This window comes from Lutra lutra, chromosome 3 (genome assembly GCF_902655055.1).
Source record: "Lutra lutra chromosome 3, mLutLut1.2, whole genome shotgun sequence".
NCBI lineage: Eukaryota > Metazoa > Chordata > Mammalia > Carnivora > Mustelidae > Lutra > Lutra lutra.
Genome location: NC_062280.1, coordinates 128729651 through 128801739, shown reverse-complemented (window position 1 = coordinate 128801739; position 72089 = coordinate 128729651). Strand labels below are relative to the sequence as shown.

Here is a 72089-nt window from a genome sequence, read left to right as displayed (position 1 = left end):
ACTTCCAACTTCTTGGGGCCATGGAGATGTAGACCTGGACCTGGAAGCTTACATTCTTGGATTCATGGCTAAGGCCTAAGCAAGCCCCCTCTTCTTCCAGCGGTCCTCTTTCCCCTTCCCTTTCCATAGGCTAGACCTGATTCCTGATCTGGGGAGTTCGAGGGTGACCCCTCCAAGGAACACCAGTGGTTGACTGATGGACCTTGTCAGCAAGAGGCCCAGTAGCCTTCAAGGGAGGACCCTATAGGGAGTGAAGACAGCTATATGGGGGCCAGTGACAGCCCACTCAAAACAAAGTGGGGCAGGAGACCAGCCCTGCTGATTCTATCCAGTCTGTAGGCCATAGAAAGGAGGGCTGTGCCCAAAGGTGCTCTACTCCTGGCAGATAAGGACAGGACCTACATGGGGTCAGCCAGGGGAGGACATCTGAGGGGTTTGCCTGGGAGCTTGGCACATGGGCAGTGTTTTTGGCTCCAGCATGCTGACTGTGGGGTTGGTTTCCCACCATTGAAGCCTCAGGCTCCCTTTTGTATGATGGGGAGCTGATGGCCCCCATCTCTGGGAGTAGAAATTAGGGAGGCCCCATGAGAAGACTTGCTCAGGACAGGCTGGGAGAGTGGCTGTTGCTTAAAGCAGCACAGGGCCTGCCGCCTTGAAGAAGGTGCATACGTTCATGGCCCCCAGCTCTGGGGTCCTGGTGCCAGCCTCTGAAAGTGACCCTCCTCCCACTTGTCCCTTGTCCTTGTAGATTGGTGGTCTTCCTGGAGCTGTTCCTGCAGAGAGCAGAGAAGTCCATCATGGTGGGACACAGGGTCACCTACTAGGTCTTCACCAACCAGTGGGCCACCTGGTCTGTGTTCCCTGCCACCCCCCGCTTGGAGGACTAGAGGGTTGTGGGATGTGTCTATGCAGTGCATGGCGATGGTCAGCTACTTATATGTGCAGTGCTTCCTTCATGAGATGGACAACCTGGTGTGTGTAGATGTGGACATGAAGTTCTGGGATCACGTGGGCATGGAGATCCTGCCCCCCCTCTTTGGAACCCTGCACCCCAGTTTCTACCAGGTGGCCCTTGAAGAGACTTCAGCTACCAGCACTGGCCACAGTTCTAGGCCCACATCCCCGGGGACCAGGGTGAGGTTTACTACATGGTAGCCTTTTTTGGGGAGCTGGTGGAGGATGTTAACTGACTGACTTTGGCCTGTCACCAGGTGATGAGGGTTGACCTGGCCAATGGGATCGAGGTTGTGTGGCATGATGTGAGCCACTTGAATATGTACCTGCTGGACCACAAGCCCACCAAGGTGCTATCCCTGGAGTACCTGCGGGACCTGCAGCAACTGGGCTGCCCTCCCCATGCCCCCCCCACCCCCTATGCTCTCCACCCCCTGTCATGAAGAAGCTGAGATTTGGGCCATGCCCAAGAATTACCAGGATGTCCAGAACTCATGAGGGGCTGTCCCAGGAGGACCTGTGGGACCCAAAGCTGCTGGGCTATCCTCTGGAGGACCTGTTGGACCCATGGTGGCTGGGCTGCCCTCCCCCTACTTCATGAAGAAGCTGAGATTTGGGTTGTGCTCAAGAATCAACAGGACATAAACGACTCATGAGAGGCTGTCCCCAGAGGACCTGTGGGACTCACAGCTCCTAGGCTGTTACCTGGAGGACCTGTGGGACCCATGGTGGCTAGTCTGTCCTACTCCCACCTTCATGGAGAAGCTGAGATTCGTGGAAGTACCCAAGAATCTCCTGGACATACAGGACTCATGGGGGGATGTCCCAGTCTCCATCAGGGGATGCTGTCCTGAGTAGAGCTGTAAGATCATGTTCCTACTTCCCTCAAGGTAGACCATGGAGCCCACCACTACCCACATGGGCATGTCCAGGGTCCCCAGCTGTATCTGTACACAGGAGGCCTACCTGGGGACACATGGTCCTCTCTTTGTGGTCACTACATTTTGATAACTTCTGGGTCATTTGTAGCAGTGAACAGGCCCAGTTTTATGTCACATGTTTTTCTGTGTCAATGCTGAGCAATCATCTTAAGAAAGAACAGTTGAGGGAAAAGGTTTTCTTCCTGATTCTAGACAGACACTGCCTGGTAGGGCTGGGAGTGGTCCTGCTGATCTGTGGAGGCAGAATGGACTCTAGTTGGGTCTTTCTCCCAGTCCCTGCACCTTGCCATGCCCATAGGGCTTCAGGGTCAAGGGTGCGCTGAGCCACCTTTCAGACTTCCAGACCCCTGACTGCCAGAGGCCTTGACCGTGGCCACTAGCTCAGCCTCCAAGAGCATGGAGCCCTCTGGGTTATGTACGGTTTCTGTCTTGGTTTTATTTTTTATTTTTTAATTTAATTTAATGTAATTTAATTTTAAAAATTTAAATTCATTATCCAACATCAGTAAATCAGTAGATTTTAATGTGTTCAGTGATTCATTAGTTGCCTATAACATCCAATGTTCATCGCAACATGTGCCCTCCTTAATACCTGTCACCCAACTACTCCATCCCCCCAACCCCCTCCCTTCTATAACCCTATTTGTTTCCTGGAGTCCAGAGTCTCTCATGGTTTGTCTCCCTCTCTGATTTCTTCCCATTTGGCTTTCCCTCCCTTCCCCTGTGGTCCTCTGCTCTATTACTTATGTTCCATGTATGAGTGAAACCATATAATAATTGTCTTTCTTTGCTTGACTTATTTCACTCAGCATAATACCCGCCAGTTCCATCCATGTCAAGGTGAATGGTGGGTATTCATCCTTTCTGATGGCTTATTAATATTCCATTGTATCTATGGACCACGTTTTCTTTATCCATTCATCTGTTGAGGGACATCTAGGCTTTTCCCACAATTTGGCTATTGTGGACATTGCTGCTATGAACATTGGGGTGCAGGTAGCCCTTCTTTTCACTACATCTATATCTATCTATATCATTGCTGTAAATACCCAGGATTGGGTATTTACCCATTGCTGTAAATACCCAATTGCTGGGTTGTAGCATAGCTCTTCAACTTATTGAGGAACCTCCATACTATTTTCCAGAGTGACTGCACTAGCTTGCATTCCCACCAAGAGTGTAAGAAGGTTCTCTTTTTTCCACAACCTTGCCAATACTTGTTTTCTGTCTGGTTAATTTTAACCATTCAAACTGGTGTAAGGTGGCATCTCATTATAGTTTTGATTTGTATTTCCCTAATGTCAAGGGATGTTGAGCACTTTTTTGTGTGTTTCTTGGCCATTTGGATGTCTTCTTTGGAGAAATGTCTGTTCATGTCTTTGGCCTATTTCTTGATTGAATTTTTTGTTCTGTGGGTGTTGAGTTTGATAAGTTCTTTCTAGATTTTGGATACTAGCCCTTTATCTGATATGTCATTTGAAAATATCTTCTCTCATTCTGTTTATTGTCTTTTGGTTTTGTTGTCTGTTTCTTTGCTGTGCAAAAGTTTCTATCTTGATGAAATCCCAACAGTTCATTTTTGCTTTTGTTTCCCTCGCCTTTGGAGATGTGTCTAGCAAGAAGTTGCTGTGGCTGAGGTCAAAGCAGTTGCTGCCTCTGTTCTCCTCAAGGATTTGGATGAATTCCTTTCTCACATTAAACTCTTTCATCCATTTGGAGTCTAATTTTTGTGTATGCTATAAGGAAACGGTCCAGTTTCATTCTTCTGTATGTGGCCGTCCCATGTTCCCAGCAGCATTTATTGAAGACACTTTGTTTTGCCATTGGATAGTCTTTCCTGCTTTGAGGAAGATTAGTTGACCCTAGAGTTGAGGGTCCATTTCTGGTTTCTCTATTCTGTTCCATTGATCTGTGGGTCTGTTTTTATGCCAGTACCATACTGTTTTGATGATTACAGCTTTGTAATAGAACTTGAAGTCTGCAATTGGGTTGCTACCAGCTTTGGTTTTCTTTTTCAATATCCCTTTGGCTACTCGGGGTCTTTTCTGTTTCCATACAAATTTTGGGATTATTTATTCTAGTTCTGTGAAAAATGTGGATGGTATTTTTATAGGGATTGCATGGACTCTGTGGCTTATTCTAGGGAGCATAGACATTTTTCACAATATTTGTTCTTCCAATCTATGAGCCTGGAATGTTTTTCCATTTTTTTGTGTCTTCCTCCATTTATTTCATGACTATTGTATATTTTTCTGAGTACAGATCCTTTGTCTCTTTGGTTAGATGGATTCCTAAGTATCTTATGGTTTTGGGTGCAATTCTACATGGGATGGACTCCTTAATCTCCTTAATTTCTCTTTTGTCACATTGTTGCTATGACAACAGCAACATTTGTTGCACAAATGCAAGTGATTTCTGTGCGTTGGTTTTATATCCTGCCACTTAACGTAATTTCTGGATGAATTCTAGCAATTTTGGGGTGGAATCTTTTGGGTTTTCTACAGAAAGTATAACATTGTCTACAAAGAATGATAGTTTGACTTCTTTGCCAATTTGGATGCCTTTTCTTTCTTTTTGTTGTCTGATTGCTGAGGATAGAAATTCTAGTGCTATGTTGAATAGTAGTGGTGATAGTGAACAGCCTTGCCTTGTTCCTGACCTTAGGGGAAAAGCTCTCAGTTTTTCCCCATTGAGAATGATATTCGCTGTGGGTTTTTCATAGATGACTTTATGATGTTGAGGTATGTACCATTTATTCCTACACTGTGAGGAATTTTGATCAAGAAAGGATGCTGTACTTTATCAAATGCTTTTTCAGCATCCATTGAGAGTACCATATGGTTCTTGTCCTTTCTTTTATTTGTGTACTGTATCACATTGATTTGTGGACGTTGAATCAAGCTTGCAGCCCAGGAATAAATCCCACTTGGTCAAGGAGAATAATCCTTTTAATGTACTGTTGGATCCTATTGGTTAGTATTTTGGTGATAATTTTTGCATCCATCTTCATCAGGGATATTGGTCTGTAATTCTCTCTCTTTCTTTCTCTCTCTCTTTTTAAATAATTCTTCTTTTTGATGGGGTCTTTGTCCAGTTTTGGGATTAAGGTAATTCTGGCCTCATAAAATGAGTTTGGGTTTTCCTCCCATTTCTATTTTTTGGAACAGTTTCAGGAGAATACGTATTAATTCTTCTTTAAATGTTTGGGTAAGAATTCCCCTGGTAAGTTCTCTGTTCCTGGGCTCTTGTTTGTTGGGAGATTTTTGATGATTGCTTCCATCTCCTTAATGGTTATGGGTCTGTTCAGTTTTTTTTTTTTTTTATTTCTTCCAGTTTCAGTTTTGGTAGTTTACATGTCTCTAGGAATGCATCCATTTTCCAGATTGTCAAATTTGCTGGCGTATAGTTGCTCATAATATGTTCTTATAATTGTTTGTATTTCTTTGGTGTTGGTTGTGATCTCTTTCATTCATGATTTTACTGATTTGGATCTTTTCTCTTTTCTTTTGGAGAAGTCTGGCCAGAGGTTTTTCAATCTTATTAATTCTTTCAAAGAACCAGCTCCTAGTTTCATTGATTTGTTCTATTATTTTTTTGGTTTCTATTTCATTGATTTCTGCTCTGATCTTTATTATTTTTATTCTCCTGCTGGGTTTAGGCTTTTTTTTTTTTTTTTTTTTTTTTTTTTTTTTTTTTTTTTTGCTATTATTTCTCCAGGTCCTCTAGGTGTAGGGTTAGGTTGTGTACTGGAGACCTTTCTTCTTTCTTGAGAAAGGCTTGTATTGCTATATACTTTCCTCTCAGGACTCCCTTTGCTGTGTCCTAAAGGTTTTGAACAATCATGTTTTCATTTTCATTTGTTTTCATGAATTTTAAAAATTCTTCTTTAATTTTCTGGTTGACCATTCATTCTTTAGTAGGCTGCTTTTTAACTCCCTGTATTTGCGTTATTTCCAACTTTCCTCTTGTGATTGAGTTCTATTTGCAGAGCATTGTGGTCTGAAGCAGGGAATGATCCCAATCTTTTGGAATCTGCTGAGACCTTATTTGTGACCCAGGATGTGATCTATTCTGGAGAATGTTCCATGTGTACTAGAGAAGAATGTGTATTCTGTTGTTTTGGGATGGAATGTTCTAAATAAATCTGTGATGTCCATCTGGTCAAGTGTGTTATTTAAAGCCTTTATTTCAGGGTTCCTGGGTGGCTCAGTTGGTTAAGTGACTGCCTTTGGCTCAGGTCTTGATCCTGGAGTCCTGGAATCGAGTCCCACATTAGGCTCCCACATCAGCAGGGAGTCTGCTTCTCCCTCTGACCCTCCCCTTTCTCATGCTCTCTCTCTCTCTTATTATCTCTCTGTCTCTCTCAAAAATAAATAAATAAATAAATATTTTTTAAAAATAAAGCCTTTATTTCCTTGTTGAAATCCATTCTGATACCCTGTGTCTTTTGATGGGACATTTTTCCCATTTACATTCAGGGTAACTATTGAGAGATATAAATTTAGTGCCATTGTATTTAGTGCCTTCCAGAAATTGGTCACTTTTCTGTTCCTAGAATTGCTGTTCTTCTTCTCTTCATCTCCTGTTGAGTTTGTAGGTGTTCAGAATTGTTTGATAACTATCTAGTTGAACTCCTGGGATCCAATGATATTTAGGTCTCCTACTCCTCTGCCATCTTGTCCCGTCCCCTCACACTGAATATTTCTGTTACCTAGAATATTGCCTGGCATAATGGCACCTGATAGATATTTGTGAATGAATGAATAGCTCAAATGAGATATTCTGTGCTTTTGCTTATGCACCATTCTACTTCTGAGCTTTAGTTTATAAGTCTGTAACAACTATTTTTGTCTAGAGTTCCTTAAAGGCCTTTAAAAATTTATGGGTTTATTCTTTTAACTTAGTTATGTTCCAAGTAAGTGAGATTGCCAAGTAGATTAATTCCAACACAATGAGGTGTTTGTGTATATGTACATGTCTGTTAAACCACACAGTTGTGAATGAATAATGTTTGACATCCAGCAAATTAAAGGCTACATGAAATCATTTGGCAGACTGTAAAGCACTGTTCAGTATAGATGTTACTAGTATTATCTGTTGCTATATGATGGTGGTCAGATGGTTAGACCCCCTGTCATTGACTTTGGGTGCTTATGGTTGGCAGAGAACATAAAAATGGACCTGATCAATCACTCTACTCCCTGATGTGCTCAACAGAAGAGTCTGCCTTACATTTTTAGCCTCACTCTGGCCTTATATCCCCTCTCCAAACACTGCCTACACAGGGAGAGACAGACAGCAATAGAAAGAGTCAGGACAGAAACAAGGAGGCAAAGAAGAAGATTTAGAAAGAGGTAGGAGGAGCGTGACTGTGTATGTGTAGTGAGAGAGCAAGAGAAAAAGAACAATAAATGTCAGCAAAAAGTTTGAAAGAGGAAAAGGAAGAAGAGTAGGAAAAAGATATTGCAATAAAGAGGAATGTCCTATGGATAAAATGTTAAGACTGGTACATATTTGGGACTTAATCTCTGAAGGCAACTCTGGAGAAGTACTAAGTTGTCTCACTGAGCCTCTTTTAATGGAGTGTAAATTACCTGCCCTTGAAGATGACCTTGTCACACAGCACTATGGCAGCTCCAGGTACCTGTACAAGGCCTGTTTGCTGACTGAATAAATGAATGGCAATAGAAATTCAGACGTGATTCACTTCCTTTAAAAATGTGTCATTTTAGAATCATAAATAATGTCTGACTGTTTTCTTATTGGCTGACAAAGAACATGGCAGGACTCCAAAGATGGCTGAGCAAAGGGCAGGGCTAAGGCTGGAAAGAAACAGTTGTGAATCTAAGTTAAACTCAGCACCTGGTGGGTTTAGAGTTAGCCCCTATTCAGGGCAAAAACTTGAGGCTTTTCTTTTTTTGAACAATAATATAAAAGAGGTGGAAATGAAAAATTCAAAGTAAGTGAGGAACCAAGTTTTTTTTAAGGATTTTGTTTTTTGTTTTTTGTTTGTTTTTTTTTTTTTTTTTTAAGGATTTTGTTTTTAAGTAATTTCTACACCCAACATGGGGCTCAAACTTACAACCCCAAGATCAAGAGTTGCATGCTCTGCCAACTAAGCCAGCCAGGTACCCCAGAAACCAAGCATTTTTAAGGGAGAATATAAGCCACTGAAGAGTGGAAAACTAAGACAAAAGGTTTTGTTATTTACTGAACACAGAATGATACAGCCTTTGATCTCTAAGGCTACTGCCAGCTACATAAAAACAGGAAAGGTAAATCAATGAATATCACTGACTCAGTCTCTATGATGGCTACCACATGATCTGAGGTTTCCACCCCACCCCCTCCAGAGACTCTTCAGTAATGTGTGTAAAACTTTTCCTTAAGATCCCTTTCTGGATCTCATACTTTTGGTGGACATGTCTGCACATTATGACCTGGTCAAATAAAAATAAAGAAAAAGTAAGAAGTTTATATAAGCTTAGGTCCTGGATTGAAAATAAAGGAATTGAGAGGAAATTTATATGGAGAGCCACCAGAAACTTCATGTCCCCTCTCCAGCCTAGGTCACTTATGTAGTTTAAGCCTATAGGATTTTTCTATTAAAAATCTTCCAAACAAATGACTTTGATGGGTTATGAATCCATTTGTTAAACCTGTAAAAATATATCACTTTTAGATGAGTTTGAGAGAATCACTGATTCTCAGGAGGGAAGTTAGACATTTCTACAAGTTTGTATGATAGTAGACATTAAAAATAAATGTCAAGATTTAATAAGGGCTATCAAAATAAGCTCCTTATATTTATAATTATTTTAAGTGAGTTTTAAAAATTAATTTACTTAGCTATGATGGCTATAGAGAGGTTGAAGCCTGGGAGGGACTTATGGAGGGTAAAGAACAGGGTCCCTAGAAACTTATTTATACATTTATGGGACAGGTGGAGGAAGAGGAAACTCATAAAAGTGTTAGAAGGAAGAGCTAGCAAAGTAGTGTAGAACAGGAGAGTGGTGTCCTTCATTCCAAGAGAGGTGTTTAAAGGAGGAGGTGGCCATCAATGAGAAATTCTTCAGAGAAATGAAATAGTTAAAGAAAGGAAACTGTCAGTGGAGTTGTTATCATGAAGATCTCAAGGAGGGGAGCCTCTGTGGAGTGGTGAAGGTGGAGGCATTCACTTGTTGAGAAGTCAAAACACTGATGACAGAGAGTTTATCATCCTTTCTAAATGTTTAGCTATAAAGAGAAAGTGAGAATAGGCAGATGCTAAAGCAGGGTGTTGGAAGGCAGGACTGTCTTTTTAGATATGAGAAATTGGAGCATTGTGAGCTGAGCAGAAAGGGCCAGCAGAGAAGCAAGGTTAGTGGTACAGGGGAGGGAGTTTGTGGCTGATGGAGCAAGGTTTGAGGCAGAGATCATCAATTCTGGGTCAAGGACCACCTGTTGTATCCTATGAGGGAAATTAGATATGTTGTGTCTTTACCCTAAAAGCATTTCCCCCAAGAATATACTTAGTCATAAGTGTTTAACATGCCTGTGCATTTGTGTTTTCCAGGATAATGTAGGTGGTAGTAGACCTATTAATCACTTAGGCAAAGAGACCCGTTTATGATTTGTAGTTAATTAAAATGGTTGCTTGTTAATTATACCACTGTTTGTATTCCTAGATTTTGCTAACAAGAAGTCACCTAATTTTTGAGTTGTACTCATTGCTATACTCTTGTAATCTTCCACATCTTAGGAAAGCCTCATTGTCTGAGACTTCATCTCAGAATTCTTTCCAAAATAGAATAGGTCCTGTAAGCCTCCTGGAAGAAATTGATTTCTGAACATTGGTGGCCTGTGCAATATATTATCCCAGGGAAACTGAGAATTAGATGATCCTTGAACTTTATGTAAACTTCTGGATTTTTAAGCCACATGGACCTTCAGTAAGTGGTTTGATCCACATTATAGATATTCCCAGAAATGGGACAGGATATCAATTTATGTGATATGATCTTAAGAAAACTCAATCATAGAGAATAGAAGAGATTTAAAGGTATTTGTCTAAGGTGTTATAAGTAGCTGATGACTGACTACAACTATGGCACTAGACCCTGACTTTGACTCTGTATTTCTTTGCCCTGAAGGTGTATTGTCTGTAGCAGGAAAATATACAGTTTCCACTACAAAGTCGTTACTGAATCAAATACCCTAGCACCATGAATTTAGAGAATCAGTAAACAGATGAATGTTTAATTGGTTCCCAGACAGTCCAGAAATACTTTCTTCTAGTATCTAAACTAGTTGTGACTTTATAACTCAAAGTAGTTATGCTTGTTCAAGTCCTAGAGGTAAGTGGTTTCATCGTGAACTGGAGCTGGGCTGTTTAGATGCCATAAGGCACCCATTCTTGGATCTGCAATTTTGTCACTTAGCCTTATTATTGTCTATATCTTTATTTGTAACTGATTTCTTCCATATGTGTCATGTAGACTGAAGACTATTCCAAAGACATACGTTGAGTAATAGGTTTTAATCAGCTTACAGGGCTTTAAAAAGTTTTCCTCAAGGACTTTGAGTTCTCCTACTACAAAGCCATTTAAAAAAAATACTCTAATTACATTTTATATTACTGGCTCAGAAGTAAACATTTTCTTTATTAAATATGTATCTTCCATCTTTCAGAAACAGGATATCAGATAATTGACATATAATCAGATATATATAAGGAGAAATCTTTGTAATCAGTCTTTCTTTTCCTTATTCAGGATATAAAAAAATACAAATATTTATCTACAATGCTTTGTTTCTTGAGTAAAATTGCCTAAGGCTATTTGTTAAATAGGACCATATGCCCGTTGATGCTACATTGGAAAAATTAAAGAGAAATATGTCTTACATGTATTCCTTGTTAATTTTGGAAGATCCATTTCCTTCAGACCTCTCCTGGAGCATTTATAAAATGATGGGGAACATGTGATTGGTGACAATTTACCATTTTTCATTTTTATCATACGCGTTCTTTGAATCTTTGCTTTGCTTACAAACTGGAGTGAAGGATCACATTAGGTGAGATAAATTCTTGACAACGTAGCATAAGTATATATGTAGCAAATTACCCAATACTGACTTGATCTGGTACCAGATTCCCCTTAAGAGACAAACATCAGGGTGATGGACCTGCATTTGTGGACCCATGATATCCTATAGAGACTAGGTGGTTGGGAACTGCAGAGCTGTAGTGCATGGCGGGGTAGGGGGATGGTATACTGCCACCTGGGAGCTAAAGCTCAGGTATGTGTAATCCCACTTAAATTCCCTCATCATCAAGGCCTCTTTCAGCAACTGCAGTGGGCATAAATTCTAATTTTGAGTACAAATAAACCTTAAGAACAAAACAAAGTGATGTAAGTAAGCTTAGTTAGGTCTAACACAGATAAACCATGTACCCTCTTTTTGTATACTCATTTGAGACTCCATATCGATTTTTTAGAGTATCTTTATTTCAAGATCAGATATCAGTAATACATAGAAACATGGTGGGAATGTGGATTGGGTAGTTTTCCCCCATTTTTTCCTACTGAGAGATGCACAGTCTATGGCCTCCTATATTCTCAAGTCATGTTTACTTGCTGTTTGTATTGTCATGGGAAGTGGTTCAAAAACAGAGGTGGGTATTTTCATAACTATCCAGAAATACCAGGTTTAGAAAACAAGTGTAACCCAATGCAAAAGACCTTACCCAATCCAGATAAAAGACTTATTTGCTAAAATCAAACATATTTCTTACAGGTTTCTATTCATTTAACAGTACGGAATAAGAGTGTAGATCATTAACCCATTAGTATTCAGTTTTATACTATCTGTTGGCTCACAACTGACTAGTATAGAGCTTCAATTTTTCTGTGAAATATGCTGCCAACTTCCCTAACATACCTGATTTTGTGCTTTTCATGTCTGTTACTTAACAGTGAGAGTGCAGACATTCACAAACACAGTTCCCAGATGCTTGGTGCGTGGGCCATGCCTGATGCTTTTCAAGAATGGGAAACACACATTTGTGCTAAGATCAAAATACTCTGGGCTCAGGGTCTATTTCTTATTTATGTTCCTGATGTTGGGAAATGTATTAGGAAACAAATCATTTGATGATCAAGGACTGGCAAATGACATTTAATAAAATGTCAGCAAATAAAGAAAAGAAGCTGGGAAGTAACTCACTGTAGTGAAAAGTCAAGATGGAGGAAAGTTTGAAACCATAAGGGAAAAAGACAGCCTACTTAATGCAGAGGAAAATTATTTATAGAATCCTAATGGAAAGATTTCACTGATGCAAAAAAATATTTCACTTGATCAAAACATAATGGTTCTTTTAGTCACTATTAAGCAATAACAGGTAAATTATCAGAACTGCTGTGACATATGAACTCTAAGGTTCTTTCTTGGATGCTACTGGATCCCCATAATAGGAGGTAATCAGGAGTTCTCAGTCAGCTGCTTATATCCCACTCATTAAAGGCACTCAGAATGAAGCCAGCAATGAAGACATTCAGTTATTGCCTCATGCTTTGGAAAAAGGGGGAAGAGAAAAATCTAAGATATGTCTTATTAACTAAGGTGTTGTGTTTCCTAGCTATATTCTCTGTCAGGAGAAACATGGTAACAGCTAATATAGACTTTGTTAAACATAAAATAATATGTGGAAAAATGCAAAATATAACTTTATTTACCCGATTTTTTTTCACATATAAACTTTCATGATAACAACATGTCCAGGTCTTTACCATTACTTTTCATCCTCAAAAATCAAATCTAAACTTACTGGCCTTTTTGTTAAAAAGAATGGGAATTTCTCTGAGTATGCAAATGGTCCCAATCAAACCACTATTCTTAAATCCCCTTTAATATCGCTCATCAGTGGATTCTGTGGAGGCAGAACTTTCTAGCGATAGGGATACTGCTGTAAGGAAATTAGACCTGAAAGTTATTAAAATATAGCTTTGGCAGTTCAGGTGCCCCATTTTTCTTTGTGGCTTGGGCAAACTGAAGAAAAATATCTTGTTTGAGATCTCAGCTCTACCAACATTAAATAATATCCAAGAAGGCAAACGGTACTAGGTTTAGTCAGTGTGTCTTTCTGCTTCTCCACTGGATGTGATAGTCTTGTGTGAAGATCTTCTTTCAAAGTTTCTACTCCTCTGGCCTCTGGAGGGCTAGGCTTGAGGCAGGTGAACATCTCAGAAATCCTTTTCCATCAGTACAGCAGGATGCTGATGATTTCATTTAACATTGAAAAAACAAGGAAAGAGATGCTAAGCTTATGGTATTATGGTCACACTGGAATTATATGTCCTGAATCTTTTTATTTTGTGGACAGTGCAACTCAACTTATAAGCAGTCTATGCAGTGCCAACATGTGGGTGTTCACTGGTAGGTTGGTCATGTTGACTAGCTGTAGATCAACTGTACATCAGCCTACTATATACAGATTCACTAGTGCATGTCAGGAACATAAGGGTGAGAAGAACCTATACGTACAGTTCTCGGCACTGTTGATAAATAGTACAGCTGCCACTGGAATGTGGTGCATGCCAGAAGTCATTCTGCTGTGCTCTCTGTGTAGAAAGGTTTGGTGTTGGTGGAGATGAAAAGCATTGCAGATGTCATCTTCCAAACACTGTACTTTTCTTAAAGGTAGTCCACTGAAAGTCCAGGGATCCGAAACCATTACTAGGAAATTGGTTTCACTGTACCATCCCCAAGGGTTATTTTGTTCAAAACCCCAAGTTTAAGTGAAGAGGAGTCATCTGTCCACACAATGGATGTAGAGAGACTCTTTTTTTTGGTTTTGAAAATCGATTTCCTCCGATGTTTGTGCAGCAGCTGTTTCAACTTGTCCTTGAAAAAGCTGGTTGTGAGAGTGTAGAGGATTGGATTCAAGGCACTGTTTACTGGAAGGAAAAAAATGACTATCCAAGAGATGATTGTGCCTGGAGAGGGAAATGAAGTGTGGAAAATTTTATGAAGTGGAAGTTTTAAACAACACAAATAACACATAACATTTTGTGTTCAGTGCTATTTGGGGAGGGCTACCTAGTTCACTCAAGTTTTCTTTCACCTTATTGAAAATCTCTCTGTTGGAGGAGCATAGGAACTATGAATCCAATGTCCTACCATTCTGAATTTCAGTAACTATTTGGTAGTTTGTTGTAAGGTCAAATGAGAGGAAGTATGTAAAAAACACTTCATAGATGTAAGTTGATATGTAATTTATTTTTCTTGTTTTTTTGATAGAAAAGTAAGAAAATGAAGAAATACTTCTTAATCAATACGTCAGTGTTGAGAAAACATCTGGTCCAGTGTCATATCTGACCTTGGTCTTAACTCCACTCTTGAAAGCCTTATTGCCCACCCCCTATTCCAACCATCCTATCCAGAGTGGAGGCTGAAGTTGTGAAGAGCAAACAAGAATACATCTTCCAACTTAATCCTATCGTATGAAGCATTAGAGATACTAGTTAGAATATTAAGGGAAAGATGCCACAAAAAGTCCTTTGTGAGGAGAAATTTGTGATGGTAGTGTCCTTTCCAAATACATCATGCACTTGGTTAGGATGAAGTGTGTTTTCCCCTTTATGCACAGCCTGCTCTTAGGGCCAGACACTTAGCTACGGGACTATGGGCAAATCACCTAAGCTCCCTGGACCTCAACTACCCTATCTGTGAAAGGGGCTGATGATAACTTACTTGATCGAAGTCAGGGGGCTGGGTCAGAGTCGGCGGCTCTGCTGACGTCCCTCTTCAGCACTAATACCTGTGATCCTCTGACCCCACCACACTATGCTGCCTCTTTCCACGTCTCCAAAGATGCAGAGAACTCCCAGCTCAGATGAAGAGCTGAATCCTAAGACCAAGGATATATTCCCTGTCCCACCCCCTTTGTCACCTTCTCTTTCCTCCCCACCCTCACAATTTTCTTATCCTTTAAACACCATTACTTGTTCTTCTTTGCCTTTTGTTCCTTCCATCTTTTCTGTTCTTCTCTTTCTTTTCTATTTTTCCTGACTGCTTATCTGACCTTTCCTCCTCTCTTTCCTCCTCTCCTGCTATCTCTCCCTTCTCCTTTTTTCTGTTTGCCTTCCTCTTTTCCTATCCCATCTTCTCTTTCTCGTCCTTATTTATTTTTTTTGAACTGGAAAGAATATGGAAGAAAAATATCTATATTTAGCATATCTTAGATTTATTAAAGTTTCATATTACTATATCACTTGTATTTATTTTTTTTAAAATTAGACAATATGGACAGTGCATGATTGAAAAAAAAACAACAACAAAGCAAAACAGAACAAATTAAGTTGCTTTTTGTCTGTTACATCCCCAAATGAAATTGTGACCAGGAATGAGACTTCCCATTCAGTCTCAGGGTAACTCACTTTATAAGGTCAGCAGGTGAGTTCTGAGAAAGGAGGGCTAATGCTGCCTTATCTTTCAGGCTAATCACACATACTATCAGTGACATGCCATGGTGGAGCACACCCCAGAGTTCTTGGAGGGTGGGCACAAGATGGGTTTAGTTCAGTGAGTGCAGCATTTCCTACAACATATGGGAAGTCAGGCAAACAAGAAGGGGCTTAGTAAAAAATGATCAGGGCTACTCTCCTAGGTCCACTGATGTATTCAAGACAAACCTCAAAATATTGTGCTACAAACATAGAGAAAGACTGGTGTATGGCCCATTAAGGATTTCATAAGACACTTTTTTTCCTATTCCAGTTTCCCATCATGATCTGAAATGTCATAAGCTTTCAAGGACAATGACTACTCCTGTAGCTCTCTGGTACCCTGGATCACCAGACATCTCCTGATTCTAAATCAGACAGTGTTATGGGCTGAATTTTGTCCCCCACCCCAAACTCATACATTGAAGTCCTAACCCCCAGGACCTCAGAATGTGACTATATGTGACAGCCCTTTAAAGATGTCATTATGTTAAAATAAGGACATTGGGGTGGGCCTTAGTCCAATTTGACAGGTGTGCTTATAAGAAGAGGGAAACTTTCCTATATGAGAGATACAATGGGAACACACACAGAGGAAAAACCATGTGAGGACACAGTGAGAAAGTGGCCACCTGCAAGCCAAGGAGAGAGGCCACAGCAGAAATCTGTTGACACTTTATTCTGGAATTCCAGCCCTCCAGAACTGTGAAAAATAAATTCTGTTGCTTAAGCCACCCAGGTTGTGTTACTGTGTTATGGCAGCCCAACAGAGTAATACAGAGAGAAGAGCCTCATGGAGCTGACAGACTCACAGAATATGAAAACTGGAAGGAATTCGAGAGGCCTTATGAAAATCATCTCAGTGAGGTGAGGTGACCTCCCTACATTTCCTCAGCTGCGCAGTGGCGGGGTTAGGACAGAAACCTAGGACTCCTGCCTCACTTGGTCCTTCTTCCACCACACAAGGCTGCCTCATCCCACATCCAAGAAAATCAAGTGCCTGAGGTGAGGAAGGACATCGAAAGCATGGAAAGAGAAGCTGGGGAGGTTGATGAGATCATCCATTTCCCACCCTGCTCCATCATTCTTGGACCAGCTCAGCATCTTTTGTTGAAAATGCATTTATTAAATAACATTATGTGAAAAACACTGTGGAAAGATCAATAAGACATGGTCCCTAATATTCTGAAGCTTATAAACTGAGGGGAGCAATGAACATATTAAAGAATAACACTGGTAAGAAGTGGTTCAGATGAGGCTAATAAGTAAAGTATGAACAAAATGTTACAGACATTTAAGCAATTGAGTTGGATGGGAGTGGGTTGGAGAGAGGTATGGAATGGTACCATGGGTGAGTGAGTATTTGGGTTGAATTTTGAAGGATGAGAAGGGCTATTTAGTAAGCTTAATTCTTACAGATTGAAGATACAACACAGGTGGACAGAACAACTTCAGTAAAGGCAAGGCATTAAAAAGGTGCCGAAGAAAAGAATCCCAATAATTCTGATGGGTCCTGGATCACAGAATACCTGGGGGCAGAGTGGGAGGTAACATTTCTCATGCTGATCCCAGCATTTGGACTTTATTCTATGAGCAATGAAGGCCAAAGGACATTTTAGTCCTGTTAAATTTGGAATGTAAGGATATAAACATTGAGATGCCCAGGAAGATGTAGTAGACCGGACAATTCAGACTGGACAATTCAGCTCTCGTCTTAATGAACTCTGCTCTTCCCAGCCACCAGGTTCTCCCCCACCCCCAAGTAATGGCACACACATTCTTGTGTCCTCTGCTCTCCATGCCCAGTGGAGGTTCCCAAGTAGTCAGCCCCAATTGCTCTCTTGACCTGCACATTCACACCTTACATGGCTTCAGGGATGCCTCTGCCTTGCGGTCAGGCTAAATGGACAGGTGAAGGGGGAGTTGTGGATGTTGTGTCATTTTGCAGTGAGACAACAACAAGGCCTCCCATGACTCTGCACAAGCTGGAGGGACATAAACTGTTCCAGCTGTTGGTTACTTGTACATTCATCATACTTTTGTAAGTGCTTCTGAAGTGCCAACCCATGTGTAACACTGGGGTGCCAGGATGAATAAGACCCAATTCCTGCCCCTTGGGATGGATTCCCCCAAGTAGAAAGTCTATTTCACAAAGTTGGGCCAAAGCCCCAGGGTGGGGGGCTCTCCATGGCTGTGATTTCTAGATCCTAGAAAGGGATTCAGATGAAATCCTAACTCATGAAAGGTTTTTTCCTCTGGTTGAAGTAGGCATGTGGGTGGGAAACCTGGCCCTCTGGATGATGCACTTGAACAGAACAGCTGACATTCTGCAGCTTGTGCGACAACCAAAGGGTAAGGACCATGAAGTAGACCTGCAGTTCTCAACCGGGGTGTGTGTCTCAGAAGCATGAGGGGAACTTTTCCAAAATCCAAGGGTACAGCCCTTTGCCCCTATAGATTAAATCTAGAAGCCCAGGGAGGAACCTGGGCATGTATATTTTGATTTTGTATGTTAACTCTTGATTAAGAATCACTATCTAGGGAAATGAGTTAGTTATTTTTCCTAGCTCCTGTTTTCTCATCGTTCTTGTCTGGATTATACCACTACCCAGTTTCTTAGATTATAAAATGTTGAGAAAAATAATAGCTGTTTGCACCAAAGTTGTAGTTGTTTATAGAGAATTTACTATACGTCAGGCACTATATTCTGACCTCATCAGGGAATGTAAAATGGCACAATGTACTTGGGAATAATAGAAGGGACTGACCTGGTATTTCCACCCGGAAGAGGGAGAGAATTTTAATTACAAATACAGGAATCCAGCAGATGGCATCAGAGAACACTATAAAAAAGAAACGATTTGCAACAGCCACCTCTCTTCCAATGTGATTCCTCACTTCTGAAGTCTGCAAGGCAGTTTTTTTAATGGAACAGAACATAATAGTATAGGAAAACACAATGATGAGAAAAGCCAGCAAGTTCACACCTGTTGGAAAAAGCACAGCTCTTAACATCTCAGGTGTATAAATCAACAGTAAAATACTGTGTTACACAGATGTTCATTATGGTGCCTCTTCTTACGCTGTACTTCCAAGAAACATTCTTTTGTATAAGCCCAGTTGTAATCAGCTGAAAACCTTGAATCTAAGCCTATAAGCTAATGGGATTGGGTTTGACAAATCAAAAAGATATTGGAAATACACAAAACTTTTATGAAGAGTTACAGATCTCTGAAATTCAGATCTAGGTGTGTATCATGAGGCGAATTTTAGCTTTTTTAAAGTCAGAAAAAAGCTATTTTCATTTTTTGCTCTCTGCAGATTCAAATCTTAAAGGATTACTACAATCATATGTATACCTCAAAGAATAAATATAACTCCATTTCTTTATCTTATAAGTATGAACAAGATAACCTTGGAATATCAAGAAGATAATAGACACAGAAACACTACTTCTCATGGCTTTTTTGGTCCTAAGTAAAAATAATATATAGAACAAAAATCCATTTTTTTCAGATACCTTATAGTAATTTAAGCTAAGATTCAGAATCCTTTAGACTTGTTTTAGAAAAAATATATATAAAAAAATAATAAATTCAACTATGAATTTTTTAGGGTCATATATGTTTAGACGATTCTCACTGAACATCACTATCTTATAATGTTGACTTCTCAGTCACTTTTTATATTTTTTTATAATAAAATTCCCAAGACTAATGATCTTATTCCTCACTATGAACATAAAATATGCACACAATTTCAAAGTTGTTTAAAAAAATGTTCTTCTGAATCTGGACTATGTAAGACAGGTGAAGTCTAAAGGAAAGTTCTATAAATTCCCAGTGTTCTATTGTTTTTATCTAAAATATTTCACATTCCACAGAATCTCATAATAAAGGCATACAATAGAATTTTATAAAATTGGTTTATGTTGGGCCTCTTGTCAGAAACTTCAGTTAAGAACAATAGAAAATGACTGTTAAGATGACCCCCTGATGCATATTATGAAAACAGATGTGAACAGACCAAAAGTGTGTGTTCTGAAAGCGACATAGGGATATGAGAGGTTAGCAACAGAAGATACTGGGCGAGGGGCATAAGGAAATTATACTATCTTTGCAACTTCTCTCTAAATCTAATTCTATTCTAAAATAATGAATTCATTTAAAAACTGTGTATTCTTATACTCTTTAAAGAGAAGAAAGGGCTCTAGGACTCCTACTCTCATAGGTAAACCAAGTGTATGTAGATGATGAGATACGTGTGTGTGTGTGTGTGTGTGTGTGTGTGTTACTAGTTACTATCTCTTTGTCTATCTGGAATACATCACAGGTGCTACACCCATTTTAGCCTATCTCACACCCTTTAACTGTAAGATCCAGCCAAACCTAACTCCTTGGCCCTTCATCTGGACCTGTTCCTTGGTTATGGACCTCTACATCCACTATATCTTTTTCCTGGAATAGACTTCATTTAGCTAATACCTCCTTATCCTTTGAGCCCAAGGATTTCAATTCATTTCTACTGGAAAACTTCCCTTGGTGCTTGGATTTGAGGCTCCTAGAACATCCAGTACTCTTTTTTTACAGCATTTGTGAATCTGTGATGTAAGAATGTGTTTGCTTGTCTTTATCCCCCTTTCTAGTGGTGGTCTGTGAGAGCTGATCTGTTGTATCTCCAGTGCCCCAAGTAGTGCCTGGCTGATAGCAGGTGCTTAATAAATCCTTAATGAATGAGTGAATATAATGTAGTGTGTGTGTGTGTGTGTGTGTGTGTGTGTGTGTGTGTGTATCTACAAAGTGCATCTATGCTAGGAAAAGCTTACAATATCCATGAAAAAATAGCTATAGAACAGGTAGTATGTGAAGAGTATTATTAAAGTGGTGCTAAGAAAGTGTATTTCTCAGAAGAAGAGAAGGAATAGATGAAGAGCTGGGACTGGTGGTTAGAGCCATTTTGTGATGTGTTTTAAGTGACTAATTGACAATTGACCTTGATAGTAGCAGGAAGTCACTGAAGGTCTTGGAAGGGCAAACAGTCTTTTTGATATTCAGGTAGGGAACAGGTTAACAGGAGAGAGAAAGCCTCCAAGGCAGAATGACAAGTAAGGGCTAATGTAATAAACCTTATTTATAAGCCCTTGGGGGTTGAGGTAGTGAGGTTTTACATGAAGGTGGTAGTAGGTACAGACTAGAAGAAATAGAAGGCAGAGGCATATTTTGATGAAAAAATTATCCAATGTAAAAGAAAGGATGATAGAGCTTATTGACCACTTAGAGGAGTAGAAAAGATGAGAAAAAGGGAATTAAAATGATAATACTCCCCTAGTTAAAAAATGACATAGAAATTGTCTTTAAGCAGGAGGGATACCTATTAGGCAATAACAAATGCTTTTTTCTAACCTTAAAGAGCTAAACTTCCCATTCATTTTTTTTAACAGAGGAAGTAAGATCTTTTAAAAATTAGGGGTAATTAAGAAAACTGAAAAGTGAACCATTTTATTCAGAACTCTTACATTGTTGACTTTAGAGCTGCATGCATTTACCAAAGACAATGAACCTTCTTGGTATTTCCATTCCAATAATCTCCTGCCAATGAGTTTCCAGAATTTTATTATTATTATTTACTTGTAACTCATATCTAGATTGTAAGAATAAATTATTTCAGATAACTTGGGGTCACAGTTCAAGGCACTAAAGCTCAGAGTCACAGTGTGAGAATCGAAGGGTCTTACAGATAATAAAAGACCATCCAGACATCCATAATGTCAAGCATCTTGACAGTATGCTTTTGTTTCCCCTACTAAATCTCTATAGTTAAAAGTTTAATAAAAACTATCAATACTTAGTAAGAACTTTTCTTTCAAAAAGGACCCAGTCTGGAGTAAAACTATTTACTCTCTGAAGCGGACAAACACACCTTTGCTAAAATTTCTGGTATTTCTATCAGAATTACGTTGGTCCAGAAAATGAGAAATATAATTTACCTAGGAAAATTCCAAGAGAATACCCTTTGCTTCCAATATCTTCCGTTTGGTCATAATACAGTGGGAAACATACGCCATTTTTTCCATAAAAGTTTCCAAAATAATCTTCATTCCAAAATGGAATCACAGCTATTAAAAATCCCACAATCCAGATGCAAATGAGGATGACTGAGGTCTGCCCTTTTCCGGGACGGATGTTACTGAAGGGAAAGACAATGACCAGGAACTTCTCCAAAGTTAAGTATGTCAGGAGCAGGACGGAGACTTCAGTAGATAGCATGGCCAGGAACCCCATGAGGCGGCATTCTAAACTCTCCATCCAGAGCAGCGCATACTTCTGATATTGCCCGCGGTATTTTATATCAAAAAAGCCAATGAAGAACAAATAAATACCCATCAGGCAGTCTGCACCTGTTAAAGAATCAATACAGTGTCTGTTGGTAGTTTCCAGCATCTCTGTTTTGGTTTTTTAATTCGGTCTTCCTCCTCCATCTTGTATTAAATGAACTAATATAAACACTGACAACAGTCTCTAAAGGACAAGGACTTCAGGAAAGTTCTCCTAATTCTAAAGTACCACACTGGGTCTTTGTTTTATAATTAAAAAAAAATGGTGGAGTGTTTGTGTGGGGGGTGGTAATTTGTGTGGGGCAAGCTAGTTTTTGAACAGCAAACAAATGGTACTTGCATAGTTAATAAAGAGAATGTTTTCTGGGCTTGAGGAACATGGTGCTATTGTCATCAAACGTTAAACAGAGCTTAGTTTACAATCCACAACCTATCCTCCATAATCTGTCCATTGATTGATTCATTGGCTCTCCGTTACCCCATTTCCAAGATATAACCTCACACAGTGGGTGCTGGGTCACTGCAAACTCATGCTATTGAAAACAGAGAGCCAAAGAGAACAGTAACTTCATACTTAGAGAAAAAGCTGCTCAGCTCATATAATTTATATTAAGTGCCATTGTTGAAGGCCAATATGTATCTGGTGCACAGGTCACAGAAGACATCCTGAATCCATTTAAATAGGAAACATACTTACAACAAAGGATTTTGATGGACGTAGCGTGAGTCGTATTTTCAGCTTTAATGAAAGATCTCATGCCAATGACAAAAAGATTTCCAAAGCAGGTTATGAAAGCTATAACCCACACAAATATTCTGAGGATATTGTTAGCCAAGAGGTCCTCAAATGAAGAAATGCCGTCAGTCAAGGGCATACATATGCGGACATGGGGAGCATAGGAGCAGTATCGAAAGTTTGTGAAATAACTAAATTCAAAGGGAAAAAAAGAGTCACTTTACAGCAATGACAGAGAAACTACAGTTGCCATCCTGTATCAGAGCTGCCGCTCTGTCAGGTACACAACTTCATTAGGTCTGTTTATTTTTGTGTAGTAGTGATTATGCAATTATAGAATTCCTTATTAAATAGGACGTTACTCTAGGCAGTGTGCTTCTTGGGAAGATGAAGAACCTGAAGGACATAGAAATTCCGTGCCTTGACTGAGATGAATCGGGGGGGACATGAGAATGTGAAGTCTCCAGGACTCCATTTTCCTCATCACATTGGATGATTCTCTAGGGTGTTATAAAAAGGAAATTGTCTTTGTTACACTGATCTACAGAAAACATTCAGGGGCTTGGGTTTGGGATGTAAAGGACCTATAGCAGCTCACTGAAAACATCTCTGTCTTGTACTTTGTTTTAAGTATACTCACTTAACCAGCCTCTTTTTCCCTGACACTGGCAGGAAGGGAGGGTCTCTGAGACTAGGAAAACTCAGTCTCACGGGAGCTAGGAGAAGAAGCAGATTTCATACCAGGGCCTAAAAGGGCTTACACAATTTCTAGAGGCAAATATAGGTTTGTTTTGGCTCTAGGTGTATGGACGCTTGAAATATTTGAATTGGGAGTTCATTTGGCTTATTGCCATTCCCCAAACCTGTGTGTTTCTGCTTCCCCCACTGCCCCCATAAAATGTATTCCATTTTTGTTTTCTCGTACCATCTCTTGTAGTTCATTTCTCTTTGTCTAATCCTTTTTTTGCCATTTCCCCATTCAGTTTTGAGACTAGTAATTTAAACGAAGCTTTACTTTGCAGTGGACTCAAGGTCCCTGGGATTGATTGGCTTCCCAGACCCACCTCACCTTCCCTTCATTGTTCATTCCATTCAGGCATATTGGCCTTCTTCCAATTCTCAAAGGAGCCAGGCTCACCCCTCTTGTCACTGCAGTGCTTTTGCTGTTCCCTCTGCCTGGAAGATTCTTTCCCTAGACATTGCCAGACCTGGTCCCTCCCTGCATTCAGGTCTGCTCAGACATCACTTCTCTCTTCGATGTGAACCATCTGTACCCTCTTTGTGTCCTTTCATGTTGCTGTATTTTTCTTCACAGTGTTTTCTCACAATTTATTTGTTCACTTTCTGTTTCCCAAAGCTAAATGGAAGCTCCATGGGCAGACACTTCTGTCTCCTGTTTGTCCGGGGTTCTCTGATCTAGAACAGTGCCTGACACATTGGGAGTACTCAACAAATACTTCCTAGGTGAGTAAGTGAAATATGGAGAATTTAGTGCTGGGCTTGTCAGGTAGAGAAACAGGGGGGCAATCCTTGCTCTCAAGCAGCTGACAGTCTAGCTTCCTGAAATCATCTATCCAATTTAAGGAACTTGATATATAATTGCCTTTTTATCTTCTCTTTGCCTGGAGTCTTTGGCACACACTTGACTTAACCTCTTTGTTCCTTTAAGATTCCATTATGTCCACTGTCTTCAGATGGACCCAGCTTGGGTCTCTTGGTTATTCAACCTCTCCTCTTGCTTTGACCATGGCACTGGTTGGCAGGTGGAAGGGCAGGGGGTTATGAGGTGGACGTATTTCAATAAATGATGGACAAAGAAGGTGAAGAATAACTAGGTCACTTAGTAGGGAAATAACAAACTTAACACATTTTCTGTTAATTGTTAGGTCCTTCTTGACCTCAACCCAAGGTTCATATTTTAAGTGACGCCTTCTCTATCAAGTTCTAAAAACGTTGAATTTCTCTATTCTAAGAGGACCTCATATTCTACCCCCAACAGTGAAATGAGAGCCTCATTAAGTAAGTATCTACTGGTGCCACAGAAAGAGAAATTATGAAAAACCATGTGGATATGCATTAAGTACTTGTCTTTTAGTAATCACACCTACTGCAGACTTAAACAAAATGTTCTCCCAAAAAAGCACCTTCACACCAACCATTTCATCCACTTGCCGCACCCAACTTGTAATCTTACACCGAATCCTCCCTATTGTTGTGGATAACAAGGGTTAATTTTTGAAATCATGAACACATAGATTACACAGTTGATAAAGAAATGAATCATGTCATAAACATATATATTAACACAACTTACACAGTGTACTTTAGCCAAATATATTAAAGTGACATCAAAAACTACTATAAAGATTAATTACCTCCATTTTGTAATGCACTTAGTAACAGTAACAACACCTGGAATTTATATAGCACCTTTCTTCCTAAGGGCTCAAATCTTAGAGCAGCCGACTGCTCATTCATGTGAGGTGAATTAATGTTTCCAGGTCTCCTGAGTACCATTTAGCCAGGGACTTCATCTTGTGTAATGTGTGGCATTCTGGTACCCTGATCTCTTATTGGGCCTCAATTGGATAAACAGCGTGTTTCCAGAGAGAAGTGTCATTCATGTCGGCACATCATTATATTGAACTCTATTTGAACAGGGACCAAAGGTGACAAAATTAAAAAGTTCTCAATAAAAAACTTTTCTTGCATACAAACACATTGCAGTGATACATTAGACAGATTATACTAGAATATTGGCAATACTTTGCCATGCTTACTTCTCCATTCTTTCATACATACATACATGTGAGAAAGATTCGTCATGGGTTGAAACATCCGTGTGTTTATATTTGGAATCTCTATCCTTTCCAGGTCTCTGGAAAATATGCACAATAGGTTTCATGTTTTTAGGACTTAACTTTAATAATTGCATTGTTTGTCATATCCTAGATACCATACTTCAAAGTCTTATTACCAGTCCAAATTAGGATGAAAATTTTACAGTAAGTTATCCTAGAAGATCACCATTTCTATTTAGGACTTCTGTAAGTTGGAGCTGATTTTGTCACTTCATATGCAGAATTACATTCTAATAGAACTTTCTCATACACTTCTTTGATTTAAAAATGGCAGTGGTGATTTGTGTGATCATGGAATTGGCTGCCTAGTTTGATTTTATAGACCACACCATGTGAGTTTTAGAGGCTTTCAGACAGGAACTCATATTTCCAACCTGAGAAAATCACTGAAGTAAGTTTTGTGAAAACCTGGATTTGAATGGAAGCATAATGCCTTTCCTTCCTCCAACCCTATGAGATATCCTTGGAGGGCTCCAGTGGGAACCCCTATATTCCTCATTTATCTAAAAGCTTCTTCAAATACAGATTCTTTGAAGACTCTTTAGGGTGGCATGAATTAAGGGAGTCTGCCATGTTCTCAGGAAACAGATGGAGAGAGGAAAGTCTAAGAAAACGGAAACCTTTACTTTTAAGGTTTATTTTGAAAGATGTTTGATTCTCACTCAGTTTCTTTTTTGGCTGATCTGAATAAGGGTTTCTTGACATGGTTCTGAGTTTTCTTTTATCTATGGAGTCCTTCACAGAACTGCCTTGTTCTTTGGCAGTCAGAAATGAAACCTTGTGGAGCAATTATACTCCAGAGTTGTCCCAGGGCCTCTCCTGCAGGAAACTCTTGAGTCATTTTTAAGGGATTTGTTTCCCTTGTTTTTCTTTTGCCCTCTGGCTTTCTCCTGGATTCACCACAGTTTTCGCTCTACATGGATTGTGTGATTATTTGATTAATAGCCAATAGTCTCCAAAGGGGCAGAGGTTACTATATCTTGGGTGCCCAAGACAGTGCTATGGATAAATTGGTGACCAGCAAATGTTTGTAAAGTAAATGTGTAAATGAATTAAAAAAAAAAAAGAAATGAAACAATAAAGAAAAGTGTTGGGTAAATAGTTTCTAATTTGACTTTTAGAAAGGCATGATGTGATAGCATGATATTTTGGCTTTTAGAATTCAGTGTGCAGTAAGTGAAAAATCATTTTGTTCACATCCTAAGGCCTATTTTTATATGAAAAAACAATATGTTATATATGTCTAACGTATATAACATATAACATGTATATAACATATAACACACACATATAACATGTATATCATTGTTTTTTTGTATTCTTGCTTCTTAAGAACAGGAACCAAGTCTTTTTCATCAGTGGATGCTCACCTATACATGTTGAAAGGGAACCTAAATCTGGAATTAATTTCCAAAAGAAAACTATTTAGCAAGAGGAAAAAGTGATATTAAGGATTAGTCTTTAGAATTAAATGAACAAAAGCTTTAGGCTGTGATCACGTAATGTGTATGTCCTCTGTATAAAAACAAACAACAAACTTGAACCAAAAATGGTTATTTCTGGGAAAGGAATGAAGAAGTTCAAAGAAAAACTGGCAGAGTTCTTGACAGTATTTAAACCTAATACATTTGAAATTTAAAAATACTAAACAACATTAAGTGCCTGAATATTCATATTGGTGGGATAATTTTTTTCTTTACTTTTGAAATATAGAAAGCATACACCATAGATCAATATCAAGTAAACTGTTGACGCAAAGGGGAAAAGAAAAAGCAAGCAAGTCTTACATAATTGTTTGTTTTTTTTTTTTTTTAACCAGTTTTTCAGTAACCAAACTACTGAAAATTTAATTCCTTGGGAAGACTGCAGATTGAGATTTTTCCATGTAAATCTGGTATAGGTAGCTTCAAATACAGAAATGTTCTTTACAACATATTGAATGGTTTTCATTGTCATTCAGTACATACTTGATGATAACAATGATATTCACAACTGTCTGATGATACATGCTCAGATAAAAAGCTCTCTGTGTATAAAGTACCCATTTAAAAATAAATGTGGTTCTGAGTAAAGTACATCCACTAAAATGATAACATGTTGTTACATTTCACTTACAGAGACTGAAGTTGTTTAAGACTTTCAAACTGGTTCTTGTGGAGATACAAAAGAGGATTGGACGACAGATTCCTTTTGTACCATCAGAAAGAGGGAGGAAAGAAGTATCAGGATGTTATTATTTTGGAAGCTCAAGATATTGCCATTTAAATCTGATGATGGTGGGAAGAAGAACTTACAGCTTTTGTAGAAGCTTCAGGTCTTTAAAAATGTGGGGTGGTAGCTCCATTATCATATTGCTAGACAAGTCCCTGTTGATGACAGTGAAAACCCAACCCAGTTACATTGGAAATAAATGACAGGGTTATTACTTCTTACAATTATCATCATCCCATTTGATGTAACAGAAAATATGATCCAATTTAACCAACCTGATAACTTGTTACAAAACAAGGCTGTATGAGACAGCCAAATGGATATGTTTTCCATCACTTTCAGACATGTGACATTTTGCTCATCCAGTTCCTGTCTGGAATTTCCTCTCAGTCTTTCTCCAACACATTCCAACCTGGCTTCAATGTCTACTTTGGTTAATTTTCTCTGTTTCAGGTACTCTCTGTACACTTCGATCATTCATTATTTCTTTGACTCCTCTTTGTTTCAAGTATGTGATATCTTGTTTATCCAACTGTATTACAAGCTTTCTGAGGCCAAGACCTATGTTTTCTACTTACTCTGCATTCCAGCTAAGACAGTATTGGCCACATATTATCTGTCCAGACACTTTCAAATGAATAAGTTTGCACATTTTAAATCTATTTTTAAAAGATATTAAAAATGTAGAATGAAATATATTAGGACTGTCCAATCCACAAAGAATCATAGGGAAGTGCTTCTGTAGAATGTAGAAAAGGATTTGCTTGTATCAGAAGGAATCAGGACTCTTCAAGAGTCCAAAATATCCTTCTGAAGGAAAGATGTTCCAAGGTGAAACAGACATGCAATTGCTTAAGACTCAAGCAAAAGATCTCTATTTTTGATGTTTTGGAAATGCTGATGGATATGTGGAAGTTACAAATAACTAAGACTCACATCTTTTTCTAAAGAACCTTACAATTAGAATAAACAACTAGATTATAAAACAAGGAAGTAATGAAGCAAGTGCTATTATAGATGTACTGATAAAAAACAGAGGAAGGAGTTGAAAGTAAAAAACTGTTTGAACAAAGCTTTATGGTTTTCATAGGTAGTATAAAAGAAGAACAGCTTTTTAGGTGAGAATTAAGCAAGATCAGTGAAACAGAAACTTGAGATTCAATGACAACTTCTGGAGGTGGCAAATGGTCCAGCATGGGTGGAGGATGGAAAGCATAACGAGATATAGAGGAAATGAGTCTGGAGATGAGCATGGAGACAAAATAGAAGGGCCATGAATACATTCCAAGGCAGAACTTCCTTGGATAGTTCAGAGGATAGTACAGGCATCAGAACCAAAGAGGATGCTTATAAAAAGAGCACATTCCTGGTGTCTACTCCAGAGCTATCACCTCAGAATCTCTGGGAGGGAGCCTGGTAACATGTATTTAAAGCCAGTATCCCTCGTGATTCTTCTGAACATTAACATGGAAAGCTGGCAACAAAGAGTGAGAATATGAAGCAGGATAGCGGCATACTATGCTCTGGTTTATGGGATGATGGTTCTGTCAGAAGCATGAAAAGTTGGAGAATCAAACAATGGAGACCAGGCAAGAGGCTTTGGCCCTGGACCGCATGAAAGCTGATGAGGGCTTAAGGGGCTCATGGGCAGGTCTTACCATCTGATAGGACATGAAATGTAAGGAGGTTTGGAGGGAAAGGAAGAGGCTTCAAGCCTGGCTGCCAGGAAGGATGCCATACTGCTATGATGGTAAGTTCAGGGAAAGAAGCTGGCAGGAGGTAAGGGTCATCTAAGAATCCATTATAACAGATTACTTTTCAGGCGCTATCATGGTATTCAAGTGTAGATGTCCTGCCAGCTGGGAGTTCTGATCTGGGGCTGCAGGTGAGAAGAGGACACCTGGGTCTAGAGCAGAAGAGAAGTCACAGGTATGCAAGGGTCAGAGAGAGCACAACAGAGCAAGATGATGGTGTCTTGTGCGGCTAGAAAACATCCTACTAAGTGTTATGTTGAAAAACAAAGTGCAGCCTTTTAGAAGAAAGGACTTTAGTGGCCTCACCTAAATGGGCTTTTCCTCTCCAGCAGGGTTTGTTGTCATGAAGGCATGGTAAAATTATCTAACATTTTTGTAAATTCAGGAAGTAAAAATGCCTTGTTCAAGTTCTGTAAACTTCTGAATTTCTTGCTTTCACTTACTGATGAGCAGTGGATTGGAGTAGATGATTGGTGATGTTTTAAAAAACAAGCTAATACCTCTTAATCAGGCTCTTTTTTGGGGGGGTGGGAACGTGTGTGGCTCTGCATAAGCATAGGATAAAAAGAGGATTAGAATATTTTTCAAAATGTGGACTCCATACCACTGTTTCCTTATGTTTGTATCTTAGACATGTTCGTGTGTGTCCTGGGCTGCTTGCCTGCTCTACCCCATATCCTAAATCCCTATCAACCCTCTAAAGTCTCATCAGGAGTGCCCTCATGAAGAATGAATGAGCGATTCTGAGGGAGCTGCCTTTCACTTTTTGCCATAAAATGATAATATTTTTAGTTCTAATGCAGTGTCTTGCACATACTAGGCACTTAGTAAATATAGGTGGATTTTGGATTGTGATATTTATAAATTCATTGAGTTAATTATTTATGAACTAGTTTTCAAATTACTCTTCCTGAGTTATTTTCCACAGTCCTTCCTGGATTTTGAAGTGAGATATAAAGAATGGGGGAGAGATTAATTAAGAAATTAATTTCCATTTTTAGGCTTCATATCAGGAGGAGTTCTGTACCCAAGTCATGCCCTTTGTAATGTAACAGACTTAGTTTTAACTTCCAGTGATACACAGTTATGGGGACAGCAACGAATTAATAGCAAGACAGATACTTTTAAAAATTTTTGCTCTACAAAACATATTTGAGCAGAAAAAGTTACATGAGCTCTCTGAATATTTTTCAATAAACCTGATCATTCTAGACATTTGTGTTTGCTTCATCAGCTCTGGAAGCCATAATTTCTCAAGGGATAATAAGCATCTTTGTTCCTTTGTTCGGTCATGATTAATATGATTTCAGTCAGTCATTCATTTAGCAAGCAAGTATAGTTACTGAGAATTAACTATACTCCAGCCATTAGAGATAATGATCCTGGAGTTTAAGGAGTTCTGGAAAACTCATTTGCTTCAAAACACACACACACACACACACACACACACACACACTCACCCAAGAAAACAGGGAGAGAAATTAGAGTAGGCTAAATCCATATTAAGCCCAGTACTTTATTTTAATTTGCTTTGGACTTTAGGATAATGTTGATTTTCTTAATTGATTTTGAATATCCAGGAGTCTTCAGGATTTGGTTGCCACTAGTGAAAGAGCAGCCTCCCTAGTCACTTAAATTTATAATCTTGGAAGAAGCAAATCTATTTTCCTAGTAGACAATGCTACTTACAGTTCTCCTAAATTTTTTAATGAAGAAAATGTCTTCTCTGGAACAAAATCAATTTGATTTCTAGGCAGAAACCTGTAAGACATGGTGAGAGCACTGTTGGTTTGTGTCTGCTGTAAGAACCAGTTCTCATTGGGAGATGCCACTGATCCGGGGGTAATTCCACAAGGCCTCCTTTGAAATCTCAAAGTAAGGCATGTTCTAGTGTGGAACTTAAGGCAAGAATTTCTCACCAAAGATATCCATGTGTTCTCTCTAGGAAATGCTGCTGTAGGTAATTTGAGGGGCTGAGTGTGGTCTATGAAGCTGCATTTTGTTTGGATTCTGATTAATTCAAAAAATGTTCATTTCCCAATATGCACACACAGATGTCAAATTTGTTAATTAATTAGAGTAGACTTTGAGAGGATCCTTGTATAAGGCACATTCCTTAGGAAAAGGCCAGAAAGAACAAAGCTTTCATAGCAGTTTCTGGGGCCACAAATGTATTTTAAATTGGGTGGTGGTGGGGAAGAGACTGGTTTTACATTTTCTTTGTCTAGAAATGGAATTCTCCAAGACATACAGTAAAAAGAGGGGTCTGCCACTAGCTGCTTTACAGAGGTGTTAACAAATGAGATCATGAATGTGATCGTGATTCAAAAGCTACATGGAGTTATAAAATAGAAGGTGTCAAGGGAGTTTGTTTGGTTTACCAGGGTATTCTCTCATTATCTATGAGAAAAGGAATCAACTCTTTGCATCTCTTCAGTGGGATAGCCCCTCTTTAATCATTAAATATGCTAGTCTGCAGTCTGATTGATAAATACATAGCCTGGCAATAACCTCATCTCTCAGTTCATTGAAAAACAGTGGTTAGACGACTACAAAAAAATAAACTCCAATTTTTCTTTTCCAACCACCTGTGCAACCATCAAGCATTACTAACTGCTTACTACATGTGGAAACTATGATTCAATCCAAAGGGAAATTCTTGTGTTTTTACCAGTGCAAATGTGCCACAGCTGATCCACGTGCATAACAGCCCCCCCCCCCCCACCTTGAAAAAACGTAATCAGCAATCAGAATCACCAATCAGAAGCTTTGGGAAATCAGAATACATTAGATATTCTTCCCTTAAGAATAAAATTATTATTTTTTCTTTAGAGAGAAAGAAGAGACATCAAGGGATAATTGTTCACTGGCAGTAACAGCTAACTGTGGTATAGCTAACTGTTTTCACACACATTATCTCATTTCCTTGGTGATCACAGTGTTAGATGCCAGCTCAGCTGAGAGGATGCATGGAAATAATGATGATTGCCCTCAGCAAGAAGGAGATCAGCTGGAGACCTAAATGCTGGGCAGCTACATTGAAGGCTGGGCCCCACCATCAAAATCGATAAATCTGTGTGTACATTTTCTAGGACTGCAGTTTCAGACGGAGGCTGTAAACAAAACATGACTTTAAAATTCCTTGTCAGTGTTTTCTTTTGACTTCCAAATCTATTGGGTTTCCCCTTGGTTTACTGATTTCCATTATATACTTACAGCACTGTGAGTGAATTACATGACAGAAAAGTGGAATTCGTAAGATATTTTATCCCATTGCCTTCCAAATCCCTAAAAGGCATGGAGAAGAAATATTTTTAGTGTTTTTGCACAAATCACATGTCTACAGGCACTTTTTGTTGATATAACAGTTCTGAACTTTATATTTTACCTCATTCCAATTTTTATGTTTTCTTCCTAATCATTGTGGGGTTAATAATATAATTAATATTATGCTTCTTTTCCCCTTCCAATTAATGTTCGAACTTAATAAAATTGAGGGAAAGGGCAGCCCAACATTTCGTGAGTGTCCCTCTGTGCTAGATACCATGCTATTAATTAACATTACATTGCCACCATAATAGGAGTAACCACCATTTATTAGAGTTTTACGCTGTCAGGTACTCTTCTGAGTGTATAAAAGCACTCCTGGAAAGTTGGTATTATTCCCCCCTACCCCCGTCCATTTAACATATGAGGAATGTGAGGCTCTTGGGAATTCACTTAATTTCTGGTCACACAGCTGGTAAATGGTAGAACTATTTACCATTTATACTATTTATCTAACCCAGATCTGTCTGTATCTAAAGCCTAGACACTAAAGCATGGCATCATAGACCCTTATAATCTCACATTCCTCTGACATCACACAGATACTTTAGTTTCTATTTTGCTAAAGGAGAAAATCAGGCAAATTTATCTTCCAGATACCCAACACCAGAGTCAGGATATGTATCCATCTGCATGACGGAAAGCAAATGCTCTTTCTTTTATTTTGTTTTTTGTTTGATTGTTTTTGGTGCTGAAACCCAGAAATGAAATGACCGGTCTTTCTACCATGCTTCTGAGAGGCTACTGCTGAGTGTAGCGCTGCCCCAGTGTGGGTGGGACAGCCCCCAGCATCACCTGGGAACTCCTCAGAAATGCAGACTCTCAGGCTCCATCTCAGTCCTACTCCAGGACTGAGGTCTTCGTTTTAATTCCAGTATAGTTCACATACAGTATTATATTAGTTTCAGGTGTGAGATACAGTGATTCAACACTTCATACAACCCTCTGTGCTCATCACAAGTGCCCTCCTTCATCCCCATCACCTATTTTCTCCATCCCCCGACCCAGTTCCTCTCTGGTCACCATCAGTTTGTTCTCAATAGTTAAGAGTCAGTTTCTTGACTTCTCTCTCTCTTTTTCCTTTGCTCATTTGTTTTGTTTCTTAAATTCTACCTATGTGTGAGATCATATGGTATTTTTCCTTCTCTGACTGATTTATTTCACTTAGCATGATACTCTGTCCACATCGTTGCAAAGGGACTGAGGCCTTAACTAGTCCTCGTATTGTCTGAGATGTGTGCTGACACTGCTGGAGAAGCACTGGTGGAATTAGTGCATCCTGCTAGTGATCCCTTATGACAGGACATCCCACCATCAGGGAGTCCCTGTTGGGAACACTCGGAAATTACCTCTCCCAGCAGTTCCAAAGAAGGAGACAGAGCAGCTTTCCTGCTAAGTCTCTTAACTTCTTTTTATTGTTTGCTTCCTATAATCTTCCCTGTATATGATGATTGATAGCTATTTTGCTGCTTCTGAGCATTTCTCAAGTTCACACTAAAATCACAAATTCTTTTGTCCTTCCCTTTTAAGTTTTATTTTATAGCCATCCAGGTGGTCTTGTAGAAACTTGATATTTTTTTTCAGCCTTAAAATACTGTGGTTAAAATAATAAACACTGTACTCTCTTTAAAGTCCAAATATTGTTAAATGGAATGGGAATAAATGTTTTCACATTTTGCAAGTATAACAGTAAGGAGTTAAGAGTATAGCCCTACTGATGGCACGTGAGGGAGGAAAAGCCTGGCCAGGTCACATTTTTTTCTGTCTCACCGGATTCTTATGGGTCTGACCTCTCAGTTCTTTGTCCTCTTGGTTTAAAGGCCCTTTTCCATGCGTGATCAGACAATACTACTAATGATAAATTTTTACTGGGTGTCTACATTTTCCCCTAGTGTTTGAGGGAGCCTCGAGTGACCACGAGTATGCCAGAAACCTGGGTTTTGACACTGGCTTCTGATCTACTCTTGGTTGTTGATGTCCATTTTGGGGGGCAGGTCTGGACTCTGATCTTTTTCTGCTACCGTCACTCTTTCCTGTTTGCTTCTCATTGTGCAGATGTGCTCATGTGTTTTCTTTCTTAACAAGTTTTATTCTCATGTTGTTCAGACTTTTATTTCCCTTTCAGCAGTGGCACATTTACATGAGGCCTCTATTGCCTTAAAAGTTTTTTGGTAACAAGTATATAAATAATAAATAAGTAAAGCAATAAATACATGTATGTATGTATGTCGGTAAATAAACACAAGGGCACCTAGTAGTTGTAACAAGTAATTCTAAGTCTAGCTCAGAAAGAATCAAAAGCTGAGGTACTAGTTTTATCCTCGTATGATTATTGAATCCCTGATTTGACAATGAGAAAGGTTCTGGGGGACAGTACAATCAGCATTTCACAGGGCAAGAGATCACAACACTGCCTGTCTCAGGAAACTGTGAAGATGGAGGTGGCAGGGAATGGGGAGTAGAGGTAGTGAAACCATGAAGTAAACTAACTAAATGTTTTAAACAAGTATTTGTTCAAAGCTAACAAGGAGTGGAAATGGTTTAGCACATTCATTTCACAAAGATCTGTTGAGCAGTTATTATGTGCTGGTCATTGTACAGATGCTGGGATATAAATCCCAAGGTGGGTTTCTGCCCTCATAGAATTTACAGAATGGTGGGGAACAGACATGTAAACCAATGGTTCTATGATAGCAATAGCAAGATAGGTATGCAGTATAGGGACCAACTACCATGGTGGACGTCTGCCCATAGTGTAAAAGAGGCAGAGGGGCAGGCAATGAAATTGGCTGGCATGTCAGGGATGGCCTCCTGGAGGGGATGTTTAAGCTGACCTTTGAAGGTGATGTTGGAGTTAACCAAAGAATAAAGGAGCAAGACTTTCAGAATTGAAGGGATAATATGTGCTCGGGGAATTGATTGTAGCACTTTGGTGCATCTGGAAGTAAGGCACATGAGGAGGAGGAGGATGATGGTAGACTAGATGGAGGAAGGGACAGAAAATGGGGGGCCTTGGGTGCTCAAGTGTTAAGTCTGAATTTGACTTGTACACCCACTGGAATTTTCAAAAGATATTTAAACCAGGAAATAACGTAATCGGTTTTGGGTTTTGGGAAGAAGATCACCAATGGGCTTTTTATGTGATCATGAATTAACTTCAGGTCTAGTTTCCTTAATCTGGATGAAGAACAAATTAGCTCCTAAATGCATACTCACATCCAGTTGAGTTGAGGCATTTGGGCACACATCTGTTTGGGAAGGGCTTCTAAGTAGTTATTAACCATAGACCTTTACACAAAGAAGATGTTAATTAGAAGCAAGATGATATGCCACTTTAAGAACAGCATTTTTATTATTTCCACCATTTGGAAAGTTGCATGCTAAAATCAACACACCCAGATAAAGAATAAACACATAACTACCTCTTCAAAATGGTGTCTAGAAATGCGTGGAAAAGGAAGCAGATGTCAAAGAAACTATGAATACAAAAGTATGATCTATAACCTGGGAATAAACATTGGACAATTTAATTTTATGAGATGAAACCAAAGTATATATTGAGTAATAATTTTGAAGTTCATGGTAATTTTCCTTGTAAACTTTTAATTTGCAATCATTTCTAGCATCCTACATTCAGAATTTTTTCTTAAGGGAAACATCAATCACTTACAGTATTAAAAGGCCACATCGCAAACTGCATTAAATCTAAGAAGTGATAGCAGGGGGCACTGGGGGAAAGAAAACAACCCATCAGCATGTTAAACTGCTGATATTATGGTTATGATATTATGGTTATGATATTGTGGTTCCTTTTGGCAAATGGAAAAATAATGATGCTATATGATCAACTATAAAGGAATATAATAATCCCCCGCTGATAAATCATCCCAGTATATTAATAAACAGTGAGAATGTAATTATGAGAATAGCTCTTTTGGTGGCACAAAGATTTTGGAATTTTTAGTGACTCTCGCTGGGCAAAGGCACATTTCCCTCTGTTAAAAATGTAGTCAGAGCTGAACCCCCAGGAGATTCTGATAGATTTAAATGTAGTAAGCAGATAAAAATGAATACTATCTTTGGTTAACCACTGCAGGTCAAACATGCTTTAGGATTAAAGGAAATTAAAGGAGATCAAAAAGCAATCAACCAGTAAGCTTAAATGGTCATGGTCAGCTTTTCTGACCATGAGCCATGGTCAGGAAACTGCAACAGTAACGGTGGTTAGACACACAGGAAAGGTTTTGACTAATAAAAATGTTAGCAGGCTTGAGTTTTTTAAAGCTCTTTTTGAAAGCTAGTGTTAGATGTCATTGCAATTTATAGACAGATGTATTGAAGGGTAAATGAACACTTACAAGAAAAACAAGGACTTTAATCCAGTAAACAACTTCTGTGAAATTCTGGTTATTGGATTGTCATCTAGAATTCTGAGAAAATATATCACAAACATTTCCAACATTAGAGACATTTATGAAATAAAACCAGGAAACAAGAAAAGGCGCATGACAATCCTGTCTCCCCCAACACCTGCTCTCCTTTTACCTGCCCGTCCATACTTGGTCCCTATCCTCTTCCTTGAAAGCCCCTCCTTCACCCTGGGTCTTTCCTCCACATTCCCACCACCCTCCATCCCAGTTCTTATGAGCTCTGTCCTGATTGTTTTCTCTGCCTGCATCCACCTCCCACTATTCTTCAAGACCTGAGTCACACCCTTCACCTTTGGATACTTGGGTCCAGCACAAGCTGAATTATTTAATCGGCTGACTACAGACTCAGTGAAAGCTTTGACCTACTGATTGACTGAATGAAGAGTGAGTGAGAAAAAAAAAATTCTTAGGAAATCACAAATGGTTCTTTGGTTTCATGGGATTTAAATGACGCATTTAATAAGGTCTATACAAACAAACTCATTAGGAGCTTTGAGGGTGAATGAGTGGAAATATTCATATATCCAAATCACCATTTCTAACCATATATGGTATTTTCCCAGAAAGAAATAGACTAAAGGGAAATATGCCTTCTTTTCTCTTGTGCCTTTGAAGCCAGGTACCCTTTCCTCTTACTCTCAGGGGCCCTTGAGGGTAAAATTTGGAGAAGGGAGTGACATTGGGCACCTACTATAGGCCAGAAGCTCTCCATGTGGCCATTTATATATGCTCTGTGATTTAATCCTCAAAACATTGTTTTTAGAAAGGAACTGTGATTATAGTTTACAGATGAGAAAAAAACAGCCTCTGAAGATTAAGAAAGTTGCCTGGAACATTAAGCCTAGGACCATGACATACACAGGATCTGGATGAAGTTGAAGTTCTGGCTTTTCTACTAGGCCAGACCAACCTACAGAAAATGGGCAAACTGAAACATAGAGCCTTCTAACTGCCTCATGTTTATTTTTCTGATGAAAATACAAACATCTGATGTGGGACTCCTCAGTATGGAGCTGGTGGCTTAGCCTGGAAAGTAATGAAACACCACAACTTACCATATTTTCAGACCTTTCTATGAATGTTCTGGAAATCAAAAAAACTCCTTAACTTGGACTTTAACAATCTGAGTTGCTTGGGTAAAATGCTCCAGATTATGTAACAGAAAAATGAGTATAGGGGCGCCTGGGTGGCTCAGAGGGTTAAGGCCTCTGCCTTCGGCTCGGGTCATGATCCCGGGGTCCTGGGATCGAGCCCTGCATCGGGCTCTCTGCTCAGAGGGGAGCCTGCTTACTCCTCTCTCTCTGCCTGCTTCTCTGCCTACTTGTGATCTCTATCTGTCCAATAAATAAATAAAGTCTTTAAAAAAATGAGTATAATAAACAAGATCCATAAATAGATGGAAACTATAAGCATTGATGTATATCATCAAGACTGATCTTTTGTTGGGGAGGGAAAAACTGGAATACTTACAGCCAAGTTAGCTGATGCAAGTCTTTGAATACTCCAGGTCTGAGAGTTGTAATGCAGTTGTGGCTGAGATACCTAAAAATAGCATGAGCAAGTCAATTAAGCAAACTCAGTACTCCATTTTAGTCATATATAATTAGAATATGAGCTGCGGCTGATGATTATGGAGTATGGACATCTGTTTTTGAAAGCACCCAATGGGATAAGAAGAGGGGGACAAATCAAGGAACAACTGGGAGATACAGATAACAAGCCTAATGTGTGCGACCCTGGGGCCAGGACCAGCAAAATGGCCAAAAGTAATGGGTTGGAATATTGTATTTTGTTAAGAGTATAAGAGTAGGTTATTTTTGCTTTTGTCCTTTTTGGTTCCATCCTCAGTAGACTAGTATTTTAAGAAAACATACAGGTAAATTAGCGAGGGTTAGAAAAAATAAAATGCTAAAATATTGTGGAAATGACCCAAACTTGAGAAGACAAGGTTAAGGAGAGCTTTTATAGCTGGTAAAACCAGGAATCTTTTAATAATTCTTTTAGCATAATAATTAATCTAAGTACTTCGTGATAACAGTTCCTCCTACTTCGCTATAGACAAGTCAAGTCTTCAAAAATGACCATTTTACCTTTCTAACCTTTACTTAAAATTGTACTCATAATTATAAAGAAGTTACTTACAATATTTGCAGGTTATGTAATCCAAAAAATGCTTTCCTGGATATGTGTGTAATACAATTATGCTGAAGAAATCTGGTAGGAATAAGATAGAAGAGTCATGTGATTATGGTTTAGGCTTTTTATCAAGTTGTTGAATGTGGTCTGCACTTTCTTCATCTAAAAACAGTTTGTGAAACTGGCTTATAAAGTCCCAAGTCCTACTTTTATGTTGGGCAGTAGAAGCGTTGCCCATGAGAGATGGCTGTGAACTGGCTAATTCTTCTGTCCCGCTAGCACCCATGCAGTGAGATTTCTGGCATCTCTGGTTTGCACTGCTGAGCTCATGTGTGATGAGTTTGAGGGTCGAAGTGGTCTATTTTGCAGTTTTCTTATTCTGACTTAAGAGAGATACGCCCCATGTAAGACCAGCCAGTCTCACTGTTGAGCTTTATTTTTTCAGGACAGGGTTCTAACTTTAATTCCCCATTTCTCTTCATTCTATTCCCATGGGAAAAGGAGAGGGCAAGTCTTATTCTTTTCTATTTTGAGATGCAGAATGAGAACCACAAAGGGAATTAGGTGTTCAAGGTCAGGAATGGCATGAGTAGTTGAACCGGAGCTAATACATCTACTTCAGCCCACAGGGTCATGATTTACTTAACCCCTGAAGCAATTTTGCAATATAATATTCAATAATAGCACTGTTGGGAGTATCTAAGCAAATAATTTCCATTTCCTGTGCTCATTATACAATGGGAGGTTAACCTTGCGTTCATATTTTCTAAAGGTATTTAGGAGCAGGAAATGTCCACTAATAATAGTAACTAATGACTACATCGTCTTTTGAATGGCTTCCCCATCTCTTATTTTTATTTGATTTGATTCTTTAATCTTGTACAACATTTTCTTGATTGTTAGGGTACCTCACTGCAAAACTATTCATAGAACTTGTTCTCCTTCAGCATCTGACTGTACTCTGAATTTTGTTATACTGTAACTATTCATTCTCTAGCTAAGCTTCCCAGCCTTTGAGTCGTGAAGGCATTATAGGTGTGTCAGGATATTGAAGCTCTCAGACATTTGGGTAGCTAGGTAAAGTGGAGATGCCATTCCCAGTTATCAGCTAACCCATCTATTACCCTAAGTGTTAAATATTGTCATTTTCTCTATGTACCGCCAAGTGGAAAATGTTGGTACTACAGAGCACAGGCATTACATACATAGATACACAAAATATCAATTTCAATCCCACAAAGTAAACTTGAAACCCATAGAGACCTCATGCCCTTCCAACCCTTCTCCCCCTCCACCATGTCTATGAAGAGATGCTTCCCATTGCAACATAAGTTGTGCTTTTGGTTTTAAAGTTCTGCTATGAATAGAATGAATACATATAGATCAATATCTGTTTTAGCATTTCAGAGCTCTTGAGTGATGTAATGAAAATTAATATAATGAATTATGTTAAAATAGTAAACAAGAATAGAAAAATAACATAATGTTATAATATAGGTATATTGAAGTTTCTCTTGAAGATAAGATTTACCACCTAACTAGTACGATTTATATTTTATTCAAGATAATGAATTCAAAAGTGGAATGCACATTTTACCTACATGCTCTCAATCTTGAAGAGATGAGCAGTCATAAATTGTGAATTTGACTTTGTGCTTTCCATCTGCATGACTCACTGGACATGTACAGCCTCTCTGCCTTCCCTGACATGAGTTAAGATTCCAACTCCTTAAATAATGAAGAGCCTCTAGTCTTCTGTTTTGGCTTCAGCTTGCTGGCTCCCCACAGATAACCAGAGTCCCAAGACCCCTGTCTCAGACTTAGGCTAGTGAATTTTAACTAATTTTTAAGTGATCCTGTGCTATCCCCTTTCTTCTTTGCAGAATAGAAGCTTAGTGAGTATGAAGGAAAATTTGGAAACATAACAATTTGGCAAGTGGTGTCCTCTTTTTATTCAGAGCTGAGATATGAGCCCATTTAATATACTTTACATTGAATGGCTTTTCTAAGAATAACTTACTGGTTCATGAATTCCTGCTGTTTCAGCTGTCAGGACTTTTCAAGCAGAAACGCCAGGAATTTATGTACCTGAAACTAAAGCAAATAAATGCTTTAATGACATGCATGTTTATAGGCTATTTTTTAATGCAACATTTTGTATTCATGAACCAGGCAGACTCCTTGAGCTACATTTTGTTGCCAATGATTGCCTTGAACTAGAACCATGTCTAAGAAGGAATTTCTAATTTATATAAGGTTTATGTTACAATAGGGAGGAGAACTGCTATTGGTTTCCATAGTAGTGGTGATAGAGTATTACAGTCAATGTTAAAAATTATATTTTATTTCTCTGAAAGATCATCTTAAATGTCCTCCCCCCAACATTAGAAAGTCTTGATATTTTAAAAGGTTATTAAAATGAGTAATCTGATCAACAGTTAAAGCATTCAGATAAGTTGAATAACATTTATTCATCTGGTAATTAAAATTTCATTTTGATTTCTAAGTTTATTTTTTTGGGATACCAAATTGACCTCAATCCACTGAATATTTAGAGCTTTCTAGACCACAGACTCACTCAAAGTTAGGTTCAGTGATCTCTTAGGATATATCCCAGTGCATAGAATGATGAGCATGAAGTTGGCTGTGGGCAAGATCACAGAACAGGCTATTTAGAACACTGCCTGTGAATGCCTCAGAGAGAAAGTAAACAGGGGACTACATGAAAATCAGGGCATGTTGGACCAACTTGATTTTTTTTCTTTGAAAAACTGATCAGTCCTAAATTCAAACAACTATGTGCCTGACATTGCTTATAGGTCTATTAGGCATTGATCAAATGGCTTTATGATGGTTTTATGGACAGGATAAAGAACAATATACATTATTTGAAGGATGATGATGGAGGACTCAGGAAAAAGTATTCGACACTGTCCTCTTCAATATTTTACTGCATGATTTGGGAAAGGTGGCTCATCTAATTTTCAGATGTCAGAATGCTAGAAAGAACAGCGAATATATTGAGTTTTCCAAAAAGTTCTTCACAGTCTGATAAGAAAAGCTGACTCTAACAACATGAAACTGAATAGAGATAAATTTATGGACCTATCACTAGCTCTCAAATGCCGAGTGCACAAATGCAGGATGGAGTAGCCATCCCTGAGCAGAAACAAATGTGGCATGGGATTGGGAATTTTAGAGGCATGATTGCTAGGAGTTAAGGGAGTGAAGTAGCCACCAAAAAGCAAATGTAAGCTTAGGGCATATAGAGTTTAGGAAGGAAGTGTTGCTAGCTTTCTCTTTCCCTGCTCTGGTTATGTCACAGTGAAAATATTGCATTTATTCTAGATACTACATGTAAGGCAAATGTAGGTGAACATATACAGATTAGTGTGACCAGAATGATGATTAGATATGAAACCAGGTCCTTTTGGGGGAGAATTCTGCTTGAAGAGACTTGTGGAATGTGCAGGGTAATAATAGCCAGCTTGAAATATCAACAGTTACACGGATGGTTGATTGGGTGTATTCTGATCAGTTTCATGGTGTAAGTCTAAGAAAGATGGGAAGCTTTGCCAGTGGTAGAGTTTTGTGACAGGACAAAATTTATTAACACTCCTTAAAATTTCTTTTCCTCGGCTTGCCTTCATTCCTTCCTGGCTTATTTTTCTCCATGGCCCTAATCACTATGTAATACACTAAGTATTTTTAAATTTTATTATCTATCCTCCTCCCTTGTACCTTAAGCTCCATGAAGAGAGGGCTTTTTGTAGGTGTCTGGTACCTCACAGGTATCAAGAAATATTTATTGAAAGAATGAATGAACATGTGGTTTCTTCAGCATTTACCCTCCTTTTGAATGCCACCAAGGGTTCTGGGGGTTGTCCATTCTCTGGACACCTTCTTTTGGGCATGGTTTGGGCTTTGTGACACCGGTTATTTGGGTTATTGTAATGCAGAATGGGGAAGGAGAAGATAAGAGTAAGACTGGAGGGGAAGGGTGTGTCTGAGGTTGGGGGGAGATGCTGGAGAAGGAGGAGAAAAGGGCTGGGGATACTCATGAACTCATGAGCTACTTTGCGATATTCGGGTAATGCTTATGAAGAACCTGAGTTATTTTCAAATCAAAGTTTGGTTAATGGATGTTTTCATCAACAGTAACAATATTCTGAGACAGGACCATGCAACTAAGCTTCCAAAGGATCACAGTCAGAGGTCTGGGTTTGAGGCCACACTCTAATACTTGTCAGCTGGCTGCCTTTGGGCAAACAACCCCTCTTCTCCAGAGTAGGTATCCTCATTCCTAAAAGGATCTCATGATGTCTGCCTCGACCTCACAGATTTTGGGGATCAAAGTCCAAATGAGAATTCCAAATGCCGGCTTCTTTGTAAACCTTAAAAAGTGCTATATAAATAAAAAGAATTGTGCCGTACTTTGCCTATAATAGATAGTTAGTGAATATTTATTGATGATGGTCTCCTGATCTCTTTTCTCTCAGTCTCCAGGAGAATCAACCCGCCTAGAAAGCATCAAATAGCAGCTTGCATTGAGAAAGCCTCTGCTGGGTGATGATGTGGCCCCTAGGCTTTCTCACACAAAGTAGAAGTCAATATTTGGAGAATTTTCCAGCTGATCTGGGCAATTAAGGTTAATCCCTATTTTATTTCACTGGGAAAAACTGGGGCCTTAATTATCAAAAGGAGTGATTCCATATTCTTCCCTTAAGTGGGCTAGCTTATACTACGAGAAATAAGTATTGACATAGATCAGTGGTCCACAAAAGGACTTGGTCTGAGTAGCTGAAATTTAACTGTCTTTTGTTTGATCCTCTGGTGATGGCTCTGACTTCCCAGAAGTCAATTTGTCCCCACTAAGAGGGCAAACATAGAGAAGGGAGTTCTGCTTGGGGTAGGACAGTATGTATTAGTAGAACACTCAATCTGTTGCTAGAATGATTTCTTTCCATCTCTAGTTTCTGGTTATTATAAAATAAACACTGCATCGGGCATCAGAAGATAGGGGCTGTAATTCTGGCTCTTCCACTTACTAGTTGTAGATCCTACTTAAATCATTTAACCATTGCAGACTTTAGTTGCCTCCTGAATAACAAGATTTAATTAAAAATTCATAAACTTTCTATGACTCTAAATCATAGAATTGAAAAAGGTATTCTACAGCATGAGCCTTTCCCCCCTTCCTTTCTGCTAGTGCTATTTTATTTTTCCTCCCTTGAGCATTATCCAGGCAGTTGCAAACACAATATTGATTCATAGAATGAACATGTGATTCTAAGGATTTCCAGTAAGATTAGCAGCAGTATTGTGAGGATTTCCTCTCTGGAGGAATCTGGAAACCCAGAGAACGTGCACAGCCACTCCATGGTGACGATGTCAACATGACCACATGCTCCGGGATGGTATTTATAGAGATGTGAGATGATATTTACAAAGGCTGTAATCAAACGCGGGCATGATTATCTCTGTTCATATAAGATTCTACCTCACTCATGGACTTCCTTCAGTGACTTCTTTTCCTATATGAGAAAATCTGTACCTAAATTCATGAACAGCATAGAATTGTTGATGGCATTTTAAACCAAATAAGTCTGTCCAGTATCATCCAAACATCAGATTATTTTTATTCTTTTTAACATAGTTCACATTTCTAGAAACTTTATACACTGAAGGATAAAACAATATGATTGTACTGCCAAGGGGCCTTACAACATTACCTTGTTAATTTTTTTAAGATTTTATTTATTTATTTGACAAACAGATCACAAGTAGGCAGAGAGGCATGCAGAGGGGGTGGGGAAGCAGGCTCCCCACTGAGCAGAGAGCCCGATATGGGGCTCGATCCCAGGACCCTGAGATCATGACCTGAGCCCCAGGCAGAGGCTTAACTCACTGAGCCACCCAGGTGCCCCTACCTTGTTAATTTTTAAATCTAGTCTAACGATCATCTTGGCAAGTATAGGAAGTTGATCTCTTCGTTATCCCAGACTGATTGGGCTCAGAGGAACTGATATACAGTAACCAAATTCATAAGCATTTGAATATTCTCAATTTCTTTATTTAAATAGGAGGTATTCAATTCCACCAATAGAAATGTTCTTATACCCTATCCAAGATAACTGCCCAAATACTTCAGTATGAATAATTTGGGAAGTTAATGCACTCATCATAATGTCGCTTGGTGAGCAGGGAATCAAAGCAAAGGTAATCTCCATCAAAAGATAGTTCATGCTAGTTATGGTGGAAATTGACAATCCATCCCTGTCCTCCAGAAAAGACTTCTCTAGGGAGTATGTCTCCCAGATCTTGGTTTCCTTTCTTGGAAGATAGCATCTTGATACTTTGTTTCTCGCTGACTACCATTTCTTCATTGCAGACTGTGCTGGATTTATTAACATTTTCTTTTCTCAGATATGCTAGTATCACTGATTTCACTAAGATTGTGTTTTGTTCATATTCTTTCATTATGTGTTCTAAATGATCTGGACATTCTGGTCTATACTAACATTCCTCTTTAAATTAAAAAGTGCATCAAGTGCCTCTGAATCTACAATGTCATTTTCCACATGACCTTGGAAATTCATATGGAACTATGTGTTTTCTTGTTGAGATGCCTGATCTCAACTCCAATTTAATTTTCTAAAAATAGTTTAAATAAAATCAATTCAGCTACTTTAAATTATGAAATGGAAAGATAATATGCTAGTTTTCAAAGCTTAATTTACTAATCTTAATTACATTTGGAAAAATAAATTACCTGATAAAGCTTATTGCGTTTATATTTCATTTTAAAAATAAAAGGCAGGGGCGCCTGGGTGGCTCAGTGGGTTAAAGCCTCTGCCTTCGGCTCAGGTCATGATCCCAGGATCCTGGGATTGAGCCCCACATCGGGCTCTCTGCTCAGCAGGGAGCCGGCTTCCCTCTCTCTCTCTGCCTGCCTCTCTGCCTGCTTGTGATCTCTGTCTGTCAAATAAATAAAAATAAAATCTTTAAAAAAAATAAAAATAAAAAGATAAAAGGCATCTTAAATAAAACGTCATAAGGATTTCTTCATAAAAACACTATTAATAGCTACTTACATCTGTTTAAGTTCTGTGTATTTGATGAAAACTTTATCTGGAAGACTGTGAATTTTGTTTTTCTTAAGAGACCTAAAATAACAGTTAAAGCAGACTTCATTAAGGGTTTAATGGCCAACCACAGTTATCCCTAGAAAGTGCATGCTTGAAAACAGGATATTTGATGATACTCCATGCTACTTAACACACATCTGAAAATGACTGTAGTAACTGAAAACTCCCTTATATGAGAATGAGAAGTCCATAAAGCAAAATTAAAGCAGTTTGCAAACATTTGACAAGTCTGGCCAGTTAGTATCATAGACTAGAATGTCTATTGTGATTTAACATCTTTACTCTCTGGGTAATATAACAAGATACAACAAACAAAACCACCACCACCACCACCACCAACAAAAACAACAGATAATCCTAACCAAATCATGCTTGCTCAAATTATAACATGACTGTAAATTCTGAGACTCTCAGAACATTTTTGTTCTGAGAAGTACAGGAAAACTTCCACAGTGATAACACAGCTAGCTTCATAGACCTTTTATATCTTTGCAAACTTGGACAGTTATCACTATTTAAAACAAGAGAAAATAAGCTAGTGGTTTTCTTTTTTATTTCCATCTTTAGTTGTACAGTATTGGCCTTTTGGCAAAAACAAGAGATCAGAAAGTAACTGAAATGAACACTCCAGACCACAGACATTTGTGAGCTAAATGATATCCAGGCAATCTAACACTGTTTAAGACCTGTTTTCTCTGGAGAAGAAGCGTGAGGAATTCTCTGATGGCTGGTGGTTTAAAGGGAGCTTCTATTATTTTGCTAGTATACAAGTAACATAAAACAGAACAAGGGGAGGTTAGATTAGACTACATGGTTTTCTTATGACTTTACAGGCAAATATCTGCAAGTTGTGAATTCTACTCACAGTAATGTCGTATTGTTGGAAATCCTTGGCACAGACTTTAAGCCGACATTTACACATTCCAATTCAGTTCCTTTGCAGTCACAGGGTTGTGGATACTGATTTAGAACTAGGGGGCAAAAGAGTAGTATTTCACTGGGGAAAAAAATACTTTTCTTTAATTATGACCTTATCTCTAATAAATGACATTGTTCTCTCTTCATTGAATGTATAACATTTACACCTTCAGGGCACTAATTCGGGCCCATAATAAAAGCAAATAAGAATTCTCACCTAGTCAAATACAGACTAATGTAACGTTTCATCTCAGTTCTAGCTTCCAGTGGTCATTTCAGAGGCACTTAACAAGTGATTAGAAAGAAACCACAGAAAGGTTTAAATGGCAAAAAAGTGTATAGTGAAGCAAGATTAAGTTCTCCTCAATGAAAAACATTAGTATGATGGAGTAAATCTGTAATGGGTATAATTGAGTCAGTTTAATTGAATTGAATGACACAAAGAGGTTGCTCAACAAATGCTTGTTGATTAAAATTAAATTCCATTCTTTTTCCCCTTTCAAACTTCTGGAGCTGGGAGAAAAGAGATGCAGTTTCTGCGAGAGCCTCCATTGTGCCTTATTAAAATCGACCAAGTTAGATCCCCTCTTATTGTGGTTCTTCGTTTTTCATTCCTATAAAGATATAGTGGAAGACAAAAATTGTAAAGAAGCTATAAAGCTGAGAGAACCAAAGATCCATCTATCTGAAACATTCTGAAGGAAAAAAAAAAAAACTTCAGAATTTACTGTGAAGAAGCTTACATAGTTATTAAGATAATGTCATATAAAGGAGTGAGAAATCCAAGGAGAAACGAGGCCAAGTTGTCCCATACGAAAGACAATCACACTGTGTGTGTGTGTGTGTGTGTGTGTGAGAGAGAGAGAGAGAGAGAGAGAGAGAGAGAGGAGTGATATTTATGGAGCACTTGATTTTGCCTCTGATCCTATGAGTAACTCTTTTGATGGGAGCTAAGAAAATGAAGATTATTTTCCAATTTTTATATTTACTATTATTTATTTAAATCTTTATAAGTTCTTTCTAATTGCTCTGCTTCCTTTAAATCACTTTTATCCAAACTTTTCAAAATCAATTTCACTGAATTTTGATAAATTCAACAAACTTTTATTGAGTACCTGCTTAATTCGAAAGATGTATTCTAGTGTATAAAATTCTGGAAAGTATTCTATGTTGTTTATAAGTTTATGCTAATTAGCTCAACTTCTTTTTTTTTTTTTAAAGATTTTATTTATTTATTTGACAGAGAGAGATCACAAGCAGGCAGAGAGGCAGGCAGAGAGACAGGAGGAAGCAGGCTCCCTGCTGAGCAGAGAGCCCGATGCGGGACTCGATCCCAGGACTCCGAGATCATGACCTGAGCCGAAGGCAGCGGCTTAACCCACTGAGCCACCCAGGCGCCCAATTAGCTCAACTTCTTAAAGCTAAGTTCAGAATGTTTACTTCAATGTTTATTGACATTAAAATAGTGGTTATTATTAGATGGAAAACCTAGGGTTTGAAACTTTTATTTCCCAATAAAAGAATCCAATGTAGTCAAGCTGGGCCTGCTGTCTAAACCAGCAATGTGAGCATAGATCCCTCACCTGTAAGTCACTGATACCCATAGACTCTGGATTCTTCTTTATAAATGCTTCTTGCATCTCTCTCTACTCACTTTTCTCACTGACATTTTCTGGACTCAGATTCTGAGTATTAGTCTGAAGTATTACAGGACACATAATGATTAGTATCTCTTTCACCATACTTTCTCCTCAGCCTTGGCAAGGTTGACTTTTGGGGAAGCTCATTCTCCAGTGTGAGGGGCTGTCTGTACATTAGAGGATGTTCAAAAGCATCCTTGTCCTCTACACACTAGATGCCAGTAGCAAACACCCAGCTGTGACAACTGAAATGTCTCCAGACAATTGTCAAATGTTCTCTGGGGGCAAAAGTTGCCCAGGGCTGAGGACTACTGTTCTATTCCATTCTCTATAATTCTGTCTCACACACGCCCCTTATCATGTGCTTCTTCCTATTCATTAAAGGAAAATAAGCCCACAATTTTGGTGATTGCCCAAAATTGTGGACAGCAGTGATCTGCACAATGGGATGCATACGAAGTGACCTATTGTGGTTCAGGAAGAAAATATTAGAACTTTCAGTTATATTTATTTTTAAACTTTTAATTTATCATTTTTATATTTGATCCTCCTGTGATGTATATGAAAGCATATAGTAAGTGGTGATTATAAACTGGTTGTTACAAAGTGTATAATATAGTATTAATATACTGTTTAATATAGGTACATTATATATACATAATAATATACATACATAATTGTACATGCACCTTCATAATGATGCCTATATATACATTATACACATGCATGTAACATAGGTATGTATAAAGACATGATTTTATCTACAGGGTAGAGGCCAATGTCTAAAGTGTGCACCCAAAACCTTTTATGGGCTGGCCTCATCTTCTAGGTCTAGCTCCAGCTCCTCTGCCCCATGCACTCAGAACCACTGGGAAAGACATAGTGATCTTTACACCTTCCTACCCCAGTGTTTTGCAGATCTTGCTTCCCGGCTTGTCCTGTCACCTCCACTCATTCCTTCATCCAGGGACTTCTATGTCCATCTCAATGTCATCTTCTCTGTGGATCTTTCCCCAACCCTAACACAGCCTTCATTTCTTCCAATGGGCTTTCACATTCCCTTGTGCAAACATCATTCCTCCAGTTTAACACTACGTTTTACCTTCCCTGCTTCCATGAGGATTTGTCTTTCTTGCTACAATATGAACTATTTGTGAGTTGCAACCACATCTTATTTATCATTGTACACTCAGCCCTTAACATAGGGGCTGGAAAGCAGTTGGTGCTCAATATCTTTAGTGAAACACTTTCTTCAGTAAAGGGAAAAGATCTTTATTATTTGTCATAATTATTGAACATCTATATATTCTTGCAATCATAGGCTAATACATCAAATGAGCATGAATAAAGTATGCTGTTTTCTTCCATCTCTCAGTCCCATGGCAGACAACAGCAGACAACAGACCAGCTGACCAGTGAAACACATTGAACTGAAATTGAAATTCCAGAGGGAATTTAATCACACTACCCATATGAATCCATGCACCGCAAATCATGTTGCTCACAAAGCTGATACTGAGTCTTTGAATCAATACCACTTACAGCACTCCTGTGTTAATGCCACATTATTAGCATTTCCATGGACTGTGCCAAATATAGTCGCCCATCCACTAGTGTCTCCTGTGAAATGGTGATGAATATGTGTCAGTTATTCTATAATTCAAATATCAAATTACAAAACAAAAGTATAAGAAATTGATAATGAAATCAGTTAAAATCAGTTTAAGTAATTGAATGATAACATAGATGGTAAGGGAGAAAAAGCTAGGCCAACATTTGGAGTTTTCCCCTTTTTTGAAGTTACAAATATTTCAAATGTGTGTATTGGAAAATATGGAATGGAAATAGATAACTGTTTTACATACATATATCCATCTTGAAAAATGTTACTTGTTTCTAATGCTGACAGTTTAAATGTTTCATCTTTAATTTTGAGGCCCTCAGAAGAAAATACAATCTGAATTGTTTCGTCATCTGCATATTGCTGCATATGTATATGTAGATACGTACTTGATAGGTTTAACGACTAATAATAAAATATGTGTCACCTGACCTTCTTAATAAAGCAAAAGCATAAGTTCCTTTTAATAAAGACCATCTGGTCCTGTGGAGTGAAATCATATTTTCTCAATTTGTCCGAGGACACAGCATGCTTATTTGCCAAATTTCCTTCTCCTTTTCTGCAAGAAAATTCTACTCTTTTTAAAAGAGAGGACTGGTTCTGAAATATCATTTCTTTAATATTTGCTATTAAAATGGTACTATACATATTATAATATGCCATACTAAAGTTCATACAAATAGAAGGGTAAATTTAAATAGTTTTCCACAGGTCCCCTTTGATCCCTGAAACCTTTAACTTGTTTCTATTTTTTTATTAATATGCACAATGGTTTTTCAAATGATTGTATTTGATGCCTTCACACAAATTATTTTTAATTTGCATTCAGAACACCCTCATGAGGTAGATAAACATGCAGGGTGTCTGATTCCCATGCAGTGGAGAGGGAATGCCAAACATTTGACTGACTTGCCTATTGGCATCCTGACAGCTGCGCTCATCACTGAGCAGTGTTTGAGCACCTATGATATACTCTATTGTCTTAGGCTCTGGAGACACCAAAACAAATAAGACACAAAGAAGAACTCTTCTTAAAAAGTTCATGTCTAGTGAAAGAAGTACAGTGAAGAGACAAGGCAGCCCTTAGTATGACCATACAGGTATAGCAGGATGCCATGGAAACAGAGAGAACAAGTGCTTATCTTAGACTGGTGGGAGAGCTTCAGGGTGGGGAATTGGGGCCAGGGAAGCCAAGTCTCTCAGGTGAAAACGGGACATGAACTGCATCCCAAAGAGGAGCATGAATGATCCACAGAAGGTGAGGATGGTAGGTTCTATGAGTGGGAAGCATGCATGAATACTCAAGGGCAGGAAAGCAGATTCTAGAGACAGACACCTGGCTTTTCTGGACGTTGTTGTCTCACTTCGATTGCTAGTTGGGCAATGCCAAGGAATGGCAGTTCTGTGCAGTAGAAGACACACAGGATTTTTTAAATTGCGGAGATCTGTGTTCTAGTGCCTACTCGCTCATTATCTCATTAACTAGACATGTCAACTTGGCATCAGCTTCTTCAAGTAAAAATATACTTCTTCAAGTAAAAATAATATTATATTAGACAATATATATATTCCCAACATACAGACCTGAAATGGCCTGTAGGACTTTTGGTGATCTGGCCTCTGTCACCTCCTCACCCTCTATATCCTTGTTCACTCTGCTCAAGCCATACTGGCTTTTCTGTCCCACAAACACATTTTCTTATTTCACTGAGCCTCAGACCCTTTGCACTTGCTGTTTTTTTGGTCTGAAACTCTGTTTCTCTACAATTTTTCATGGTTTGGCTCTCAATTCAAATGTTATCATCTCAGAGAGGTTTTCTCTGGTTGCATCATTAAAATAGCCCTCCCTTCATGTCACTTTCTATTCCATCATTTTGTTTTCTATTTTTGTGGCACTTATCACTCTCTGAAATATTTAGCATTTAAATAAATATTAATATTTAAATACATTTTATTTTATTTATGTACAGGTTTATTGTCCTCCTTGTTCACATTGCCCATGTGAACTCCTTGAGGGTAAGACCTCCTCTCCCTTAAGCCTGCTCTGGTTGGGTGAGTTGAACAGCCCCTGGCACATAGTGGGGACTCAACATAGATCTGTTCAATAAATCAATTCTCTAGACAGAGCCCATTCACATTTTATGAAAGGTATTCTTGTAGCTGAACCAAATTACCAAGCCAAAAAGAGGTAGTTATAAGAAGACATTTAAAATTAGAATATGGGCATCCAAGTAGATTTCAAAATATGACTTCAATTTTTATCAATTTTTTATTTCTGATTTAAGCAACTTCTACCTGTGAAAATTCTGGTCATACCACAAATAAATTGGGGCGCAATTATTTGTGTTACAGTAGGATTCCCTGTAGAATACCAAATCATCTCTTTTCTTTCAGGACAATTATTATTTGGTCCAAGCACACTTTGAGGGCATTCACAAGGGGAGGTGGGCATCTGGAGCTGAGTGGGGAACTCACCACAGTTGTCCTCATCAGCCCCATTCCCGCAGTCATCCACACCATCACAGTGAAAAGCACGGGGTAAGCACTTGGTAAGATTCCCACAGGGAAAGTATCCTTTTTGGCATAAAGGAGTGATTGTACTGCCTTCAGTCAGTGGAAAATCTATGCAAAAGAGGGGACAGAAATATTGTTAATATGGCTAAAGTCTTTTCATGGCATCCCCTTTAATTTTCTTAAGAACCCTAAAAGTGGAGTTTGTCTGATGTTATTCCTAGCACACAATTTCTTTGAATAATATTCTTAATTATAACATTCTAAACAATCATGGTCATATCTAACCCCAGCTATATCAACAATGGGACCAATGTTCATTTTGAACTAATTTCAGGAAGGCAATAGTAAATAAAACTAAAGTAATTGTCTTACTTTCATGTGAAATCAAAGAGTTGTCCACTCTTGGAAACAGAAACGTAAAGCCATGAGCTAACAGAATTAAATAGATGGATTTATTTACTTTTTAATCCTTTATGAGGAGGAGTTGAGGTGACATAATAAAAATATACATGCAAAAGGACAGTTTAAGTGTGAATTAGAGAGAAATCTAGAACTACATTTGAATAGGGAGATATAATGGTAAGTAATGACATGTAACACTCACTGAACTTACTGTGTCCCAGGCCAATTGCACAAGTGGTTTATCTCAGTTATTCCTTCTACCACTCTATGTATGGGTGATATTTTCCTTTATGTTTCAGGTGTAAGGAAGTTAAGTGCTGTCATCAGTTTAGAAAGACATAGAAGGTTTGTTCTCTGTCCTTCTGCTATATTAAAAAGTGTGGGGACGCCTGGGTGGCTCAGTTGGTTAAGCAGCTGCCTTTGGCTCAGGTCATGATCCCAGCGTCCTGGGATCGAGTCCCACATCGGGCTCCTTGCTCGTCAGGGAACCTGCTTCTCCCTCTGCCTCTGCCTGCCATTCTGTCTGCCTGTGCTCGCTCTCTCTCCCTCTCTCTCTCTGACAAATAAATAAATAAAAATCTTAAAAAAAAAAAAAAGTGTGATATCACCAATCCAAGGGAGCTCCTGGTCTTGATGCTAACCTTCAGTGGCATGGATAGGAGCACCTTGCTAATGCCCCTTGCTCCCTTCAATTAGTTATAATGAACCATAGTCATGTCTGAGTGTACACTCTCCTTCAGTGAATTTTTGTGAAGTTTCGTCTTGCATTCCTTTAAAAAAAAATACATGACTTCCACAATTATACTAGAGTATTTATAGAAAGCATCTCTTTTTTTTCTGGAAAGTACTCTTTCGAAATTCAAAGAATGTCTCTTACATCTAAATTTCTGAAATGTTTTTGGTCATCCTATCCACAGAGTAATTTTGTCAAAGCTAATTACATTCTTTTTTATTCCTTTTTCATTTTCTCATTCAACCTAGCCACTATTCAGCTTTTGTCCTCTCTTATGTTCCCTGCACAAGGAGACTATTTTTAATCCGCCCTCAAAGAGAACTTATGCCCCTTGAAATGCAGCTTCCTGCTTTAATTGATATCTTCATAACACAATGTATGGGGAGAGAGGATATGAGAACTAAATTGTCTTTCATAGGGAGGAGGTTCATAAAAAATAGTTTAACATCTTAGAAAACACATGATATTTTGTATTGTCTTTGCTCAGTTTGTCTAATTTTCACTGCCCTTTAATAAATACACACAGAGACACAAAGAGAACCTGGCCCTTCTGGGGGACAGCTGGACATACCAATGCAGACTCTACTCCAGAAGCTGCTGCTGCCCCATCTGCTACACCTTCCCTAGATGGGGAGGGTGGCTCTTGGATGCTTTTCTACACATTGGATTTTTGTTCTTACCAAAGCAAAAAATACTTCTTTTGCTGTTGTTGCAGTGGTAGATGAGTGATTTACTATTAGCCGCTTGGCATAAGACCAATCAGGTCTGACTGTTTCAGGGAAATTCTGCTGCATGGCTCTGGGAGTTGGCTTGTTAAGCCTATTCACACAGGGAGAGGAGTACTGAGTCACATATTTTTAAGTCTCTCCTTTCTTTCTTTCTTTTTTTTTTTTTTTAAAGATTTTATTTATTTATTTGACAGAGAGAAATCACAAGTAGGCAGAGAGGCAGGCAGAGAGAGAGGAGGAAGCAGGCTCCCTGCTGAGCAGAAAGCCCGATGTGGGGCTTGAACCCAGGACCTGGGATCATGACCTGAGCCGAAGGCAGCGGCTTAACCCACTGAGCCACCCAGGCGCCCCAAGTCTCTCCTTTCTTGTAAACATTTCCGTAGAGGGAAGATTTATAAAAAACTAGTAGTCCTCCTGTCTTTGGAACATAGATGAGTGAGAGTCAATATATCTTAGTGAAGCAGCTTTGAAATTTTTTATGATACTAACTCACAGACATGTATTTAGTGTCACAATTCAGCATACAGACTCACACTGAAAATAAAGTTTCTTGAAATATAACTTGCTTTTTACTTTGTGGGATATACTCTGATCATTGCTATTCTATCTTACTCACATTTGGGATTACAAGCCACTAAACTGATCTCATGATCCACTAATGGTATATGACAAATATTCATTCGTGATGAAGTACTCTGGGGACCATCAGACCTGCCTAGACTGGAATTCTCTCTGCCACTCACTAGACTTTAAGCAAGCTACTTAAGCTCAAAATTTAGTTTCCTCATATTTAAAATAAAGTTCATGTAATATCCCCCTTATGGATGTGTTTCAGGAGCTAGATAAGCTAATGCTTATGAAGTACTAGAGAGTGCCTGGCCCATAATAAACCCTCAGTTAATGTTGATATGAGGGCAATTTCAACACAGAGCAAGAAAATAGGACTTTAAGAAAGAAACTCTAATGTAGAAAGAAAGCTTGCTGTGCCTTAGCATTAAAGAATTTTTTATGTGATTTCTAAGAAAAAAATAACAGGGACCAAACGAAAGCTTCCCCTACTTCCTCAGGTTTTTCTATTTGAAAATCCATATGACATATATGGTTTCTATTTTAAGCAGCCTCAAATCACTTTGAAAGCTAACAGGGAGTTGTAAGTGATAAAAAAGCAATGAAAATGCCCTTACAACCTCATAATAATAGTATTTTCTTAATGACCTAGTAGAGGTGATTAGACATTTCATTAAAGACAATTTTGAAATAGAAAGCTAAGACATTTTGAAGGCAATATATTGTGTTCCCTTGGGGGTTTAGCATGAAGGTAACCTTGAATTCCTTGCGGGCTGAACGTAACTAAGTATCCATCTCCCAGATGCAGATTCAGAGCAAGATAAGTAATCAACTGTCACAGACAAGAGGGATCAACCTTATTTCCCTCTCCCTGGAAGGAAAATGGAATACATCTGGCAAGTTAAGGTGAGGAAAGGGGAAGGGAAAGACTAACCATGTGCAAACTTAACTTACCAATTACATTCCTCTTAACCCCTATTTTGCACTCAAGAATGGCATCTTCCTGAAGACATTCTCAAGTTATAAATTTTATGTGGAAGGAAAATAAATAAATGAAATCTATTTCTTATGCCTTCCCTTCTGTATCCTAAATCCCTTTTGTCGAAGTGCCTGGTGCTTACTTGACGCTCAGTCATTTTTTTAATGAACGAATGAATAAATGGATCATTTAGGAAAAAAAAAAATTGAAGGAAGAGCTCTTTTCAAGATTTAAACTTCCCAAAATTGCAAGCTTGTATTTTTATTTTAATAACAAAACTATTGTTTAGTTTTCCAAGTACTCCATTTATTATTTTTTTTCTGCTCGTTATATAATTTAAAATAATTAAGAATTCCTGCTGTATTTGGCACATACTGAAAAAGAATCAATAGCAGTCTGTAGAAAGCATATTCTGCCATCTAGTCTTCCTGCCATCTGTGGAAGTGGAAAGAGATAAGTTTTTATTGAAACTTGGGGATTATTAAAATGGAGGATGCCTACATAAAAGCTATGTTGATAGCTTCTGCAGCGATTTCTATGGGACCCTTGCCAAACACACAGCTGAGGGGAGGTTCGAACATGTGAGAGAAAATTGCTCAGTGAGTGCTTCTTCTCTCTTCTGGTCAATATTCTGGACATGTCCGTGCAAAGAGCTTTTTAAATGACTCCTTGATAGCCTTTTGAGGCCAACTGGACTGCTGCCCAAGACATTTTTTGCTGCCTGCCAACGCCTTCCTTGTGTTACTGGGAAACAACAGGTGAAAATGCTTTTTTAGGCCCTTAGTTTAAGAATCCATGGAGATGTGCAAGTCCCTCTTTGTTTTCTCTGATTCTTTGCCAATAATAGTCCTGTGTGAAGCTGAAGAAAGCACTTTTCCCTTCAACCTGGTGTTCTGGCTGAGATTCTTTCCACACTAACACCAGGGATGACAGCTCTACAGTCTCAGGGGGAACATACAGGATCCTGGCCAATGAGGCCATTTCCCAGAATGCTCCACTCCTAGTGGATTTCAATTCAGATGCAGATGACGCCTCTGCTATTGACTGAAGAGCCTGCTACTCTTTCCTCTAAAGAGAGGCAGCACCAGGAGAAACAGTTATTTCACATGCAGAAATGTTAACAGTGCCTTCGATATGCTAGGTCATTAGGGTAGACAACGCCTAGTCCCACCTAGAGCTGAGGTGCTAGGATGTCTAACAGAAGCATCAATTCTGTTCACGATGCAAAGCAAAAGTTAATCCAGCTCATTAGCTGAATCCACCTTCTAGAAGCCCTCCTATTTCTAGGAAGAGTCTGAGCATCATAAAAGCCCACCCTTGTGGGATGGATGATTTATTGTTTGTTTGGTGGTAACGAGTAAAGTCTTTCTAAAAAACTTTTATGCTAAGGTGAGTGGACAGAAATTGGCCTCTTGTTTGTTGTTTATTTAAACTTAGAAATCTTATGCTTTTATGCCTCTGTGTGGTCCTCCCTTCCCTGACAGTATTGTGTGATCATATCAACCAGGTTGTATAGGATTCAATCCAGTTTTATTCATATATTTACCCACCTACTTTTCATTTTAAAGACTGCTGCCTTAACAGAGTTTCTCTAAGCTTCTATTCTCTGACAAGTTCTTCTGGGACAAACCAACCATCTCAGCCTGCTGAAAATCCCTCAGGATTCTATTCACAGATGTTCTGCAGAAACTACCACCCCATCTCCCTCTGAAGATGATTGTCCAATGTTTGAACAAACATATTGGGGGAAATGATGAGAAACCAGGTGGAACAGAGTATAAGCTCAACAGATGTTTAAATTAGAAAACAAGAGAACTTCAAATTGCCAGTATCATCATCAACAAGGATGGATCTCAGACCCATGTTTTCCTTCGCTGGGTGCCTTTATGTGGCTTATGAACTGAATGTTGTGTCCCTTGATGGGTTATAAAAGATATAAGGACAAAAGGAAGACTTCTCTTCCAAAAATATCTCTGCTACTCACCATTAAACTGCTTAAACTTCACCTTAAGGATGAATTCTTTTAAGCTAAAATAATGTCTTTTAGTATTTAGATACCTAAATTGTTCTGCATGAGTTTGAGAGACTTTTCTTCTTAAAACCTGCCTGAGCACAATGCACTGGGAGAATGATCACCATGGTGGATGACGGGAAGAAGAACATGGATATTGGGGAGGGTATGTGCTATGGTGAGTGCTGTGAAGTGTGTAAACCTGGCGAATCGCAGACCTGTACCCCTGGGGATAAAAATATATGTTTATAAAGCTGTAAAAAAAAAAAAAAGAAAAAAAGAAAAAAGAAAGGATGAATACCCAAGTTTTGTAGCAACATGGACGGGACTGGAAGAGATTATGCTGAGTGAAATAAGTCAAGCAGAGAGAGTCAATTATCATATGGTTTCACTTATTTGTGGAGCATAACAAATAGCATGGAGGACAAGGGGAGATGGAGAGGAGAAGGGAGTTGAGGGAAATTGGAGGGGGAGGTGAACCATGAGATACTATGGACTCTGAAAAACGATCTGGGAATTTTGGGGGGGTGGGGTGTGGGAGGTTGGGGGCACCAGGTGGTGGGTATTGTAGAGGGCACGGATTGCGTGGAGCACTGGGTGTGGTGCAAAAATAATGAATACTGTTATGCTGAAAAAAAAAATAAAAAAAAAATAAAAAAAATAAAAAAGAAGAACATGGAAAGAGTGCTTGTGAAAGTGAAGCCTGATGGAAACTTGGCATGAGAAGTGTGGAAGGGAGTGAGGGTGGCTCCCTTTCCCTTCTCTTGCTCTTCTAATTCATCCCCAGTCTGCTGACTGCTCTGTCAAAGGACTTTCATCGGCTATTCCTCCTGTTGCTGGTAATTCTCCCCAATTCTAGTTCCACTGACTTACAGATTTACCTACATACAAAACTCTGGGCAGGATGTACCTCACACAGCATGGGGCACCATTCACATAGACAGCTGGTGTTGAGCCAATAGAAGCCAACAGTCCTAGGCTGAGGCCCTGAGTGCTTCTTTGATGACAAAGGATGAAGATCTCCTTCCCTGCCTGTGCTGAAGTTGTTCATCTATGTTCTATATTCCACTTGACCTCATGTTCTCAGAATCTCACTCGTTAATTATCATCTTTTACTTCTATATTTTAATATCCCTGTTTCTCCACCATTTTTTAAAAGATTTTCTTTATTTATTTGTCAGAGAAAGAGAGGGAGAGAACAGAAGCAGGGGGAGCAGCAGTCTCCCTGCGGAGCAGAGAGCCATCCCAGGACCCTGAGATCATGACCTGAGCTGAAGGCAGATGGTTAACCGACTGAAGTACCCAGGTGTCCTTCTCCACTAGTTTTTAAATATTAATCTTATTCAATCAGATCTCATCTTCAAAACCAACCAACCAACCAACCAACCAATCAAGCAAACAACAATCAACCAACCCATCAACCCAAATTCTACTGTATCTGCAGCAGAACTGAGACCCACTTCTCTCTTCAAAATTAAATTTCTCAAAAATTCATACAAGTCAATGTCTCCACTTCTTCACCAACGTTTCTGCCTTCAACCCACAGTGTTTGGTCTTGGCCTTGATGCTCTGCTAAAAGTCTCCCATTGGAATCATGTCCTCTTTGTTATTAGAAGCAGTAGATATTTTATAGTCTTCCTCTTACTCAGTTCTCTGTAGCATTTGACACAGCCAACCACAGCCACCAGGCTGAAACCTTTTTCTTGTGGCTTTGCGATATCTCACTGCCCTGGTTTACTTCTGCTCCATATTCTCTAAAGCTCATATATCTCTCTATATCTCATATATATCTCATCTATATCTATCTATATCTATCTATATCTATGTCATCTATATCTATATCTCATTGATGCTTTGGCTCCTTTTTCTTTGTCAACACCCTAAAAATCATTGATAAGCATATGGTCAGAGACTTCTGAGACCATCAAGTCAATTAAAGAATTAAGAGGGACCTGCTACAAGTTACTAATATTTTAGTTTTTGTCAAATAAGAAAAAAAAATTTAAAACCCTAAATTACCAGGTATTACAATAATGATTTATTAGAAAACAGCATTTTATCATTAAAAATTACACACAAAAATTTACACATGAAAAAAGACAATCCTTTAAAGGAATACACTTAGCTTTATGAAAAAAAAAACTAATTTATTTATGCTTTTGGACTGGTAAAACTTTCATTCCTGATAGCAGAGGCCTGGAACATAGTGTTTGGAACTATGTGTGAGAAAATCGAATTTGGCAATGTTATGAGAATTCTTTAGAGAGCTTAGCCCTCTGGTCTATAACTCACAAATATTTTCATTCAGTCTGTCATTTGTCATTAATTTTGCTTATGACAGGGGCTCCAGAGATGGATGTATCAAGTTCTGACTTTAAAATAAGTATGCAAACTAAAAATAGAAGGTAACTTGCTTGATTTAATAAAAGATATCTGTAAGAACTGGTAGTATATATAGTATATATATATATGCTTAATAGTGGATTTTTGAAGGCTTTCCCTTTGAGATTGGGAACAGGACAGCAATGTCCACTATTCTACATCGATTCAACACTGTAGTCGAGGACTTTAGCAAATGTAGTGAGACAAGCAAGTAAATTGATGGTTTAAATATTGGAAGAGAAGAAATAAAACTATTTATGAATGATATGATTGTGAACATAAAAAACAAAAAAATTACTAGTATTAGTGAATTCAGCAAGGTTTCTGAAAATCAATGTCATTTCTATATGTCAGCAACAAACAATTAGAAACTAAAATGTTCAAAAAATACCTTCTGTTATAGTATCAACAGTGTTCTATATTTGGGGATAAATCTAACAAAAATCTGCAAGGCATTTATGTAAAGTATATAAAATTGTTGAGTGACATTAAAGACACAAATAAAAGGAGACTTAATATTTTAAAGATGTTGATTCTTCCCCCAATTGATCTACAGGTTCAAAGAAATTACAGTAAAAATCCAGGAGTGTGTATGTACATGCACATAGAAACGGATATATTGTTTCTAAAGGGCACATATTTCTAGAAGCTCAGTAAGAGCCTGGTCAGTCTGGAAGAACGTGTGCAAAGCATCATCTGTAATGCATAGTTTACATCATCTGTAATAAGACTTATTACGAGGCTACAATAATTTATGTAGTGTAATACCGGGAGGAAAGGGTGAACAATAGATAAATCGAATGGAATAGAAAGTTCTGAAAGAGACAGACAGATGTGAACGTTTGATTTATGACCAAGTGGCACTGCAGAGCAGTGGTGGAAGAAAGGTGTTTCTAGGTGGATTATATTTAAATATTAAAGGTAAACCAATAGACTTTCTGGAAGATAAAAAGGGAAAAGTCTTTATGGCTTTGGGGTAGAGATTTTAAGGAGACTACAATAAAACAAATGAATAAGCAAACAAAAAACCAGAAAAGAAACAAAAGCATTAATCATAAAGGAAAAGAGAGCCGTATTAGACTATATTAAAACTAAGAACTTCTGTTGCAAAAAATGAAAAAAGATACCATTAAGAAAGTGTAAAGGCAAGCTACAGAGTAGAAGATGGTTCAGAAAGTTTGTAATTAGAATATATGTATGTGTGAGTGTGTGTGAGTGTATATATGTGTATGAGGGGCGGGGAAAGGGAGTTCCTACAAATTAATGAGGAAAAGACAAAGAGTAAATAGAAAACGGGCAAGAAACTGAAGAGACACATAACAAAAGCATATATACAAATGACCCAAAACATTTGAAAAACCATTAAATTTAATTAGTACGTAGGGAAATGCAAATTAAAACTACAATCGATCACTATAGACTACCAGTATGACTATAATTTTAAAAACCACTAATCCTACATTATTTGGTGAGGATGTGCGGCTATGCAAATTCTCATGCCCTGATGGGGTGTTCCTTGGAGCAAGGGTTTGGGAAACCATATGTCATTATTCGCTAAACTCAACGCCTTGAAAACCTGATGAGTCAGCAGTTTTAGTTCCAGGCTTGTGTCCAGAGAAATGCATGCACCTGTGTGCCCAGAGACTCAGACAATATTCACAGAAGCATTCTTCATAACAACCTCAAACTGGAAGCAAACCCAAATGTCCTCGAAAATAAAATAGATAAAAATTGTGGTGTGTTCATTAATGGCATATAATATAGTATTGAGGGGCGCCTGGGTGGCTCAGTGGGTTAAGCCAATGCCTTTGGCTCAGGTCATGATCTTGGGGTCCTGCGATTGAGCCCCGCCTTGGGCTCTCTGCTCGGTGGGGAGCCTGCTTTCCCCTCTCTCTCTGCCAGCCTCTGTGCCTACTTGTGATCTCTGTCTGTCAAATAAATAAAATCTTAAAACATATATATATATATATATATATATATATATATATATATAGTATTGAAAGTGAAGAAATTAAATTATTCAAAGTGCCGCTCAAACGCAGGCAGTGGAGATTTCCCCTTTACTTTCTACAATTGTTGGGTGCTCTGTCGGGAACGCGCTCTTGGTAGCCCTATGTCTGCAGTAGTAAGATTTTGAGGCTTCAGCCTGTGCTGTTCTCTACATCCAAAATGCAATTTTTCTCCCTTTTCATCATTCTTTATATTCATTTCAAATGTCCTATGGTTTACTGATCCCTTGCAAAATCTCTCCAAAGTACGAACTTTCTCAGGATGCCTGGGTGGCTCAGTGGGTGAAGGTTCTGCTTTGGGCTCAGGTCATGATCCCAGGGTGCTGGGATCAAGTCCTGCCTGGACTGATCAGCAGGGAGCTTGCTTCTCCCTCTGCCTACTCTCCCTGCATGTGCTCTCTCTCTTTCTCTCTGATAGATAGTCAATCAATCAATCTTAAAAAAAAAAAAGTCTGAACTTTCTCTTTTTTCCCCCTCTTCAAAGCATCTTATACATATCTTTATTTTGGTATTTATCACATTTTATTATAGATATTTTTCTTTTTCCCATAGTGTATTGGGCCCCACTGATGGAAGAGAACTATTTTACCAATGTTCATTCTCCCAATGCCTCATAAAGTTCTCAGTTTTTAGCACCTACTACATGTCTAAAAATTGTTATCGACATTTAAATTAACATTTTCAGAGGTAGCAGTGTTTCCATAATTGGACCACATTTACCCGAATTCCTATATGTGGAAGTGGGGAGCAGACTGGTATTTCATGATAATCCACATCAGAAGCATAGACCCAACTTGAGTGTATGTGGGTCAGATAGGACATCAATGTGTGCTAGGGGCAGATAGAAGCTTTATGTCCATTTCTCTTTTCTCATTTATCTAATATCAATGCTTCAGCTATTTTTATGTTGGCATTTTATCTTTTTTTTTAAGATTTTATTTATTTATTTGACAGACAGAGATCATAAGTAGGCAGAGAGGCAGGCAGAGAGAGAGAGAGAAGGAAGCAGGCTCCCCGCTGAGCAGAGAGCCTGATGCTTGATCCCAGGACCCTGGGATCATGACCTGAGCCGAAGGCAGAGGCTTTAGCCCGCTGAACCACCCATGTGCCCCTATCTTGGCATTTTAAAAAAGCTTTTATTTATTTATTTGAGAGAGAGAGAGAGAATGAGCAGGGAGAGTGCAGAGGGAGAGGGAGAAGCAAGCTCCCTGCTGAGCAGGGAGCCCCACATGGAGGCTCTGTCCCAGGATCCTGAGATCATGACTTGAAATGAAGGCAGATGCTTAACTGACTGAGCCACCCAGGCGCCCCATATGTTGGCATTTTTGCTTAAGTTATGTACCATTGAAGGGGAGAGGTGGTTAATCTCTCCTGATTTCCAGGTAGATTCTATGTAGGTGGGGGTAAGGTGGCCCACACTGACTTATAGTATATGCTCTATGTCTGGGAGTCAGGTTATAGTATAAATAATTTCCTCGTGCTTTCCTCTTTACAAAACTCGTGCAGTTCACTCATACAATGGATAAACATCACATTGCATTTGCAAAACCCTATGCTCTTTGTGAGGGCAACTTATTTTTCCACGTAGATAATTTTAATGCTAGTTATAGCAAGAGTGGCATTCATAAGTGGAAGTAGGAAACAGCCATAAAAGAATGGTTTCTGAGCAAGGGAACAGAATTTTTCACCAACACTCAGCATGGAGTACTATCCCTTTCCTGACTATAAGTAAGTTTACCTAAAGACTCTCTTATCTCACTCTCAGACAGAATTTAAGACTTTTGAGGGAATATTTTTGCAGTAACCCTCCATGGAAGAATGGAAGTGAATCAATATCCTTTGAATTTCTTATATTTTGTGAATTTACCTGAAAGAGAATTAAGAGTAGAAATATCTACAATAATAGATACACTATTTTTAGCCTATGTGGTTGAGCCTGAAAATCTCAGACAAAAGGATGAGTATGAAAGAGACACAGATGTGGGAGGGGGGAGGGAGAGAGGAAGGGAGGGCAAGTAAGGGAAGTGGAATGAGGAGAGTACCTGAATTAGCACTCTTGTCCTGCTATAGGCAAATGACTATCTAGCATCCGCTGGCTGGACCATAATCAAACAAAAAAAATGGGTAATGAAAACCAGGGGACGAAAGAAAAAGAGGATCTCACTCACAAATCGGAAGAGATGCCTCCCTAGCCATTTTGTCATGGGTTGACAGATTCTTCCAAAAAAAAAAAAAAAAAAAAAGGGGAGTGGTAATTAACATCAGGACTACCTCATTGTTAAATGTGCAAATCATTTATATATTTTCTTTCTACCCACTAAGAGGTTGTATATTGATCATTAGACAATATGGGTTCAGCTATTCCCTCGCTAAATATTTAATTTGTTCATATAATTGTCAAAATTAAGAAAATTTCAAGTAGAATTAATATGTTATATCATGCAGTGAACCCAATTAGCAGCCTGATATGCACAAGGAGTATAGCAAGGAATTAGCATCTCTTCTTGGAAAAAAGCCTACTTCTATTTTGATGGGCTAACTGTAATACCAGTGTTTCTAGAGGTGTTATCCATAGGTAAAATTTATCAGATCACCTGGCCTGATTCTGTACAGTGCAGAATCCTGTGCCCTAGCCTAGACCTACTGAATCTACTGGGGGCGGAATCCTAGAATCTATTCCCTTAACATCACCACAAGTGGTATTTAGAAACCCAGCAGTTATACCGATATTATGGCTGAGGCTAAGAGATTATTTGGTATGCTGAAGGCCAAAGGCTGGTAAAGGATAAGGCAGTGACTCGAACACAGTTCTGCTAACCCTAAGTCTAGCCTCCTTGCCACACTGCTACCTCCCCTAGTCTAATCCTTACATTCGTAGGGCACTTCATTTCACTACTCCAAATCTCTGGTTTGTGAGCCCATCAGTGTCCATTTTCTGATAAAGCAAAAACGGAAGAATGAAAACTACCTCTTTTCTGAGCTTCTGCATCAAGGTGTTCTGATATGAGCAAGTACTGAATATGCTCCCCACAACTTTTCCATAGGCACAAAAAAGATTGATACTATGTTTCTTCATTAAAACATAAAGGTCATAGCAGAGAGGACTCTCCACAAATATGAACAGAGCAAAAGCCACGGAGCTAGCACCGTAGATGGGACTGGATGAGCACTAGGCGTGGGCACAAAAACCCTTTGTGATAGGGACTGAATGCAGCCCGGGCCAGCAGGTGCGTGGACCTACAGGGCCGAGATCCCGATGATGAATGGGGGATGAAATGGCTCCTGACCACCCAAGGTTGTGAATTGGAAATGTCCCTGCTCATGCCAGCAGCGAAAGAAGCAGTAGTGCTTTGCCAACTGAACACAAGATTCGGAACTGGTAAAATCCCCAGGATTCAAACATAAACTATATCTCAGATCTGAACACTTCAGTGGGTGATGTCGAGGCGATGATGGGATCCCTCCTAGGGAGAGAAATGCAGGAGGAAAGTCCCTCTGACTTTATGAAAATGTCCAGGGCTTCAGAAAAGGGAGCATTCATCCCTGGGGAATTAGATGATAGTGCTTTAAAAAGCAGTTTAAATCTGTATGATTAAAATTCTCAAAGAAATAATGGAAGGAAAAATATCATGAGGTAGGAGTGGAAGTTTATAAAAGCAGAACAGACAGATTTAAATACAGTTGGAATTATTGGAATGGAAAATATCATCACGAACATTTTTTTAAAAATCTGAACAGATTGAGTAAAAAATAAACTGGAATTACAGAAAGGAAGAAATAGTTAAAATGATCTCTCTCTTTCATTGAACACTTATTCTAATAATACAGAACTTCCCTGGGGAAAGAAAATAGTCATATAGCACCGGGGAGAGTGATGTGGCATGGGATAGTTGGTAATCTGAATAGGGTGATGGCTAGTACAGATCTATAACACCTTAAAAGAAACCCATTGGAGAAACGTTTATTTGAGAATTTATAATTTGCTTTAGAATCTAGAAAGTTAATATGACGCATATGCTATAAATGAGATAACATTCCCTGCTGGGTGTGGGGCAAAATCACATAATCAAACACATTAATATTTATCTGTATCACAATGTGTGAAATGTTTCAATAAAATGGTAAGTGAAGACTCTATGGCTTACGGTAAATTCTGACAAAAGAGTTTATACCCTCCATTTTCAGAGCTTTCTGGATTTCAGAATTGTCAAGCAATCACCATGGACCTAAAACACGAGTGCACGGTGGGGTTGAAGTTATAAGGAGTTACAATATATATAAGGAGTGAGCTTGTGTTGGGACACGTGCTCTAGCAATGTGAGCCAAAGAAATGAAGACCGCCGACCAGGCCAGGAGCAACAGGGACCAGCCACAAACAACAGCAAGGAGACGAGGGCCTCAAAGGGGGACAAGACAGATACACGAAGTCCTGGACAGGAAGCTCAAGAGCGACAGGAGGCCATGAGAGGTGAGGCATGCTTGAGGAAGGAGGAAATGGAATGGCAGATGGATTCCAAGGGGAGATGACCAGACAGAGGCTAACAATCAAAGCAGAGTAAGTATAGGAATTAGGGGGCTTGAGATATGGAAAGCGGGAAGCTTGAGCTGGAGAAGATAAGAGCTCCAAGAACAAGAGAGTTGAAAAGTGGAGGCAGCAAGATGAAAGAGAAGAGGTTTCAGAGGCCAGGAAGCTTGGAGGAGACCACAGTGAGAGGCTGAGATGGAGAAATGAAAGCAAGAGAGGCTGCACAGGCATCTGAGATGGGTGTGTGCAGAGGTGAGGAGAAGAGGGGGTAAATGTGGTGGAAGGCGAATCTAAGCAAGGGTCCCCTGTGGGACGGCAGGGGGTGGGGTGGGGGGGCCCTTTTGGGAAAGAGAGAGGTGTAAACAATCCAGAGGTAAGGACAGAAGCCAGAAGAAGAGTGGAGAGAAGGAGTAGCATAAGACAAGCGGTCTACCATTTTATCAATAAAGCCAATTCCTCCTTTGAAATTGCTTTCTAATCTTATGATGTTCAAAAATTTATTTAGTCACAGGAGCATAAATAAATCAGTTTACTTTGATTGGAAGACACTCTTCTGAAGTATTTAACATGGTTGAAATTATTGCAAATTTAATTTTTTTCTGTACATAATGACTGGAAGTATGGAGTGAGAAATTGATGGGTGTGAATAAAGCATAGAAGACAGGTATTCTTTTCATTTTCAGATAATTCATGTAAAACAAGCACATTTATTTTTTCTGATGAATGTTAAATTATATATTAACCAAACAAATAAAAAGTAAACCAAGCCACTTTGGGTTCTTAAATACTATACATGTATATAGAAATATATATATATAGTATAAATATATGTATAAATATAAATACTAGTATATATAAGTATATTTATATATAGCATTTAATATGTATTCCAGAAAGTGATGTGCATTTATCATTATATAATTATGTACACAAAAGCTATTCTTAGTTAACTGAATTTTATTCAGGCCACAGTTTTCTAGGATAAAAGAGTACCATTTTTCAATACTAACTTATTTGAAGGCATACCAATTTTTTCCTCTAAAATCCAGGTGACAGCCAATTTTGTTAGTTCCATTAAGAGTCCTTAAAACTCCTAACATATCTGGTCATATTTGTTTGTAATAAGATGAACAAAGGAATAACGTCTGGTTCAGGGTGTATTTACTTAGTGCCTTTAGAGAGAACATATCTCAAATAGTTTTCCCTTCTGGGTTTCCGATATTTTCCCTCTTGGCTCACAGTGGGCTCCTTTCAGCCTTCAAGCAGGTGAGTTTCTTTTTCATTAGTGTGCCTCGTTAGCCTCTCTGTATGACTGGCCTGCAGTATAATTGATTTTCACAGCTCCCAGCAGCATGATGTAATTGTGTGAAATTAAAATTTAGTTGAAAACCTTTTCTGAAGTCACAGCAACCAATCAGAAGTGACATTACTTGGAAACAGAAGCCTCCAAGCTGAGCTTTGAACTTGTCCACTAGGGGGCAGTCAAATACTGCTCACTTCGAAATACTGTTCGGGCCCCATTTCCTCTGACTCCGTATTTTGAAGGTTAGCAAGTTATTTGAGTAAGTAGCAACTGGTAGTTACCGAGTAGCATTCTAGGCATTCATGCTACTAATTTCCCATAGAAGCCCGTATTTTATGGTTGGTAATATTGTCCATAATTAGTCCACAAAAAACTTTTTTTGGGGAGGAGGTGGTTTGAGGCTGGTTAATAAGGATACCCAGTGAATAAATTGATAAAATACATGTACGAAGTTATAAGAGGATATGTTATCTTTACTAACAGTTAATGTCTGTAGTTTAAGTTAGTATCATTCATCCCTTAGGCATTCAAGGGTGATCCTAGCCAGAAGAGAAAAGATAATAGCAAAATGTCTACATTTTCCTTTTGTTAAGCTGTGGCCTAAGAATCTATTGCAAATATTTAAGTAAATTTAAGAAGCAGTCTGTGCTCTTACATAATTCTGAATGACTTTTCTTTATTATAGCCTAACTGCTTTAACAACCTATAATTTTATTGTGAAAAAGAAGGTTCACTAATTATATAACAAGTGATTATTATTTTTATAAAAAGGAGTAAGATATCAAAGCATTAGTATGTCTAACTTTGAAAATAAATAAGTTTAAATATAAAGGGTTAAATTGGCAATCAAAAGTAATGTAAAATCAGAAAATGAAAATTTCCAGGGAATTAGAATTGAAATATTTATCAGGGTGGTACTACGGATCTGAAATACGGCATATACTTAGAAATAAAACCCAAAATCATCTGTTTAAAATGTCTTTCCTTCTTTTTTTTAAAGAATACCATTACATTGTGGTCAATCTTAAAACATTATTTCAGGAAAAGATGTTTTTCATCTCAAAGATTTTGTTTTTCAAAATCAATTAAATGCATTACCAAGCAAAAGCAGTACTATAGTAAAATTGGTTAACTATAGTTGCAATCTCTGTACAGTTAAGAATTAAGGGTACAGATGACCTCTGTAGTGTTTTGGATCCAAGAACCTACTTCTTAACTTCTATTCTTAAAAATCATACTAAATTGAATATTACAAATGTGCATAAGATATGAACCAAAGGAAGACCTTAAATCAAAGAAATGGACTGCTTTCTACAACTGTATTTCATGTCAAGTGAGTTCATATATTTTTTCTCTTTAAGAAACACGTAAGATCACACTTAAATGATAACTTATGTTTTCATATAAGAGTTTAAATTCCAGAATAAAAATCATGCTAAGAGTATTAAAATAATACTTTAAAATAATTTCAAACAAAATTTTAGTATTTTAAATTCAAAGTAAATTTAATATTTAAAAAATCTTTTATTAGAAGTTTGTAAATAACTGCTCATAAGTACTGCATTTTATTTCGAGATTAAAAATGTTCAGTTGAGTTCATTTTTGAGTTTATTAAAAACCTATAACAAATTTCTGAGAAAATAAAAATAATTTCAAATTCTAACCTTTATTCTCAGAGTTTTATCAAAATTCTTTAAGAAAAACTATGAACTTAAACAGATATTTTGAATAATAATAATAATAATAAACCTCACATGCCTTGGGTCTTATATATAGATATAAGTGTACAAGCTCATAACAAAACAAGTCTATATTTTTCCTTAAAACTATGTGAAGATTAATTTTTTTTCCTTAACTTTACAAAAAAAATGCCACTAACTTGAAAATTACCAGCTTGGCTGAAATAAAAATCTTTAAAAATTAAGAACAGTAAAGAGAATTATCTAAATAGGTATACTTTTGTACATTTTTAATGATTTTATTTTATATAAGTTGGTCCTTATGGAGAGCTTCTGATTTTTAGATTTATCTGTGACTTTCTTTTTTCTTTTCTTTTTTTTTTTTTTGCAGTTCCCAGTTTAACTATGTTAACAACGAAACATAGCAACTAACAGTTACATACATTTTATGAAGCTATTTCAACAGGTTGAAGTTTCATAAGGCAACATTTAATTTATTCATTTGTCATACTTTTGTTACAAATACTAAAAATTGTTTTCTCCATTATAATTGACATGTTCAACATTGTTTTTTAAAGATGTTTTATCTACGATTTTAGTAACACATAAAAGCAAGTTTCCATGAAAAATTTGTTGCTAGGATGGGACTATAAGCAACTAGTGATCATGACAATGATAGTGTAAACTAGATGTCTGTTTCTCAAACACTGCATTGAATCTATTATAAATATATTAGAACTAAATAGAAATATTCTATTTCCTATTCTTTTGGAATTGTACTCATTTAAGCGAGAAAGTAGAAGAAGCCTTACCTTTGATAACTATCAGGATGATGAAATGAAGTAGAAGGAACATTGCAATCAGTCTGAGGCTGAAGAGATGTTTAATACCAGAAAAATAACAATAGGTTTACAGCAATTGAAGTATTGGATGTATCCTCCTTATACCTCGGAAGGAGTTCTGATATAGTAACTTCTGTCCTCCCATGTGTCTGAGCATGCTCACAGCTAGAACCTTACTGGCATGAGGGGAGACAGTCTTGTCACTAGCAGCCTATCTTTTTCACTCTTTCTTTTCTGTTTCATTTTATTTTAAACCTACAGTTGTATTCTTGGTCGTTATTTCATTATAGGATGGTCAGAGAGGCACAAAGAAGACTCTGGAATTATTAGATAGGAAACATTTTATTTAAATCATGTAAGAATTGTTTCCCCTCAAAGCATGTAGTGCAATTTGCTCTTACTTAAAATCCAAACATACACAGTTCCTACATACGAAGGGATATAGATTTTCACTGAATAGGTGATGAAACTACGAGCATGTTTTTTAACGCAAGAAGCAAATGACAAAAAGCTACTTACTGACAAATACACAGAGAATACCTATGCAAGTGTACTTAAATGTTTTCAAATAATATACAGAAAGATAGTAATAATGAAAATATATAGCCTCGGGTTTAATAGTCACTGTAAAACATTTGCACAATATTTTAAACATTTACTTCCTCTATAACCATATTCCTTTTTTGAAGTGGATAATATTATTCTTGCCTTCAATTCTTGTTGAACGCCTATTAGAAAACATTAATTACAGCTTAGTTCTTACATCCTGAGAGAGGCTTCTAACACAGCAGAGTTAGTGCAAGTATAGGAGGGGAATTTTGTTCGATTCTAACATGATCAGAAAGGAAAGACTTCTACAAAAGTTTGTTGTAGAATTTTATTCTCAGAGTATATGTTTTACTAACTGAGAAATGCCTACG

At 38.3% G+C, this 72089-nt stretch overlaps 1 protein-coding gene and 1 pseudogene across 1 annotated transcript; one reads left to right on the top strand and one right to left on the bottom strand.

The window, feature by feature from the left end:
- Positions 1-1812, top strand: part of LOC125095613 (histo-blood group ABO system transferase 2-like) — a 7635-nt pseudogene extending 5823 nt beyond the window's left edge.
- Positions 1813-13331: 11519 nt separating this feature from the next.
- Positions 13332-71214, bottom strand: RXFP2 (relaxin family peptide receptor 2). Its single transcript, XM_047721547.1, has 18 exons — positions 71140-71214; positions 52971-53117; positions 50417-50494; positions 47182-47287; positions 46263-46334; positions 39175-39246; positions 38503-38574; positions 36961-37032; positions 35819-35890; positions 32492-32563; positions 30965-31036; positions 27605-27676; positions 27426-27497; positions 25256-25327; positions 22411-22640; positions 21366-21776; positions 18148-18366; positions 13332-13870 (listed from the first exon to the last, which is right to left on the bottom strand). The coding sequence occupies exons 1-18, from the start codon at positions 71180-71182 to the stop codon at positions 13611-13613; spliced, it is 2214 nt and encodes a 737-aa protein (XP_047577503.1). The 5' UTR covers positions 71183-71214; the 3' UTR covers positions 13332-13610.
- Positions 71215-72089: the final 875 nt, after the last annotated feature.

Bases quoted from the DNA above. Each gene is read 5' to 3' on its own strand.
- RXFP2 (XM_047721547.1), bottom strand. From the start codon at position 71,182: ATGTTCCTTCTACTTCATTTCATCATCCTGATAGTTATCAAAG. The intron at 27,677-30,964 runs GTAAGTAGCATT...TGTCATCAACAG, and splicing joins TTAAAAAATTTAGGAGAACT to GGACTTGTCTAGCAATATGA. The intron at 27,498-27,604 runs GTAAGTTCTTCT...ATGGTACAAAAG, and splicing joins CTGAAGCTTCTACAAAAGCT to GAATCTGTCGTCCAATCCTC.